Consider the following 72,089-nt stretch of genomic DNA (forward strand, 5'->3'; position numbering starts at 1 on the left):
CGAGGTCAGAAGTTTGAGACTAGTCTAACCAACATGGTGAAACCCCATCTCTACCAAAAATATAAAAATTAGCCAGACATGGTGGCAGGAGACTGTAGCCCCAGCTACTTGGGAGGCTGAGGCAGGAGAATCACTTGAACTTGGGAGGTGGAGGTGGCAATGAGCCAAGATCACACCACTGGACTCCAGCCTGTGCAACACAGCAAGGCTCTGTCTCAAAAAAAAGAAAGAAAGAAAAAAGAGAAAGAAAGAAAAAAGAGAAAGAAAAGAAAGAAAGAAAGAAAGAAAGAAAGAGAGAGAACCAGCTATTTTAAAACAAGATTTTTTTCTTAATAATAAGTGAGTAGACAGGAAGCATTTAACAAGGACACACACATGCACACACACAAAGCTGAAGCAAAAGAAGTCTCCCATGCTAAGTGTGTTAGTCCGTTTTCATGCTGCTGATAAAGACTTAACCAAGACTAGGAAGAAAAAGAGGTTTAATGGACTTAGAGTTCCACATGGCTGGGGAGGCCTCACAATCATGGCAAAAGGCAAGGAGGAGCAAGTCACATCTTACATGGGTGGCAGCAGGCAAAGAGAGAGCTTGTGAAGAGAAACTCCCATTTTTAAAACCATCATATCTCCTGAGACTTATTCACTATCGTGAGAACAGCATGGAAAAGACCCACCCCCATGATTCAATCACCTTCAACTAGCTTCCTCTCACGATATGTGGGAATTGTGGGAGTTATAATTCAAGATGTGATTTGGGTGGGGATGTAGGCAAACCAGATCACTAAGGTTTAGACAGGCTCAAAATAATAATAGCTAGCACTTATACAGCATTCACTGTGTACCAGATACTGCTATAAGTGTTGAACCTCTATTAGCTTATTTAATCTTCATAATAGCCCCATGAGGTAATTATTTTTATCATCCTCACCATTTCCTAGATGAGGAAAATAAGGCATCTCTTTCCCTGGGCACTGTAAATGCAAAGATTTCCCACGTCTGGATATTGAAAAGAACTCACTATACTCCACAGAGCATACTCATATTCACGTGGGGCTTTTATGTAAAGACCATGGATACGATGCAGCAAGAGAAAAAGAGCACAGGCAAGCAGTGGGGGTGTGACGGACATCCCATGAGCAAGTTCCCCAAGGTGGTTACACAAAGATCTCACCAGATTCTGTCCCGGGGAGGAACCACCAAGATCTGTGCAAGGAATCTGGACTTTGAGAGAGCTCAAAGCTATAAAGTCAACAGTGGGCTTCGTATACCCCTCCGGCCACATATCAAAGACAGGCTGCCTAACCCGTTAGATCGCTAGAAAACCTTCAGTGAAGAAACTGACTCTTGGGGTCACCAGGGTTTAGCACTTTAAACACCACATTATTCTCACTGCCCTTATCTTGGCCAAGAGTCAAAACCCAAATATCCAGGGGTCACCAGAGATAAAGAGTGAGCCTTCCCCTACTTCTTTCTTCCCCTACTACTGCTAATCCATGTACATCTCTTCTTTGGACTCCTTATAGTTCATGTTCATTAATCATTTGACTAATTAATTGGTGATTTACAGATACAGCAGGTTCTCAATTACCGTCATTATATACAATGTTGCTTTGTTATAACATTAATGAGAAAAAAATAGATTCTTCACTACAGCCACTGTCTGCATGGATTTTGCACATTTTTTCCATGACTGTGTGGGTTTCTCCAGCTTTCTCCCATATCCCAAAGAACTGCCTGCTAGGTGGGCTGCTGAGTCTAAATGGTCCCAGTCAGAGTGAGTATGGGTGTGTGTGAGTGAGCCTACAATGGATGGCATCCTGTCCAAGGTCAGTTCTCACCTATGTCCTTCACTGCTGGGATAGTCTCTGGTCACCTGAGACTCTGAACTGGAATAATTGAGTAAGTAATTATCTTGTTTTAATTAATCTTTCCTAAATGTGTATATAGCTCACACTTATTTCAATGCTTAATATTATAGGTGTCTTGGTCTTTATTTAGAAGTTTGGTGATGTTTTTATGACCAGAAATATGCCATGGGAACTTAACTCTTGTTTATGCTAATCAGCCTATGGTAAAATTGGTTAATGTCAAGTGAAGGCTTATTATATATGAAAATTCTTCCCCCACCACTGCCCAGATCTGACCTCAACAATTAATCACCAGAAATACAGTGCAGCCTGGGCTGGTTAAAAGAGATATATCATGGTAAGATCTGCAGAGATAGAAGGAAGAAGCCACTCAGCAAAGGTGCTATATTTTAAATATTAGATCGTTAAAGAAGGAAAACATCTCTATAAGAAGTAATTTTTTCGCCCTGTGGGCACAAGTGTTTATTTCAACAAGCAATTTCCTCTGATTCACTGAAGCCATCCAAGAGTTATTTGCTCAAACTTGATAACAACATCACCTTCTACATTACTTTTATCTATGACCCCCAAAACTCAGCACAACCTATAAGCTGTTCTCTGGTCTTAAAAATGCCCAGCTCTACTTTGCATTGTCAAGCTACATTAATTTGCTTTTGCTAACTAAAACTTAGTGAGTTAAAATAATCATTTAGTAGCTTATGAGTCATTTATTAGATTCTTTAGCTTGCCAATTTGAGCTGGTTCAGCTGGTGGTTCTTCTGGTCTTAGCTGAGCTAATTCATGCTCTATAGTCAGCTGCTGGGTTGACTGGGAGCTGGCCGATGTAGAACAGTCTCAGTACAGTCTCGGGGGACAACTTGTATCTAACCACATGGTCTGTCATCCTGAAAATGGGTACACTGGGTGTGGAAACTGCTGCACGAGGTTCTGAGAGGAGAGAAAGCAGAAGTGAGCCAGGCTCTTGAGGCATAGGCTCAGAATTCACACCTTATTACGTCTACACATTCTGCCAGCCACAAGACCAGCCTAGATTAAAAGGGGTAGAGAAATAAAATCCACTTCTTAATGGGGGGACAGCAAAGTCACATTGCAAAAGGAGTGGATCCAGAGGCAGTGGAAGGATTGTGGCCATTGCTGCAATCTAGCGAACAGAATTGTCACATAAAACACAGGACACTCAGTTAATGAATAATTTTTTTTTTTTGAGACAGAGTCTCACTCTGTCACCCAGGCTGGAGTGCAGAGGCACGAACTCGGCTCACTGCAACCTCTGCCTCCTGGTTCAAGTGATTCTCCTGTTTCAGTCCTGCAACAGCCTAGGATTACAGGCTTGCACTGCCATGCCCAGCTAATTTTTGTATTTTTAGTAGAGACAGGGTTTCACTATGTTGGTCAGGGTGGTCTCGAACTTCTGACCTCAGGTGACCCACTGGCCTGGGCCTCCCAAAGTGCAGGGGTTACAGGTGTGAGCCACCGTGACAGGCCTGAATAATTTTTAGTATAGATATGCTCCATGCCATAATTGGGACTTGCCTATACTAAAAAATATTCATTTTTATCCAAAATTCAAATTTAACTTGACATCTTGTATTTTTGTTTGCTAAACCTGCCAACCATACACACAGACCATGTCAAAAATAAGCAAAACCTTTCTTTAAAAGAGAACTTGGAACTAGAAATACTTTTAAATTTCACAACTTCAGCCAGGCGCAGTGGCTCATGTCTATAATCCCAGCACTTTGGGAGGCTGAGGTGGATGGATCATCTGAGGTCAGGAGTTTGAAGCCAGCCTGGCCCTATCTCTACTAAAAAAACAAACAAATGAAAGATTAGCTGGGTGTGGTAATGTGTGCCTGTAATACCAGCTACTTGGGAGGATAAAGCATAAGAATTGCTTGAATCTGGAGGCAGAAGTTGCTGTGAGCTGAGATTGTGACACTGCACTTCAGCCTGGTTGACAGAGGGAAACTCTGTCTTAAAAAAAAAAAAAAAAAAAAATTAAAAATGCTGGGCTCACACCTGTAATCCCAGCACTTTTAATCCCAGCACTTTGGGAGGCTGAGGTGGGTGGATCACTTGAGGTTAGGAGTTCAAGACCAGCCTGGTCAACATGGTGAAATCCCTGTCTCTATTAAAAATACAAAAAATTAGCCGGGCGTGGTGGCAGGTGCCTATAATCCCAGCTACTCAGGAGGCTGAGGCAGAAGAATTGCTTGAACCCGGAGGTGGAGGTTGCAATGAGCTGAGATCGTGCCACTGCACTCCAGTCTGAGCAACACAGTGAGACTCCAAGTCAGAAAAAAAAAAAATTAAATAAAAAATTAAATAAATTGCACAACTTCACCCATTGCGGTATTAGAATGGGCTGAAAGCTCTAAGTATACTCAAAGGAAAGGAGTAACTTTGTCTCTTCTTAAAATAATATATAATAAGCTTGTCCAACCTGCGGCCTGGAGGCCATCTGTGGCCAAAGACAGCTTTGAATGTGGCCCAACACAAATTCGTAAACTTTCTTAAAACATTATGAGTTTTTTGTAATTTATTTTTTATTTTTTAGCTCATCAGCTACTGTTGGTGTATTTTATATGTAGCCTAAGATAATTCTTCCAGTGTGGCCCAGGGAAGCCAAAAGATTGAACACCCTTGATATATAACAATCTATTTTATTTCAGTTGTATTAAATGAAAACTTGCTACACAGAAAACCAAAAAGAGAAGAGTCTATACTTTTAGTAATTGGGACCTGTTCCATATTTATAATAATGCTTTTACCCTCCTAAGAGGAATTTTTTAAATCTTTAGAAGACGTTAATTAATCATTATGGTGTTCTGGAATTTATTGTAACTAATCAGACTAAAAATACTTGAAACTGATATTTCAAGAACCATGCCCATACATTGTAGTAAAATTTGATGTTTTCCTCTATGGGTTTTTATGACTGACTGTATTTTTCCTGATTAATTTTTGTGACTAGAAGTAATGGTGCAAAGTTCAAATAAATGTGCACCATTAAGCAATGCAACCTGACATTTCTAGATAATAACTCCCTCAGATGAGGAAAGGGAGTGATACCTGAAAGGTCACAGGCCCCTTACTGTCCCTTTGCACCTCTAGTCATCTCTGTCCACTGCACACAATGATTCCGCTTCAAATTTATGAGAATCCTCTCTGCTGGGAATCCTAAGTAAAACAGAATTCAGCATACAGTGCATGCTAAGGGCTATGAACTGGGCTTGTGATACAGCTTCTTGCACCCAGCTTTGAATAAATCAAGCTCTGTTGTTTACACCAGAATCTTGGACTTGCAAAGGAACTTAAAGATTCCTATTCCGTGTCCCATTTTACAAAACACGAAACAAGACCCTTTCTCCAGGGCTATGCCAGAGTAAGGCAGAGTTCAAGGTCAAAAGATAACACACTGCTTTTCAAACGTGAAGGCCATGGACTGACTTGATAAAAGTAGTATCCACTGAAAGCAGACCTTTTTTCAGATAAACAAGTACATTTGCCAAGATTTTATGGGGTCAGATGACGATCAAGTCTGCCATGTTAGGACCTTATCTATATTCCAAATCTGAGAGGAAAGATTCAGAGTTAGAGTGTCTTTCAGAAAAGGACTAACTGCAGATTCCATTAAAATAGAAATATGTGTGGTCGGGCATGGTGGCTTATGTTTGTAATCCCAGCACTTTGGAAGGCTGAGGCAGGCAGATCGCTTGAGGCCGGGAGTTTGAGGCCCTGTCTCTAAACAAAATAAATAAAATACGTGAAAGATTAATAGTTTGAATTTCAATAACACACTTGTAAAAGTAAAGAGATTTAGTTATGAAACAAAAGGGTTGTTACCCTCAACCCACGCTTTCTTACTCCATGCCACTGACAAGGCCAGTTTCCTTGCTGAAAGGCTCTTCCGCTTTCTCTACGTTATAAAGCCCCATAAAACCTTTAAATCCTGGATGAAATGCCAAACCATCCATGAAGCTCTCTAAGATCTTCCCACTGCCCTGACTGCTCTCCACATTGAATAGAAAATCTTCCCACTCTAAGCTTCAATATTTTCTTATACAAACTAATTTCTATCTTTACATATGCTCTAGCACATACTTCATTCATTTATTCTTTCAGTGTCTATTTAGGGGATGCCTACTAAATGCCAAGGTCTCTTCTAGGCTCTGGAGAGAAAGCAGTGAACAAACAGTCAAAAATCTCAGATTTCTTGGAACTGACACTCTAGTGGGTGACGGAGGGCAGGAAAAAATACACTTTTTTTTTTTTTTTTGAGATAGGGTCTCGCTTTGTCACCCAGGCTGGAGTGCAGTGGCTTAATCATGGATCACTAAAAGCCTCAACTTCCGAGGTGTCAGAGATCCCCCTACCTCACAGCATCCCAAGTAGCTAGAATCAAAAGTGCTCCACCACACCCAGCTAAGTTTTGTATTGAGACAGGTGATATGGTTTGGCTGTGTCCCCATCCAAATCTCATCTTGAATTGTAGTTCCCGTATTCCCCATGTGTTATGGGAGGGACCCAGGTGGGAGGTAATTGAATCATGGGGTGGCTACCTCCATGCTATTCCCATGTTAGTGAGTCAGTTCTCTTGAGATCTGATGATTTTTTTTTCCCATTTATTTATTTTATTGCATTTTAGGTTTTGGGGTACATGTGAAGAACATGCAAAATTGTTGCATAGGTACGCACGTGGCAGTGTGATTTGCTGCCTTCCTCCCCGTCACCTACATCTGGCATTTCTCCCCTTGCTATCATCTCTCCCCTGCTCCCCACCCCCCACCGTCCCTCCCCTATTTCCCCCCAACTGACCCCAGTGTGTAGTGCTCCCCTCCCTGTGTCCATGTGTTCTCATTGTTCAACACCCGCCTATGAGTGAGAACATGCGGTGTTTGATCTTCTGCTCTTCTGTCAGTTTGCTGAGAATGATGGTTTCCAGGTTCATCCATATCCCTACAAAGGACCCAAACTCATCGTTTTTGATGGCTGCATAATATTCCATAGTGTATATGTGCCACATTTTCCCTATCCAGTCTATCGTCGATGGGCATTTGGGTTGGTTAGATCTGATGATTTTATAAGGGGCTTTTCCCCCACTTTGCTCTGCACTTCTCTGTGCCACCTCCAGGTGAGAAAGGATGTGTCTGCTTCCCCTTCTGTCATGATTGTTAAGTTTCCTGAAGCCTCCTTAGTCATGCTGAACTGTGAGTCAATTATACCTCTTTATAAGTTACCCAGTCTTGGGTATGTCTTTATTAGCAAGCAGCATGGGAACGGACTAATACAATGGGTTTTCACCACGTTCCTAGGCTGGTCTCAAACTCCTGAGCTCGACCAATCCACTCGCCTCAGCCTTCCAAAGTGCAGTGATTACAGTCATGAGCCACTGCACCTGGCCAAAATAAATATACTTTAAATAGAAGAAAAATAAAGAGTACTAGGGAAAGAGGTACACTTTTAAATAAGGTGATCAGAAAAGGCCTCACTCAGTGATGCTTAAAGACTCAAAGAAGGTGACAGAACAAGGTTCCCAAGTGACTAGGGGAGGCTGGGTTTTCAGGAAGGGGTAACAAGTGCAAAAGCCCTGTGCCAGGAATATGCCAGGCATATTCAAGTAGGAGCAAGAAAGCCCATGTGGCTGGAGAGAATGACAACGCAGAGATTAGTAGAAAAGAAGTTTAGAAAAGTAAGGAGCGGGAGGGGCCAGACCATGAGAGATACTGAGAAGTTGGTAGGATTTGTGATTTGGAGGCAGGCTTGTTAAGAGTTGTGGTACTAAAGGGAGTGAACTGCAAAAAGGGTTGTTATTTGAAAAACTGAATACTTGAAAATGTGATCAGGGAAGGGTTTTTAAAATCAATGATAAGGTCTAGCATATGACCTTCAGAGTGTGGGCTGAGGTCGAATAGAGAGCAGTAGTATTATAAGACGGGATAAGGAGAGTGATCTAATCTAATGATAAAAGATTCAAAGCCGGAGGTTTTAAGGAGGAGGGAAAAGCTATCTGAAAGCAGAAGGGAGGATGAAGGAGGGGATCTACCCAGCCTCCAAGCTCAGTGGTAGATCAGGAAGAGGAAATTACCATCACTTGAGAGGGCAGCAGAAGCAATGTTCTTCAAGAGAGGCAGGTTTTAATAAGAATTAAAAGGTGAAGGGACGGTTCAGAAAAAAGCACTGATATCAGGAATTTCTGCTAATGAATGATGCAGTTCGTGAGGGCAGAATGGAAGGGTTTGGGGCACTGGAGAGAAGTGGGATGTGGAGTCAGGATATGGGGACTGGAAACTAATGGTCTGGGCTTCTTGTGAGGAGTGGCATGAATAGTGATCACAGGATGGCAGTGGAGAGCAATGAATGATAGCGGGATCTTTCCAGAAGCAGTATTCAAGAGCCCCTATTTACTTATGACCATGACCATGGATGCCTGAAGGCATGGGACCAGCCAGTCTTACTCCAGCCACAGCAGAGTCCCTCACTTGCTCACTCCTGTTCTGTTTAACATCATATTTTGTCTCCTTTTCCATATTAGACCATAAGCGTTGAAATCAGCATTTTTTTTTTTTTAACTGTTTGAATTCCCCTGCTGATTGCTAGTAATAGGCTACTCAATATTTGTTCAAAGAAAAATTGAATACTTCTTACTGGAAGGAAGGGGTGGTTGAAAAAGACAAACTATTTCCTACTCAGACTTTTCTCTGAGAACTCCTTAAAACTCCCCATCTCTTGAAATTTTTCTCAGTCCAGTCCTAGACCAGGTGCTGCTACAAAACTTGGTGCTTTGTGAGCATCTGCTGATGAAACACCAGAGAGAGCTCCCCTTTCCCAAGCAGTAAGAAGTCACAATTCTGCTTATAATAACACTTGCCATCCTCATGGAGTTAGGAATGAACAGCCAAACCAAAGTGTAATTCTGTATGGACATTTCAACCTACTATGGTTTTTCTGGAGAATCTGGCCAAACATAGTGATGTTTGGTGACAAGTGACAAGGGTGACTTCTCTTGCTACATGCAAGGGTTTGGCAAACCTGGAAATCTATTATCACCAGGTCTGAACCAGCCTCTGCAACATTAAGGAACCAACAAAATATGGGCCTATCAGACAATTTGACTGTGAGGCAGGAAAAACACAGAATTTGGAAACAGACCTAGAATCAGACACTTACAAAGTATATGACCAAACAGCTGAGTCTCCTCCAGAAGGTGACTACTATCAGCTTTGCCATCTGGCCTTCATCAAGGCAAAGCCACTGTGACTAGACCCATATTTGGTCACAGGGTTCCATATGCAACTCTGTGGGCTTCTGAACTCATCTGTCTGCCCTAAAAAGTATGGCCCTCCAGTTTTTCAAAAGCACAAATGTAATCACATCGCTAATTTGCTTAAATCCATTTAGTGGCATTCCATTACTCTAAGCCTCAGTCTGAACTCCCTTACTTGCCCCCAAAGGCCCTTAAGATGTAAACACCACCATCTACACCACCTCATCTCTCAGCTCTTCTTCTACCACTTATACTTTATATTCTAACAAACTCAAACTTCTTTACACTCCTAAAACATTCAACTCTATACTTGTTATTGGTCTGACAGCTTCCTAAGTACTTTTAACCTTCTTCACCATCTAACTTTCAGGTCTTAGCTTACATGGCACATCCTCAGGGAAGCACTCCTTGCCTCTTAAGACGGGTTATCTCTCTCTCTACCGTATGTTGTTTCACACACAGATCTCACACCTCTATAATTACTTGCTCAGTGTTTTTTCTCCCCTATTAGACTATTATTTCTACAAAGGCAGCATCTGTGGCTGCCTTGGTCACCACTGGCAAAGTCCTGCCCAATGACTGGAACACAACAAAAGTAATTTAAAAACTTTTTTTTAAATTTGGGTGGATCCTTCTTAACCTGATTGACAAAATGTGAGTGCTACGTATCTCAGGTCATTCTAGCTATAAGCTAAGAATCTTTTCCTTACCGTATCCAGAAGAGTATCTTGGACCCAACTCAATATCTTTTAAACAAATAAATCCCATAAAATAATATCCCCCAAATTATTTAATTCAGTAAAATATGAAGTAAAGACCACCTAAAACGCTATATTTTATTTATAACTTTTCTATTGTTTTGGTCACATGTAAAGAATAAAAATGAAAACAAGACATTACTGTGTCACATCAAGAAATAACTTTATCCAAAATGGATTCAAATGGAAGATATATTTAGTGTCAATTCATATATTAGCAACTTATACATTTATTGTCAAGTATGACATCCAAAAAAGCACAAAACAGTTTCTAACACGTTCCACCAAACTTCCGGTTTACTTTACGTGTCACTTCCATGACTACCAATCACACATACAAAGACGAGGGTATACTTAGTGAAGATGGCTTTCCAGTAAGTTTACAAAAAAACAAAACAAAACAAAACAGGTATGTTAAAATATAGCATAAGTAGCAATAGGGCCCTGAATTTACTTTGGAAAGATTGCCTAAGGCACCACTAAAATGAACAGTTGTAAATCCCTGATCAGACTTTAAATTTTTCTGGTCTTAAAATTTCAATTCTAACCACAAGGTGAGGTGACTAGATTAGTTGGTATACTATTTCCTCTGTGCCAGCATCTGTAGGAAATATTACATCTTTCCTGCATACTGTCACTCCAATATATATGTAATATATCTGATTATATGAAGTATGAAAGTCAATATGGGTAATTTTTCTTTAAATGCATTTTAAGAACAAATGGCACTTGAATAAATGGTGGCACAACAGGGAAAAGGACTATTTTAATATAAAATATTAAATCAGCATGTAATGAGGTTGAGTGTTAAAACTGTGAACATTTTATAGAATGATAATTTAGAAATTGTAAATGCTTTTATTCAAAACTGTAAAAAGGCACAAATTACCCCATTTTGCTGAGATCACAGTTCTTACAAATAATGGCATCTACTGATGAACATGATCAAGAATGAATTAAATGTTTTTGAATTTTAAAACAATTTAAAAAGAATAATTCTGATAAAATCATAATATAAAATAATGAAGACCAAATCCAATTGACAATGATAACTATTATTTGGCTGAAGAAAACCAGGAATGCTCATGACCAGCAGTTCCCAAGTACCTTGTACAGGTGACTCAGGGGCTGCTGAAGAGCTGGTTAAGGAGAAGGAGAAGTATGCCCAGTGACTGGGACCCTGCCTCAGCATCAAACAGATATGCTCACTTCTGTTTTACTGTACACAGAGAATATGTCTAAGGCAAATTTTCTAAAGGCTTCTTGTGATTAAAAGATAAAATTCCAAAAACCACAGCAACATATCTACACTGTTTCCAAGGACACAAAGAGAATTAGAACATCTGAGACAACTATGGCTCCAAACAGTGAGAAGGATTAGTTTTCTTTTCTGCTATTATTATAATGTCAAAATGATGTGTCGTCTATTGAGCCATACTATGGAGTAGCAGACTACTAGTTAGGTGCCTTCCCCAGTTAACAGCACACATCCAGAGGACAGCTAGCCAACTGGGAATGTGGTAGGTAAATGCTCACCTGGGCTAGGCAACCACCCCAGCAAGCAGGTCCCTCTCGGCCTGGCTTTGGCAGTGAGCTGCTTCTGAGGAGCCACAGCTGTCTGTGGTTGAGAGCTCACTCCCTTGAGGCAGAGAAGAAGAGACATGGGCTATGGGGCAGCTTTTCAATAAAACCGAGAGGCACATCAACGTGGCACTGTATGCATTCACTTAAGGATGTATGATAAACATGCTACTTCAAATGGTAAATTATTAAAGATAATTGGCCACTATAAAAATATGCATAGCTTTAGCACATAGATCCTCAATAAAATATTCCTGAATCTATTATGAAAATGTAATGTTCACTAAGTAATATGCTGTAAAAGGTAACAATCAGAAAAAGAAATTCAACTCTAAAAAAACAGAAGCACATAAAATCCACTGTCTTTTTTTTTTTTTTTTTTTTTGTAACGAAGTTTTGCTCTTGTTGCCCAGGCTGGAGTACAATGGCATGATCTCAGCTCACTGCAACCTCAGCCTTCCGGGTTCAAGCAATTCTCCTGCCTCAGCCTCCTGAGTAGCTGCGATTACAGGTGCCTGCCACCATGCCCAGTTAACTTTTTGGATTTTTAGTAGAGACAGGGTTTTGCCATGTTGGCCAGGCTGGTCTCAAACTCCTAACCTCAGTGATCCACCCGCCTCAGCCTCCCAAAGTGCTGGGATTATAGGCATGAGCCACCGCACCTGGCCAATCCACTCTATCTTAATGCAGGAGTTGGAAAAGTTTTCTTTTTTCTTTCTTTTTTCTAAGTTACAGCAGGTTTTATGCCTAAGAAAATATGTTCTAGACATAGGAAATAGCACATTATTAAATTGCAAGATGTAATTTTGATTAACAGATAACCAGTATCATGAGTTTAAAAATCAGATGAAAATGGCACTTAAGAAAAGGAGAAAATGACTAAGTGGACCTGTACAAATCAATGTATGGGACCTTAGCAAGGAAAGTATAAAATCTTTTTTTTTTTTTTTTTTTAGTAAGTAGTTTTTCATTAGTTAGAAGGAAGTGGAATTCTGAACTTCAACTTATAGGTTTGGTCCTCTTATCTTTCCTGGACAAAGCAGTCCTAATCATTTTAACGAATCTCAATTAAAGCAACCTAATTATAGGATTCAGGACAACCTACCATCTGTGCATCTACAGTATCCTGAAAGTCACGCTCAGTTAATGAAAAGGCCAAATCTGACCATGTTTATAGTTTTCCACAATCAAATAAAATATCTAGAAAGACAAATAAAATGGCTTACTTACATGAGGTTATTTTTACTTGTTGATTGTACATTTAAAAAAAACTGAGTATGTGCCTTTCCTGCTCATTCAGTACTTTTCATAAAGTCCTAAGATGAGTGTATGCTGTTTTGTAAACCATAGTGTCTAAACTGCAGCAAAAATCAGATGTATTGAAAGGTAATTTTTACCTTCCAGAAAAGCACTGTATACAGAGTTACAAGAACAAATTCAGTATCGTATAATTTGAGAAGCTCTCACTATCAGGCATGGACAATGGCTTATAAAACATACACAGTGAATCAGGTACAGCAACTTGCAAACCACATCATCCCAACAGTTTTCCATTCTTCTTACTGACAAACATTTAAAAACAGCATTTTCATCATATGAAACTAAACAAAAACAACAATAAGATAAGCTTTCCCCACACTAGATTCTAATCCAAAGAGCCTCACTGCAATTACTGTAAATCACTATCAATCACTGAATTGACTGGGTGAAGATGGACTTGGCACTGTCCCCCCAAAAGAGCCTAGAAAGAATGCTTTAAACAGATATAATCCACAGAGAGAGATTTACATCATAAATGCTGAAGGCAAAAAGTACATAAACTGGCAGATACATGATTTGGGGTGACAGATGGCACTGCTCCACATAGCACAAAAGAATTCTGTGGAAGTGGTCACAGCTTCTGTTGTTTCGTGGCTGGGTTCTTGGGAGGAAGGAGTTTGTATGTGTTGAAGTAGCCCACCACCTGCTGGGGAATCTCTGCCAAGACACACTGAGCAAGTGCTTCTTTTGGAGCCTTGTGAAAAACAAAATCAAAGTGACTTTATTAACAACTGAATTTTTACTGGCTTCTTGATAAAAGACTAGGGATACTTCACAGCCACTAAAATGAAGCAATTCCAATTTAGAGGCCTGTACCTTTTCTTAGGAGCAGTCAATGAAATATGGAATGTACTAACAACCAATGTTACTTATGATTGCTATTACCATCCCTGCTAACATTTGTCAAGTCCTTTTTTGGTGACAGCATTCTAACATTTGATAATTTTGTTGTTGTTGTTGTTTTATAACTTTTAAATGTGAGTCTTTTATTCACTTGGTATTTTTTTTTTTTTACTTTTTATTTTACAACAATTATAGATTCATAGGAAGTTGCAAATACAATAAAGAAAGGTACCATGTACCCTTCACCCAGATTCCTCCAAAGGTAACATCTTGCATAACTATAGTACAGTATCAAAACCAGGCAGGTGACGTTGGTACAGTTCACAGAGCTTACTCCGATTTCTAGTTTTACATGTACTCATTTGTGTGGGTGTGTGTTTCTGTATAATTCTATGCAGTGGGTGTGTATTTCTATATAATTCATACAATTCTGATACCTGGGTAGATCTGTGTAACCACCACCACAATCAAGACACAGAACTACCTCAACACCAAAAAGATCCCTACCTAACATTATTACTTTATAATCACAACAACCCCCTCCTTCCCCTCCCATTGCTGGTGGGAATGTTACATGATATAGCCACTTTAGAAGACTTTAACAACTGCTTTAAGAATTAAACATGCGGCCGGGCGCGGTGGCTCAAGCCTGTAATCCCAGCACTTTGGGAGGCCGAGGAGGGTGGATCACGAGGTCAAGAGATCGAGACCATCCTGGTCAACATGGTGAAACCCCGTCTCTACTAAAAATACAAAAAATTAGCTGGGCATGGTGGTGCGTGCCTGTAATCCCAGCTACTCAGGAGGCTGAGGCAGGAGAATTGCCTGAACCCAGGAGGCGGAGGTTGCGGTGAGCCGAGATCGCGCCATTGCACTCCAGCCTGGGTAACAAAAATAAAACCCCATTCAGAAGTCCAATAGCGCAAAAATAAAGAATTAAACATGCAAATACCATATGACCCAGCAACTGCAATCCTAGGTATTTATCCCAGAGGAATAAAAACTTATGTTTGCACAAAAATCCATGCATAGGCTGGGTACAGTGGTACATGCCTGTAGTCCCAGCATTTAGGGAGGCCAAGGTGGGTAGATCACTTGAGGCCAAGAATTTGAGACCAGCCTGGCCAATATGGTGAAACCCCATCTCTACTAAAAAATAGAAAAAAAATAGCCAGGTGTGGTGGTATGCGCTTGTAATCCCAGCTACTCCAGAGGCTGAGGCACGAGAATCGCTTGAACCCAGGAGGCCGAATTTGCAGTGAGCCAAAATCACTCCACTGCACTCTAGCCTGGGTGACAGAGTAGACTCTGTACCAAAACAAAAACAAAACAAACAAACAAACAACAATTAAAAAAAAAAAAACCCATGTGTAAATGTTTATAGCAGCCTTACGTATGGGAGAGAAAAAGTGGCAAGAGCCAGATATCCTTCTGCGGGGAAATGGTTACACACACAGTGGTTTATCCATACCATGGAATATGACTCAGCAATAAAAAGGAGTACTTGCAAAAACTTGGTGATTCTTAAGAGAATGATGCTGAGTGGAAAAATAAGCCAATCTCAAAAGGTTGCATATTGTACCATTCCATTTATATGACATTCTTAAAATGACAAAATTATAGAAATGAAGTTCAGATTAGTAAGTGGTTTCCAAGGGTTAAAGAAGGGATAGAAGTAGAAGGGAGGGGATGTGGCTAAACAAGAGCAATGAGAGGGATCCTTGTGATGCATCTTGATTATACCAATGTAAATATACTGGCTGTGATTCTGTACTATAGCTCTGCAATATGTTCCCACAGGAGTAAGCTGGGTAAAATAGTCTTCCAAGAGATATTCATCAAATGAAACCTCCAGCTTGAGGGGAATTTGGCATACACTTACATAGAGTTTTTCCTGCTGTTACAAAGGTAAAGATAAAATACTCATGACATTTGCAATACTATTCTAAAACAATTTATCATATAGACTGCAAGAAGCACATAATTTACATCCTGAAGCAACACTGACAAATCAAATGGGAGCTCTCAAATGGACAAAGAACAGTGTTCACATATCCTTTAAGCCCTCACACCTACTCAGCTGCCTCATTGTGGACAGGCAAAGGTCTGTGTTCAATCACTTGGGTGTCTGAGTAGGGAGGAGTGGTACTCACATTCTGGAACTGTCTGAAAGGCACAAACTGGACAATATCTCTGATGGCCACTTCGCCTGATGGGGAGCGGAGACTTCCACCATCACCATCCAGAAACTCCATGGCGCCAAAGTCAGCACCTCCAACTCCAACAATGATGATGGACATAGGCAGTTTGGAGGCATTAACTATAGCTTGCCTGGTTTCATCAAGGTCTGTGATCACACCATCAGTAATAATCAAAAGTACAAAATATTGCTGCCAGAAAAAGAAAACATGTTCACTGAGCAAGTCAAGCGATGGTTAATGGCATCTCTGGCTTGATGAGTCATCCGATCTTTCTTGTTCATTTTCCTTGTCAGTCTCTACCCTGGCTACCACCACATAAAATATTCCAAGCTTCTCTGATGACAAGGAAATGGACTCTTGCAAAAATACAGGTTAATTAAAAGTGCAGCAGACCACAAAATAGGGTTGGCAAAATACATGGAAGCAAGACATCTAAATGTCAAAGATTAACCTTTCAATAAGGCTAGGAATAAACAGTTTAACTCAAGTATTAAATATGTCAAAGTATCAATCAAGGGAGCAAGTGGAAATTTCATTCTCAGAAGATCAAATAAATATAAAAATATTAGAATTGTTTACCAAACTAAAACACACACACAAAAAAATAGATATGGTTTAAGTGACAAAATCATTCCCCAGGTTATGTTGCCTAAGATAAACCTTTTCAGAGAGCAGTAAAATGTTACATAAAGTAGTAATGAGCCATTTAAGTCTAAAATAGAAATAAGAGTTACAATATTAGCTAACATACGTTGAGTGTTTACTCTGACCCAGGCACTGTACACTTTATATGACTTATCTAACCTTTACAACAACAGTATGAGATAGTTCCCCTAACTTGCTTCTGCATATACTGAAGGTTAAGAGAGATTTGGTATCTAAGGTCCAATAGGTCATGGTTAGCTCATTGAAATATCTTTATTACAATAAGAAATCCTGCAACAGCAACTCATGTGGTAAGTTTTCACAAGCCTTAATTTGTTATATCTACCTCAAAAAGGTAGACGATAGGCATTTTATCTAAGAAAGTTAATTCAAAGGACAGATACAAGACACATAAACGCCAAGTATTCTTTTGTTGTTGTCTCATTTTTAACCATCACTAGTACAACAACAAAAATCACTCCCAAACCAAGAATGACTATTGTGTCTTGCCTTGACTTTGTATCATGACAACCCAAAAAAAATTTTAAAATGGCACCAGGAGCCACTACCAATCCACATTCTTCCCATCCCCTGGCCACGGAACACTTACGGAAGCTGTCTGCTGTTGTGTGGCTGCAGCAGCAAACCTGGCCACATGATTTATGATTGGAGAAAAATTAGTTGGTCCGTAGAGTTTTATCTGAGGAAGGCAAGCCCGATATGCCTCTATAATGCCTTGGATTCCTAGAACAAAAAAAGCAGTATTAAAAATGTTCAAGCACAACGTGTTTATTCACAATACTGGCTAATTTGATTATATATATTAACATATAGTGCTTTAAATAGTCAAAAGTTCTATATGCAGGAGTTCCTCTAAGCTCTGTGTTACATAACTCCATAGGTATGCTCCATTGCAAAAATCTATAACCTCTGTCCTCATTCAGTAAAAGGGATTTACTCCCATCTCAGTCAAATTATTCATTAGTCTACAGTAGGACTGTTACATTTGTGCTTAATTTTTTCTTTTTGAGACGGAGTTTCGCTCTTGTTTACCCAGGCAATGGCGCAGTCTCGGCTCACCGCAACCTCCGCCTCCTGGAGTCAAGCAATTCTCCTGCCTCAGCCTCCCGAGTAGCTGGGACTACAGGCGTGCACCACCATGCCCAGCTAATTTTTGTATTTTTAGTAGAAACGGGGTTTCACCATGTTGACCAGGATGGTCTCAATCTCTTGACCTCATGATCCACCTGCCTCGGCCTCCCAAAGTGCAGGGATTACAGGAGGGAACCACCATGCCTGGCCCATTTGTGCTTAATTTTAGTGCATGTTGGGAATGTAGCGCTCATAGAAAACAACGGAAAATGTTCCACATCATACAACTGATGATAAAAGGTAAGAAAGTGTTATTAATAAAATGAAAAATCATTTGCATATGCTGCTGGAGTTTCTACAGAAATACCAGATGGCCATAAACCTAATATTAATTCTAGTTAATTCGCTGATACAAGTGTTTATTCAATAAGTTAAAGGTTAATCATTGTACCACAGACTGTATTAGTTCCAAATATTAACTTCCAGGTTATTTATCCATTTTGCTGCAGAAGCACTGATATGTTTCTTTAGGGGTACTGCCCCTAGACCTGCTGAGGCGTTGTCATCAAAGCCACTGAGATTCAGAGATTGTTTATTACAGCAGCACAACCCAGTGAAAGTTGACTGACATTGCTGGTCAAAGCACTGCTGATGAAATTTGTATCCCACACACGCACCTGTTCAATCTGCCTGTAATATCAGAGCATTTAGGATGCAGATAGGATAACAGAAATTCTGAAGAATTTCCAACAATACTGCTGAGATCATCACACATACTTGCCACAAAAGAACTTAATGTAAATCAGAACAGGCCTCTTGCTTTTAAAATGTCTGCTAGAACACAGATTAACAAAAAAGAGAAGCATCTATAGTCATGGGTCACTTACCAGTGGGGATAAATTCTGAGAAATGCCTTGTTAGGCGATTGCATAATCGTGCGATCATAGAGTGTACTCACACAAACCTAGATGTTATAGCCTACTACACACCTAGGCTATATGGTATAGCCTATTGCTCCTAGATTAAAAATCAGTACTGGATATTGATATACTGAATAATATAGGCAATTATATCAACTGTACTTTTTCTATGTCTTTACCGTAAAAGTATAGTGTTATAAGCTTATGGGCCTACTGTCATACATGTGGTCTGTCAATGACTAAAATGTCATTATGCAGTGCATGACCATACTTGGCTTAAAAGCTTCATGAAACCAACTCTCTCCTCTTAAAATTTAAGAGTTCCAATAAACTCCTCTTAGTTCCTTTGAACTTAGGAACAAGTAGTCTTATGAACAACCTTTGAGAACATAACTAATTCATATGCAGAGGTGATTTTACATGCATAAGGTCGTTGTAACTAGGAGTCAGTCCAGCAGTAACAAAGGTAAAATAATTCATTAATTTCTTCACAAATATCAATAGCCTTCAATTCCCCAATTAAAACTGAATTGTGCCAAAACTCTTTCTATGCATCAAAGTAACAAGTTATTTCTAAGGCATATTATTTCTAAGGCAACTAGGTTCAATGATTAGTTAGGAAAAGGGGAAGAAACTTCCTTGCCTTAAAATAAGGCTCTGAGCTTTTTGCTGGACAGTTATCTCCTTTGTTTAAAACCAAACTGATGCTTTTTCCAGAGTGTAAACCACTTGGTGAACAGCCCAAAGATGGGGTTACATTACTTACACAGGGACTAAACTTCTAAAATGAATTATGTCACCCATATTCTGTTACAATAAATGAAAGCTAATTACAACAAATTCCAAAAATTATTCCACTTTCATTATAAACATGAAGCATATTTCTTAAAAAGAATAACATTCCCAGTTTCAAATGGCTAGGGAATAGAAGAGGTCATAACCAGCCACTGAAAGTGCACCAAGGGAACACTGAGTTAGTATGGAAAAAGTGCTCTGGGGAAAAGAACAAAACCATATTGCAAACTGCTGCCATGGCCCCCCCCTCCCCCCCGGAGAATTGTTCATGCTCTTCCACCTTATGAATATCGCTTAGGAAGAAAAGGAAAAAACACTTTCTTCTGTTATAAAGCTACACATTTGTAATTGTCAAAAGAGCCCTTAGCAGAAAATTAGCTTATTGTCTAGAATTTTAAATTATGCCTCTGCTCCCACACCTACCTTCCCTTCTCCAAACTCTTCAGTCTTATATATAATTTAGTGGAAGGGCTAGCATTTTCGGTTGATTGCTCAATGTGGTAAAAAAACAAACAAACAAAACAAGCACTGGGACATTTGAGGTATAAGGAAAAGAAAAACATGGCTGGGCATGGTGGCTCATGCCTCTAATCCCAGTACCAAGGCAGAAGGCAAAAAGATAGCTCAAGGTTAGGAGTTAGAGATCAACCTGGCCAACAGAGTGAGACCCTGACTCTATTTTTTTAAATAAATAAAAGAAAAAAGTAAAATGAAAGACAAAGGTCTGCCTCCTGCTCTCTACACAGAGGAAAGCTGCTATAGAAGCTCAATTCTTTGTTGCTTTTGCTCATCTCAGCTACTTACAGAATACTGTGTGAGAAACAAGTATTAGATGCTGGATACTTTTTTCTTTGTAGAAAGTGACTACTACTTTGAAAAAAGCTTCAAAAGATCTGTATATTAAACTACTAGTTTTATTGGAGGTTTCTTTTTAAATCTATTTATATGTGAAAATACTTTTAATATATGATTATTTGTATTGATCTACTCCAAAGATTGAGAATTTTTTTGTCCTATTAAAGTTATTAAGGTAGAAGGATTTAGCTGACAACCTTCATCATCATAATACTGATTTGCCCCATAAATATCATTACCACCCTAACCACCAACCTGGTGCAATTCTTCTACCTTATACAATAGAAAGTTAAATATGTAAGAAGATGAAACCTAGAGATGAAATTTGAGTAGTTTTAATCACAAGAAAAAAACAACAAAGAACAAAGTAAAGACTAGTGAGCCTTTCCATTTGAGGTCATCATGTTTGTTTTTTAACTTACCATTACAGTAGGGATTGGATGGGTTGAAGTTCATTGGAAATTCATGTGATACCTGTCAAGGATGGAAAAAGGACTGATGAAGCCTGGGTTGCTTTTCTAGGAGGCAAAGCTTTAAAATGAGATTTCCTCTTACCTGCCACTGAGGAGGTATCTGAGCTCCAAAACCAAAAGCTGGAAACATCTTATCACTAAAAAGAAAAAAAATTTAATAAAATGTTGTTTCTTCAAAATAAAAAGGGCTTTATCATTGCTCACAATAAAATCAATATGAGCTCATTTCAAAAACAATTTTTCAAAATCTTAGAAAAGTATGAAAATAAAACAAAGGTTACCTATATTAACTGCCAAAGAGAATCAGTGCTAATATTTGACAACTCTCATTCTAGATATTTTTCTGTGCACCGAGGGAGAAAAATACTTCTCCCTATAGATTTTATAGAAATGGAGTTTATAGTCATATTTTATAATCTACTCTGTTCTACTTAAATCTTGTGTATCATTTCAGTGATCAAATGAGTAAATGCATGAAGCCCTGAAAACCACAATTCCTTTTTTTTACTTGTTTATAGCAAACTCTTTTGGTAGCAAAACCTGACCTCAAATTATCAGAGGTAATCAGTAGCTTTTATTTACGCCACTTAATACAAATATTCATATATTAGGGATGGGGACAGTGGACCTGAATAGATAACATCACGTGAATAGCCACTGAGTATCCCAAAGTATGGATATCCTCCCCCAGATGTCTGATAGCCAATGTTCTGCCATTATAAAACATTGTAATGAACATAATTTTTCTACAAGGAATATTCTTTTCATATTTATTCTTAACAGTTAGTTTTGCATTGAACATAGAGCCAATGCCATGTCAGAAATATTTCTCCCAGGCTGAGGTGGGAAAATCACTTGGGCCCAGGAAGTGAGGGTGCAGTGAACCGTGGCTGCACCACTGTACTCCAGTGTAGGCGCCAGAGCGAGACCAAAAGAAAGAAGGAAAGAAACATTTTCCCCCAGTTTGTAGTCTGTCTTCAATTTTGTTTAAAGCGTCTTTCTTTGGTCTTTCTCTTCATAGTTTTTAATATTAATGAATGTGAATGCAAAAAATGTTTCATGATTTTTGCCTTTGCTTTCTTGCTTAAAGGTTGTCTGGCTGGGTGTGGTGGCTCATGCCTGTAATCCTAGCACTTTGGGAGGCCGAGGTAGGTGGATCGCCTGAGGTCAGGAGTTCAAGACAAGCCTGGCCAACATGTGAAACCCTATCTTTAAAAAAAAAAAAAAAGTTTTTCCTCACTACAAGATTATTAACAATTCACATATATTTTCTTCTAGAACTTTAAAGTTTGCTTTTGATATTAAACTCCTAATTCATCTGGAAAGTGTTTTGAGTAGGATATGAAGCAGAAATTGCTGCTCTTTAACAATATCCATTCACTCCTTTAATAATAGAACACCAGCCAGGCGTGGTGGCTCATGCCTGTAATCCGGCACTTTGGGAGGCCAAGGTGGCAGATCACAAGGTCAGGAGTTAGAGACCAGCCTGATCAACATGGTAAAACCCCATCTCTACTAAAAATAGAAAAATTAGCCAGGTGTGGCGGCCCACATCTGTAATCCTATCTACTCAGGAGGCTGAGGCAGGAGAATCGCTTGAACCCAGGAGGCGGGGGTTGCAGTGAGCCGAGATTGCGCCACTGCACTCCAGCCTGGAAGGTAGAATGAGACTCCATCTCAAAACAAAAAACAAAACAAATGAAAAAATAAATAATAGAACACCTGAGGTAGAGACTGCACCTCCTAGCTTCTCTGGGCTGGAACAGGTGGCTAGGATCTGGCAAACGAGATGTAAGCAGAAGTGATTTGCCACCCACTTCTGAATCATGCCCCTAAAAGAGAATTCACACACACTCCCTGGTCCCTCTCTTCTCTTCCCACTGGTTGGACAAGATGAGAACCAGAGCTATGGACAGGGATGAAAGCTGTGAATTGGGAATAGCAGAACTGCCCTATCAGTTCTGAACTATTTTACTTACCTCTAGACATGCAACATGAAGTGAAATAAACCTCTATTTTCTCAAGGCTACTTTGTCTTTGTGTGTTCATTTCAGCAGTTTTGTCTGTACTCTAATTTATACATAATATTATCCTAAAACATGCAAGTATGAGTCAATTCAATTCTTGTCCAAATGATCCAAATTCAATTCTTGTCCAGTTTGACAGCTTTTACAACTCCTTCCCATAAATTCACTTATACATATGGGTCTATTTCTGGACTGTTTGCTTGGTTCCACTGGTCATATCCTAATTCCATGCTCTCAATTAAGATAACTTTTAAAATATCTGCTAGTGAGAAATTATTAATTTTGAAATTCTATATTATATCTAACCAACTTTCTAAGCTCTCACTGTTTTCTAATAAAATCACTTTCTATATATGTTAAATACATTTAATCATCTTTCCCTTAAAACTTACTAGCCTGAAATTGGAATTGCCATCTTGCTTCAGATTTATTTGCATTTGCCTAAAAATTTCACCCCTTTAAATGCTACAGATTAATGAAAAACCCCATTGACATGTAAATAAAATAATAATAGGCAAAAGCAAGTGAAAATGTATTCTCTACTCCTAACAGATCCAGGAAAAACACTACTAATGCAGACATTTTCCCTCTTGTTTAGTAAACCCTCAAGAGGACCTATTTAATATTTAAATCTATTTAAAACCTAACCATTAATAAACATTCAGAATATTTTATAGCAATTAGATCTAGTTATCCTTCAGCACTTGTTAAGTCACCATTAAAAAGTAATTTGGCAACTAACAAGGAGATAGATATGTTAAGAAACAGTTTTTATTAGTGTTTATAAAACATGTCATCTGGGCTTTAATCACTCATATAACTTATGCCTAATGAATAAGTGCCGTGGAAACCAGACCAAAGAAACAAGATTTTTGCTGACATCAGTCAGGAATTAAATAGCAAACTATATGTAATATAAAGCAAAGTATATACAACATATTATAACTAATCACAGCAAGATATTAGAGATCAAAGGTGAACAGTAAGATTGCCATAAAGAGAAAAATAAAAGATAAGACAAGGGCGATTTTAGGGAGAAAGCATCATCTTACCACATATATCAAAGTACCAGCCAATGAAACAAAACTACCCTTTCTTGGGAATTGTGCAAACATGTATTTTCATTTTTCCAAAGTCATACTCACGCATCATAATCCTGAATGACCAGTCCCACAGACCAGATAGCAGTCAAATACTCATTAACACCATTGGGGCTGATGTAATGAAGGGAGTCTGGAGAACTTGGGTCACCATTGGAGCCAGTGAAGTCCACCCCCACCTGCCAAATAACAATTGCAGCCCTTACTAAGGAGAAGGCAGGGACACCTGCGCTTGATGTCCAGGAAAACTTCAAGAGACAGGATATGCAAACTTAAAGCATTCATCCTGGAGCCCACTGCCACTTCCTAACAAATGCCTGCCACTGGTTCCATAGACAATTAAACAAGTAAAGCCTAAATGTGAAACAGCCTGCCGCACCTATTTTCTAGATGGCTTAATAATAAATTATTATACCCATTATTTAGGCTTAGGGCTTATCTTTTATAAGTCTGTATCACTTTCTAGTCCTTCAATTACTTCAGGATAACCACTGGTTTGTACACATCTGCTTTCTCTCAGGGGGAAGAGATCTCATCAACAAAGCTGAGAGCTTCACGGTGAGCCCAGACAACCTGCCTGAGGATGCTGAGGAGACTATGCTAAACAGAAGGTAAAAATTTCATCACAAAGTCAGTTTTGCAGTGAAGGAAAAAATACTGCAACATGGAGAAAAAAGCAACCTGTTATAGCCTATGCTGAAAAATTCAGTGTGTTACTTACGGTAAAATTCAGCTGACATCCTCCCATTATATAGTCAAGGAATGTGCATTCTACTGTAATCTAAAAATAAGAGAAAACTGTTAAAATTACAACTCTCCTACTATACAAGGGAGGCAAAAAAATCTTTGGCATATATTTTTAAAAGTTTGTAAACTGAACAGGGCATAATATAAACATGGAAATAACCCCTGCATTCAGGTTTAAGGTACCCCTTTCCCTGTGTGCCATAAATCTGTAAGATTTTACTTTATGATAATCATAGCAATGTTAAGATTAAAATATTAATGGCCAAAGATGAAATATACTCACTTTAAGTTTTAAAATATTAGTAATGAGTCCAGTATGTTGGATTTAATAACCATGGTAGTAAAGATTTTAAAAAACAAAAACTTGTTCATTCTAAGAAATCTTGGCTTTTCCCCTCTATTCATAACATTTCATATTGAAATTATGATGAGGATAAATGCACTGGGTCAGGTCATATCCACTAATGGGCTGAGAAAATACTACAATGCTTTATATTTCCTAAGATAATGAAAAACTTGTCCTTTGCTAACAAGTTGTTAAACCTTGGAAGCAGGTTACTTGAAAGATTTTTTTTTGCTCTTCCCTACTTGATCCTTTTTGCTAAAGGTGACCAGATACTCATGTGATTTTCAACTGCCTGAAATTCAGGTATCTGTTTAATATAAACCATACTAACAGGAGAACTTGAAATATGTTGTCATTATAAGTAGCCAAGGTCAACTGACCTCACACTGTTTCACACTGATAACACCTGAATTCTTGTAGCTTTTTTTCTTTTGCCTCTTTTTCTCATTTATGCATTCGAATTCAACCTATAGGAAGAGAAGACAAAATGTTACTTTTTATTAGCAATATTAGAAATGCCAATGTGAATTTAAATGAATGATTTTTTTTTCTTTAGAATCAAAGTACCAACTGATAAAGGTCTGCCACAAAATATAACTCTGAAACAATTACATAATATGTTAAGTATGTGGAATATTTATCAGGTAAATTTCCAACAATTGAGACACTCCTAAAATTGAATACCTTTCAAAATAGTTCCCCCAAATAAATTTTACCTCTACAGATAATTTCCTTGTAAATATTCCAAGTCATAATCTTTCCATTTAATAATAAAGGAAACAAAATATCACTACTAGCTGATACTAATATAAAGAACAAAAATATGCTGCAAAGAAAAGAAGAGAAAAAGTAACATCATAAAACAAATATATGAAGTCCAACTCTATGGTAAAATATGCAGCAAAGATCTTCTCTTTCCACTGGGAATACATGTTAGAAATTGATCTAACACCTCCTTTTGCTTTATATTTCCTTCCCCCAAAATACTGATCTTCCTTCTGTCTCCTGTCCACCCCACCCATATTTAGGGCTTGGCTCAAGTTGTTCTCCTCTATAACTTCTACTACTCTAGTCTTCTCTGATCTCCATCTACCTCTTTAAATTTCTACAACTATATGAAATGTAGTTACATACTCTGTGTTATTCTCAAGGGTCTCATTTAATTTTTTTCACAGTGATATTATAATCATCTTTAAGTTATACCTTCAAATTCTCACTGTCTTGCCTAATAATAGTACAAAAGATATTCAATACTTGATAAGTCACCTCTTCTGGTTAACACAAAGCCACTTATGTACTTCAGACAGTCATTACTAGTTTTCCAGGAATCAAACACTAAAAAATACATGTGGTATAACAAAATGATGTAAAACAAAATTATGTTAAAGAAATTCTTTGATGATTCAGGATCTTGCCAGAGTCTCAGTCACAATCATAAGTATTAATAACTGAGTATTAGAAATTTAAAAAAAAAGAAAAAAACAACTAAAAAAAGAAAAAAATAATAATGAGCATTAGAGCTATGGAAATTCCACAAACAGAATTCTCATTGAAAAAGGGCTAGATTACTTCACTTATTCATTTATACCTTCAGGCTCAATAACTGCTCTTTGGTCCTGCTGAAGTCTAGGCTTAATGACCCTCAGGCCCAGCTTTCAGTATTTCAAAGTCTATTTGAGAGGGGCAGGGTCATTCTACTACAGCACTAGATGGGTGCACTGGGGCTAACTGCCCTGCATTGGCGGCTGGATGGAACTGCTGGCCATGGAAACCAATGCCTACTTTTAAAGCTGATATTTCTCTCTTCTCTCTGTGAGTAAAGTGTGGTTCCCTCTAGGGATTGCCGGCATGGTGTTTGCCTTGGTGACTCAATACCATGATAAAATGGGAAAAAGGTTTGGAATTCTATTCCTAGTGACTGACATTGTGATGATCTTTGCTTTCCTCCATGTAGTTGCAGTCCTCATCTGGCATTAGTAGCTGTTATGTGGTGTTCTGCTCAATAAAATTCATACCCCAAGTATGAATTATGGGTTAAGTGATTATTAAACATATCAAAGCATTATGCAATATAGAGTAAAAGCATAGTAAACCGTTTGATGCTACAGGAGAAAAAGGACATACAGTAATAAACACGTGGCTGAACTATAAAGTATATGCAAATGCAAAGGTGTAACTTACAGGTGAGCTTCTGGAGGCTTCTTTCAGTTTTGTCATGGTGGTTTGAAATGTTCCAATGAGATCATGTGACCCATCATTGTCATAATCATAACACTCCACCTGAAATTAAATATAATAGAAATATATAAAAATCAATATAATTTTATTAAAGAGTATTGGCTGCAATCAATATAATCTATCATGAAGTGCCCTTTTAATTAAACTAAATGAAAATGTATAATATGCAGTCCCTACTTGGGAAAGTAGGAATTAACATCCTAGAGAAGCAATATTGAAACCCTTTCAAAGCCCAGGTATCCTTGGAATGGGGATCTAAGACAGAACACAGGCAGATGAAAAACACAAATACTGTTTCAATTCCACATTAAGCAATTTCCAGCTCCTCTATCATGACTTCTCTAAGGGCTGATAAAGGGCAAAATGGAGTTATATACCTTCTTTCTCATCCACTTCTTTGCTTATTACTATGCAATGGCTAAAAGCCATTGTCTGGAGAAAGAAAGGAAGTCAACATTCTAGGAAGCTAAAAATTATATAATTAAATCCTAGATAATTTAGAATTATGAAAAACATATTTCATTAGCTACGATCTGGTCACACTAGGCTTATATTAGAAGTTAGATATGATGAAGCCAGATTTGCATCATGATGAAGATCACAATTCTTACAATGAAAAGAACAATTCCAGGGTAAGAGTACGTAGTCCACTGAGGAAGTATCTACACTGGGTCATATTTACTCTATTTCCACGTGAGACAGGGTGAGTTCTAGTCTTAGATCTGGTTTTGATTAAATGCTCTCTCTCTCTGAAAGGAGAAAGAGCGGTGAGAGTATTTGAATTGCATGTAATTTCGTGACAGGTTGACAGAGCAGTCAGAGTAAACATTCACCAGAATACTAGAATATTCTTTGCAATGGGAAAAGTTAGGTGACATGAACTATCAGCAAGCAGAAGTGTTCAAGGGAAGCTGAAAACTGACTATGATTGTGAACATTTAACACTAATTTTTTATAGTACTTTATATCAAAACAGATTATTTCATTTCTGCAAACATGTACAATACTGTGCACATTCTCTAAACAGCCTTGTGAGGTAGACAGAGTGGGAATCCTGTTATTATGATGCCCATTTTGCAGAACTAAAACTAACAGGAATTAAATAAAAAGTCTTAGAAGATGGCATGCCTTGTCTGGTAACTAATACAGGTAAAGTAAAGCTGTGCTAAGGACACTTTGAAATCCTGCAGCCTGTACTTTAAAATAAAAGCATTTACCATCAGCCAATAGAGAGATTCATCTTGTTAATATCCTTCTCAAGGCCGGGCGCGGTGGCTCAAGCCTGTAATCCCAGCACTTTGGGAGGCCGAGGCAGGTGGATCACGAGGTCAAGAGATCAAGACCATCCTGGTCAACATGGTGAAATCCCGTCTCTACTACAAATACAAAAAATTAGCTGGGCATGGTGGCGCGTGCCTGTAGTCCCAGCTGCTCAGGAGGCTGAGGCAGGAGAATTGCTTGAACCCAGGAGGCGGAGGTTGCGGTGAGCCGAGATCGCACCATTGCACTCCAGCCTGGGTAACAAGAGCGAAACTCCGTTTCAAAAAAAAAAAAAAAAAAAAAAAAAAAATATCCTTCTCAAACTTATTAACTGCCAAACTAAAATGCTCAGGATTTTATATGTTTACTTGGCAAAGTGACTGTTTTTCCCCTCAGATCTATGAAATAAATGCTTAACACAACTGGAAGTCTTTCATTCCTTACTTGTATTTTCATTATTCTTCAGGAACACTAAAAATCAATCAATCAATTAAAACAGCCCAGATAGAGAATTTCAATTTTGAGTAACAGAAAGAGATTTTATTTCTTTAAGAAAATGCTTTGCAGGCATTTTGGCCACTGACCAAGTCTGACAGTCTGACTCTTGCCCTACTTAGTATCCAATTTTTAAACCAAAAGCCTTTTATATGACTCCTTAATGTGCCAAAGAAAAATAAATTTAGTAATTTCCATAATTATTTAGAGGAAGTAATAAGGTAGAAAATAAACTATCTTATTATTTTCATAAGTTCATGTTTTTTTAACAGACATTTTTCAATTATAGAAAACAGAGCTTTATATTTTAGATTTGTAATCAGGGAACACCAGTTTATATCTAAGACAAGATTAAGCTTTGACAAGGCCAAGATTTTATTTAAATAAACATTATGAAGGGCTAAAATTGTTCATATGTTTAGACTGTTCATATGTTAAAATTTCAGGAAATGTAAGAAATATTTTTAAACTAAAAGTTTTGATTACTCACTACAACAAATACATAGAAAAAGCCCTCTCGTCCCCTTTAAGGCAGACATGGTATTTATAATGCTGGCATATGTTCAAATATGGTTTGAGGTAAGATGATTTGTGTGATTTAATTTCTCTCTTTTCAAGAATTCAAAGACTAGTGCTATGGGCTGTTTAAACAATGGTATGCATAACAATACACGCATATGTATATATGCAAGTATTTAATAAACATGTATTCATATACATTTAATGGATATATAATACACATATATACATGCATATAATATACATAATAAACATGTGCAATAAATGTATACATATATACACATGTGCATATGTATATATGAAAGAGAATGTACACACCACACAATACTACATTCACTAAGGCATTCTCATTTTAGGCAAAGTGGCAGCATACATGATTATTTCTCATATTTACTTGATCTGACAAAAATAATACATGCTAGAATAACACACTGCAGCAAAGAAACTCCTGAGGATTCTGACTCTATTCTCTGCTCTAAAACTCTTTACTATCCCTATAAGCAATTTTCAAACAGTAAGAGAATCACAAATGTATGACTTTCTGATATTGCAAAGAAATGCAGAACTAAATGAAATAAAGTCAGTGATGATGTAGCAAACCAAGTTGTGTATAGTTAAAAACAAACCAAGAAACTTTTAGGAATGGAAGACATTCATCAGAAAAAGCTCAGAAAATCAGTTTACTTACTATAATAAAATAGCCCTGTAAGCATGCCACTGTGAGCAAAAAAGTTTAAAAAATACTGTATTGTTGTTAACATGTCATTATACACAATCAAATGGTTCTGGCTTAGACATTTTTCCCCAGATTTTCTTGCCTTCTGACATCTAATGATGTTCTATTTTTAATAGGAAAAGCAAAAGTCTGGATTTGGTATAATGATAAAAAATAATTTTTATAGCTAGTTTTCAACTATTTATTTTGGGCCTGGATTTTCACTACTGTTTGAAATACTATGCAAATCATATTTAGATTGATTTTTAAAGTTCTTTACAAACTCGAAGCAATTTCTTATGGATCTCAGAAATGAAGCATTTTTTTTTTGGTTTTTGTTGGTTTTTTTTTTTGAGATGGGGTCTCGCTCGGTCACCCACGCTGGAGTGCAGTGTGAAGTAATCTTGGCTCACTGAGACCTCCGCCTCCCAGGCTCAAGTGATCCTCCCACCTCAGCCTCCCGAGTAGCTGGGACCACAGGTGTGTACACCACACCCAGCTAATTTTTGTACTTTCTGTAGAGACAGGATTTCATCATGTTGCCTAGACTGGTCTTGAACTTCTGAGCTCAGGCAATTCACCTTCCTCAGCCTCCCAAAGTGCTGGGATCACAGGCCTGAGCCACCACGCCTGGCAAAAATGAAGCAGGTTTTCAGTAACAATGGGGCACAAAATTTTTACAAAAGTTTCACTTTTGCTAATTTAATCTTCACTTTTCTGCAAGGCAGAAATTATTAACTCTGTTATAAAAGTGAAGAATCCAGGTGAAATTTCCCACTAATAAGCAAAATAAATAAATAAATGTGAAAAAGTTCAATTACCTGTCCAAAATCCCTTAGTCAGTTAAAGCACTAAATCAAAACTTGAACTGTGGTCTGACTCCATTTCTTATACTTATTCCATTATCACCTTGCCTGCTTTTATCATATTCATTATCAAAAAAAGAGAAAAACAAACCAAAAAACCCTTTGATCTACTGATGTCTTAACATAAAAAAGACTTCTATCTGTAATCATGTAAAGATAATAATTCTAGTACAAAAGTGTCATATATATATATATATATATATATATATGTATAGACTTTTCATTCTCAACACCACTCCATAAGTTTTCTTTTATTTAGACTTTCACTCTTTTTTTTTTAGTAAATACCTATGAATAAAAACATTAAAAAAAATACTGAGACATCTGCTATTTCCTGTTCATATTCCACTTCCCTGTAACTCTAAAACTAAAGCCTTCTAAAAGCTTTCAATTAATTACTTATCTCATTCTGAAAATAAAGCAGAAAAATGCCATCAATACTCCCCTCCCTTGCTAAGGACAGAAGCAAGCTCTGAGTTCTTAGGGTAACATGTGCTTCTATCTGCAACAGACATATCAAAGGCAAATCATGTAGTTTGAGGTTCCTATAAGCAGAGCAGAGGAATCTTATTAAAAGGAAAAAATATTAAACAGGGCATTTTATTTTTAAAAATACAGAATAAAATAGAAATTACCCTGTTTGACTAAGCATTAGGTCAACAGATTAATCAAACATGCCTGCTCCTCAAACTACGTCACTTACCAGAAGACGCTTCTATTTTAGTATTATTCTATACACAAAATTTAACTCTATAGGTGTCTGTTACATCAATTACTTCCTTTAAATATCTTACATATTAATTTTATAAAATAGATGAACATGTGTATATTTTTGTATGTATTACATATATATATAATTTCAAATTACCTTAATGGTTTTGTCCATATCTCCGTAACACAGGGAGTTAAGAGAGATCTTAAAAGGCCTCCAAACAGGATTCAAGTTGTTTTTAATGACCTATAAAAATGTCATTTCAAAAAGCTGTTAGAAAAACTTCCAGTTCATTAACATTTTGCTCCTGCCCTTTCTTAGGTTCTTGCTATACTCTCAACATTCATCCTCTACCTCTACATGAACTCAATGTTTTCCACAAAAAAACCAGCTAGAACAATATTATACAACTGTTACATGAAATATGTAATAAATTGTCCAGTTGTGGTACATTCTGAGGAAAGAAGAAAACTATTTGGAAAATATATCTACTTATTACAAGGAACACTTAGAAACTGCAGAGGATGGCCGGGCGTGGTGGCTCACAACTATAATTCCAGCATTTTGGGAGGCAGAGATGCGCAGATCACCTGAGGTCAGGAGTTTGAGACCAGCCTGGCCAACACGGTGAAACCCTGTCTCTACTAAAAAAACATAAAAATTAGCCAGGTGTGATAGTGCACGCCTATAATCCCAGCTACTCGGGAGGCTGAAACAGGAGAATTGCTGGAACCCAGAAGGCAGAGCTTGCAGTAAGTGGAGCTCGTGACACTGCATTCCATCATGGGGATAGAGCAAGACTATGTCATTAAAAAAAAAAAAAGGAACTGCAGAGGATTATTGATTTTATTAGCAGCCAAGGTTTCATTGTAGGTAGGCCACAGAAGATTCAAATATGAAATAAGAAAAGGTAAATATGGAATAAGAAACTCACTGTGTTGGCTGGCACTGAGTTGGAGAGATAAGCCTACATTTATCATTTAAAATTGTAATACTATCTATACATACATAATAAACAGATAAACACAAATATACATACTTCTTGGCTGTATCCACTGAAAAGGCCTCAAAGCAATGATATCCAGCAGCAATGAGCACATTTAGCATTCAGATGTCGGTGTCTAAATGCTACTATGCTGTTGCAGGAATAGGGTTTATTAAGAGATATGGCTCATTCTGGCTCTGGGACAGGGAAAGTACAAGTGGAACTGAGGACATCCTCTAACTTAAGAGAATGTTTAAAGACAAATGAGGTCAAAAAGAAAAACCCAGAGCCATTTTAAGGAGCTCTCTCTAGTCAAACTTGGATTAATCTGAGCAGCAAAAATATACTAATGAGTTAAATACAAAGCATACAGTGTTATAACAATCCATGAGTTTAAAATGATACTAAAAATAAAAGGAAAGTGAGAGAAGAGACGAAAGAGGAGTGCCTCTAATATAAGTAAATAGGATAAAAGATGCTTATATAAGAAAAAGGATAAAAGATTTTGAAAAATCACAATTTTACTGCCCATGATACATAATTGATTAGGCAAGGATCATCAATGGATGCTAAAACCACTGGTTGAAATGCTAGGTAATTCATGCAGTCTCATAGTTTCACACCACGTACCACTTATTCATTACAAAGGGGAAAAATGGGACTTTATATTGTGAGAGCTGGTGGTCCTCAGTTTAACCAAGTATTTAAGCATGACATCATCAATGCTGGGCAGCCTGGCACCATAAGGCTCCTGAAAATGTAAAGCAAAGGCACACACATAGTGTTCTTGACAGAAACGTTTGATCTAGATCTAGTTGTGAGGAAACAGAAGAATCCAGAATGTTGGGCATTCTGGTCTCGATTTTCAAGAAATTCAGTGGCACCAAGGTATAAGGAAGATAGGGAGAAGAGTCCTCTATTGGGAATATAATAGTCAAATGCAAAATATGACCGTTGGCTGGATTCTGGACAAAACAAAGCAAAATAAAATACACATAAAACGTGGGACAACTGAGGAAATCCGAAGATGAATGGTACACTGAATGATGTTACATTTAGCTATCTTAAATGTTAATTTTCTCAAGTATAATTGTATAGAATGCCCCTATTCTTTAAACACATCTGCTGTAGCACTTATTTATTTATTTATTTTGGGGTGGGTCTCACTCTGTCACCCAGGCTGGAGTACACTGGTGCAATCTCAGCTCATTGTAACCACCGCCTCCTAGGTTCAAGCAATTCTTGTGCCTCAGCCTCCTGAGTAGCTGGGACTACAGGAACATGGCACCACACCTAATTTTTGTATTTTTACTAGAGATGGGGTTTCACCATGTTGGCCTGGCTGTTCTTGAACTCCTGACCTCAAGTGATCCACCTGCCTTGGCTTCCCAAAGTGCTGGGATTACAGGTGTCAACCAGCACACCTGGCCTGCTGTAGCAGTTAAAGGTAAGTTATGATGTCTGCAACTCCATTAGGATGATTCTGCAAAAGGAAAATATATGTGTGCATAAGTGTGTGTGTGTGTGTGTGTGTGTGTGAGAGAGAGAGAGAGAGAGAGAGAGAGAGAGAGAGAGAGACAGAGAAAGATAGAAAGAGAGAGAGACAGAGAGAGGAACAGAGACAGAGAGAGACAAAGAAAGACCACAAGTGTGTGGGGGTGTGTCCATGTGGTGAATCTAGGTGAGGGGTGCAGAGGAATACATTTAGTATTCTTTATATGGCTTAAAATTTTTCAAAATAAAAATCATAAAGTATGGTAGCAGCTCCTCATTGAAAGAAAAATACGTGAACATGGTGATCTTGTGGCTCGGCTATATGTAAGTCCAAACTCAGATAGATATTTTTATAAATATAAACTTTTTAAAATTCAGATTATGATAATTCCAAAGAATACCTCCACTCTGCTTTTCAAATTCAAATATTCACCTCTGTCCGATGAACCATTAGCCAGTTTCCATCAGATGTCTGCTTGTGGAATTCCAGGTATGGATCTGACTTTCCAAAAATATCCTACATTTAAAACAAACAATTAAAAGCATTTATTTTCCTCTGAACCCATGAAACCATGTGTGACCACACTTTATAAATGTTGGCAACCACCTGAAGTCTAACTCTATAGTGTTGGTAGTAAATACACATCCCATCACCTTTCTCACTAACTTAGAAACTTACTGAAGTTTACTAGGGAGAATTATCAAAGCGCTTGTAATAAATGCTTATAATCCTGTATATCATACCCTTACTTCTCAAAAACATGACAGTTTTAAAATACTGTGGTCAAATGTACCATAAGATATGTTTTTGGCTTGTTTTTACCTTTAACCATTTTCATTCACCTATCACTGAGTAGTTTTATATAAATGATACCACAAACATTAGTCACACCAACTCTATGGAGGCAGGGCAGTTATCAGTGAGAAAATGGATTCAGAGGAGTTAATGATTTTCCCAAGATCACATATCCAACTTATTGATGGATGCAGGCCTTAAATTCGTATCTCACCCTTCTATGTCCAAAACTCCTTCACCAATACCACACGTTTTTACATACACAAATGACCGGAGGTAGATAAGTAGAACACATAATAGAAACACTTCAAGGGCACATCTTTTATTTCCTCTGTAATTCACCACAGAACTTCTATACAATGCTCACGTACACTAAGTGCTCAAAAATACCCTTATCACGATCCTTAATACATACACATTCACACACAGAGAGATAAAATTCTGGAAAAATGTAGGAATCACTCACAGAGGTTAAACTCAGGTGGTAAGACTATGGATGATTTTTTCTCATTTTCATGTATCTTCATTTTGAAATTTGCATATTCCTTAACATATATGACTTGTTATTTTTGAAGATGAAAGAACACTTGTTAATCCCACAGGAATACATGCAGATACATCCCTAAGCTGAAGACTTCTTTAGTCCTGAATTAACCACAGTATTAAATTAAGAACTAAAATAATTTTCTCTCTTAAACACAAAGTTTAATGTCAAGCAAATAAAATATTTGATAGCCAAAAATATAAACACAAAGACTATGTGTTTAACCTTATCTCTAAGAAGAATCTTAAGTGAATGAAATAAACTTCTCCATGTTCCATTTTATAAACCTAAATAACAGCAACATAAGCGAGAGGTGTACTTTTCAAAAACATACTAACATGCCCTGTGTGATTTATCTTAAAAATAATCCTATGGAAAATGCAGAATATCCTTGTTATCATGTTGAAGGCCAAAGAACAGTGCTTGTTTGAAGGTTCATTAAGTTGTCAGTATTAGAACTAAAACAAGAATTAAACTTCCTGGCTCTGATCTCCAGGATATATTAAATAAAAGAAGCAAGGTGGAGGAAAGTGTACATCTAGTATGCTATGCTTATGCAAGGGCTGGGGTTAGGGAATATAAATACAAATATATACATACACACATATATATGAACACATAGATGAGTATATATACACACACACACACAAATACTTAGATATTTAAGAAACTGAATAATTAAATTATAAAAAATATAAAACATGACTTTTTTTTTTTTTTTATGGAGTCTCGCTGTCACCCAGGCTAGAGTGCAGTGGCACAACCTTGGCTCACAGCAACCTCTGCCTCCTGGGTTCAAGCAATTCTCCTGACTCAGTCTTTGGAGTAGCTGTGATTACAGTCATGCGCCACCACACCTGGCTAATTTTTGTATTTTTAGTGGTGATGGAGTTTCACCATGTTGGTCAGGCTGGTCTCGAACTCCTGACCTCGTGATCCGCTTGCCTCAGTCTCCCAAAGTGCTGGGATTACAGGCGTGAGCCACCACGCCTGGCCAAAACACAACTTTTTAAAAATTATTATCTACGTGAAAGAAAGGGGAAGCAAGGTAGACAGGGAGAGAAGATAAATTTCTTAAACATCTTGTTTTGTAGATTTTAGAGACATGAAATCTTTTACGTGATTATAAAACAAAATGTTTTTTTAAAAAGCAATCTCTAAATATCAAAAGCAAAATGAAACTAGTGTCAGCATAACCACACGAAAGAATCATTTCTCTAAATCATAAGAATGTGACTATATAACAAAAGTGGAATATATACACCTTAAAGACAAAAAGAACTTCAAAGAAAGTGCAAACTATTTCCAGTAAAAACAGTGTTACTAATAATATTGATATTTTTCTTCTAAAACTAATATATATGAGACAAAACAGATAAGCAGTTATGTTAATATCTTTAGCAATCAAGAGAAATGAGGTATCAATAAAAAATTCTGTAATCCTTTGCATTTTTGTTGTTGTTGTTTTGTGTTTTTTGAGATGTCACCCATGGTGGAGTGCAGTGGTAAGATCTGGGCTCACTGTAACCTCCCCCTCCTGGGTTCAAGCAATTCTCATGCCTCGGCCTCTGGAGTAGCTGGGACTACAGGTGTGTGCTACCATGCCCAGGTAATTTTTGTATCTTATTAGAGACAGGATTTGCCATGTTCACCAGGCTGATCTTGAACTCCTGACCTCAAGTGATCTACCTGCCTTCCAGAGTGCTGGGATTACAGGCGTGAGCCATCATGCCTAGCTAGTAATTCTCTATTTGAATTGGAAATAGTTGTGTAATTTTACAATTTAGCTTTTCTTAAAAAAAAAAAAAAAAAAAAAAAAGTATTTTCTGTATCTGTCCACTGAAAAGCCCTAGAAACCGTGAATGATAATAACACAACAGTGAGTACCCCTAGCACTGGACTGTGGTCTGTAAACAACAATTCCACCAAAATGAAGTAAGATTCCTTTTAATTTGCCAGTCTGAGGCAAAAACTAGATTTAAAAAGCCTGGAACATGACTTATTAAAGACAAAAAGAAGTTATTTGAAGCTCTTGTCATTCCATAGAGCAAATAAAATATCCAAAGACTCCTGGAGTTGTGCCAAATGGTCTCACGAACAAACTTAAAGGGATTCCCTCAGGCCAAAGCTGGAATAATTTAGGCATCTATGGCATCTATGAGAAGCAATCCATTGCAGTTATTAATATTTAAATCTATTACTTTACAGCAATTCTAAAACAGAACAAACAAACAAAAAAAACTTCACTGTCACATTTAGGGGATGTTAGGGAACCAACTTATAATTTTGAAAAATGGTAAATATGGAAGAAAACTCAAATATTTTAACTTGCCTTTCCTATATAAACTGTATGACAAAGTAAATAAATACCTAACGTGGAGAAGTTTATCTCTATACAAACATTCTTGCTAAGAAGCAAAAGCAATGATAGAGTGACGATATCACTATTTTACAGGCTCTTAATAATAAAACCAGGTAGTTATCATCAATGATCACAAACATCCCCAAAACACACAAGTTAGTGTGAGCCTCCTGATGGAATTGCATGCCACCAGTGATGAAACTGTCTTGCTAACAATTAAAAATACCAGACGATTATACTTCTAGATTCAATTGCCAGTTTACAGAAATTGGAAAACAAAAGTAGAGAAAGAAACATGTTAAATGACACCACAGGATTTAATTAGCCATCTTTAAAAAAAAATTTTTTTTTAAAGACGGTGTCTTTTAATTATAGTGCACTACAGCCTTGAACTCCCAGGATCAAGCCATCTTCCTGCCTCAGCATCCTGAGGAGCTGGGACTACAGGTGCACATCGCCTGTGCCCAACTCCTATGTGGAAACTTCTGCAGGACAAAGAAATCCGTTTTCTCCATTGAATAAATTCCATGAATGGATGGAAGAATAGATAGAAAAGAAAGAAAGGAGGGAGAAAGGGGAGAAAGATGTAAAAGGAAAGAAGCAATGTGCAGATTTATAAAGACTTAAGAAACACTTTAAACAATGTAATTGCTTAAACTGTCTTCAGAGATACATCAACATATTCATGGATGAAATGATATGAAGTCTGGGAGAAGAGAAAGTAGATAAGGGTAGAGATTAAACAAAATTGGCCATGAGTTATAATTGTGGAAAATGGGTGATAGGAACATGAAAATTGTTTTAAATAGTCTTCTATTTTCGTATATATTTAAATTTTTCCACAGTTAAAAAGAAGTCCCCAGCCTATAGTCTAAAATGTTTTCTTTACTTTTTTTTTTCCTTGAGACAGACACAGGCGAGAATGTGTGATTGCTGCTTACTGCAGTCTTGACTTCCTGGGCTCAGGCAATCCTCCCAACTCACATGAAACTGCAGGCACATGCCACCATGCCCAGGTAATTTTTGTATTTTTTGTAGAGATGGGGTTTTGCCATGTTATCCAGGCTGGTCTCAAACTACTGAGCTCAAGTGATCTGCCCACCTTGGCCTCACAAAGTGCTGGATTACAGTCATAAGCCACCTCATGCCTGATTACAGGCATGAGGTGGCTCTAGATGAAAGAGCCACATCTAGATGAAAGAGGTGAAGAGAAATGGGTTCTGCTTAAACATATATACACACACAGGCAAAATTTGGAAGTAACTAGTACCCTATGTGATGTTCAGAAGATGGAGTTCACAATATTAACTGCATTTTTATTTTCTCAAAAAAAAGAGGCAAAACATGACATCCTTGTTGAAGTCTGCACAGTCTACCCACCTTATTATCCAGTTTTCTGGCTGCCATTTCAAACAAGACCACTCTATTATCTTTTATTTCTTCAGCTGAAATCTATGAGTAGACAAGGTAAGTGAAAGAAATATGTTTTAGGAATTCTGATATACTCTTAAGCACTGATTTATTCTGTTACCTAATATAAAGCCTACACTAATACAAATGAATTCTAAAATGTCTCATAAGAAAATGGCATAATTAAGAAGGATCTACCATTATTTCTTTTATGTGTATGAAATAAAGATTTTCCCAAAAATGCCCAGGTCTGCATTTAGCAATGTCTTTTGAAATGTGGTTGCCCAAACTGGATCTTCCCATTCAAGGGAAACGTCAAAACCCCAGAGACTGAGAATATCCTCTGCAAAACACTGGCTAAAGTTCCCTAAACACTGAGAAGCATGAATAAATCATACCTAGAACACTCTATAAATTGAAATTATCAGATCAATGTTTTTCATCCAATGTAACTGAAAGACTCATTCTACTTAAAAATAACTATCAGTCTCTCATGCTCTACAGCAAGGATGCTAACTACTGATAATGTTCTCTTTCCCATAAAAATCAACACCCCTGAACATTCTTATGCTTTTGGAAATCTAAACTAGAGCCAACCAGCTGCTCAGAGAAATGTATTTGATAATCACAATAACCTTGAAACACAGCTCTCTCAGGGAGCTACCCTTACATTCTCAGAGGGAGCTAAAGTTAAAATACTATGACTCCAGGCAGAAGTTATCTGTAGAGACACTCTAGAAGACAAGGTTTACAGGCGTGGCATTATATAATTGGGAACGTGAAATGCAATAAAGCATATATTCATTTACCCGGAGCCAGTAGTCAGCAATGAAAAGTGTAGGTAGGAGGACAGGCAGTAGTGAACAAGCACAATAAATGATGGTAAAGAGTGTATAGGTTCCATGGCCATATCATAATATAACATCCCTCTGGAATAAAATCCACTAGGAAAAATTTCTGTCACGTTGAGAGGACTATGTTTCCCCAGTAGAGAACCAAACTGATCCAGATTATTAAGCAGTTTCTCTCTAACATAAGAATTGACACTTCCACAAAGGAGGGGCAGGTATCACCCAGGTGCACTTGACCTCTATGGGCAACATAAAAAAACCGAAAGAAGGGACCACCACACTGCATGTTTCTCCTTGTTTGCACAATACATTTCCCATTTCTGATCACTACAAGACAAGGGTGGACAGAATGCAACATTCAAGATTGAGTGACGAAGCACGGCTGTAGAATATTTGTCTAGTATGCACAGTTTTGGCATGCCCTATTATGCCAAATCTTCTGAGACAAAAGACAGATATCTTATGTTTACCGTAATGCTCCCATTTCCTGCAGGTTTGCCATTTTTCAGCATCAGTGGTCGAGTTAGCCTCTTACTGGAAACAATCTGTTAGAATTAGAAAGTGATACAAAGAGTCATTTCCCTTCATCCTATGAATTTTTAAATGAAAATAGTTTCAGCAAAAAAGACTTGAGTATGAGGTTCACTTAAAGTCATTAGAAATAGAAGCATGAGCCCAGCTCGGTGGCTCATGCCTGTAATCCCAGCACTTTGGGAGGCCAGCAGATCACAAGGTCAGGAGTTCGAGACCAGTCTGACCAATGCAGTGAAACCCCGCCTCTACTAAAAATAACAAAAATTAGCTGGGTGTGGTGGTGTATGCCTGTAGTCCCAGCTACTCAGGAGACTGATTGAGGAGAATTGCTTGAACCTGGGAGGCGGAGGTTGCAGTGAGCCGAGATTGCTCCTCTGTACTCCAGCGTGGGTGACAGAGCGAGACTCTGTCTCAAAAAAAAAAAAAAAAAGGAAAAGAAATAGAAACGTTAAGTTGGTTTTTTAAAGATTTAGAGATTGTGAAGACATTTAAAATTCATCAACATATTTAAAACCCACTGGAAAAAACTTCCAAGGAAAAAACCTGCCAATTCGACCCTGGCAGATACGATCTCCCTATCCACTAGTTTCTTGAGCTCCTATGTAGGTCAAAGTTTAAATTGTTCCTTGTAATGAGAAAAGAGGACTGGATTCTCATTGCATAAATAAATCACTTAGCTGAAACCTTCTAGGTAAAAGGTGGGCTTCAGAATACTCAATAAATGAGATTCAAGGCCAGGTGCAGTGGCTCACACCTATAATCCCAGCCTTTGGGAGGCTGGGGTGGGAGAACTGCTTGAGCCCACAAGTTCAAGACTAGCCTTGGCAACATGGCAAAACCCGTCTCTACAAAAATTAGCCAGGTGCAGAGGCATGTGCCTATAGTCCCAGCTACTTAGGAGGCTGAGATGGGAGGATCACTTGAATCCAAGAAGTCAAGGCTGCAGTGAGCTGTGAACAAGCCACTGCACTCCAGCCTGGGTGACTGAGTGAGATCCTGTCTCAAAAAAAAAAAAAAGGATTCAATTTTTCCATTGACACACCAACTTCAATATTTAACTCCCATAAAATGTCATATTGCTTGAAGGAATATAGTATACCTAGGTTCTTTCAAATAGATATACCTCTGATATATCTCACAAATTCATAGAAATTTTAGCTACATTGGGATTTTTCCCCCCAAAAAGGAATACTTCCTTAATTTTTTCTTTGATATTATTTATTAAAGTTTTAAAAAACCGATCAGTTTCATATTGTTTTTGAAATACAGAAAATACCATAATCTCCAAACAATTCAACCCTGAAAAATAAACTTATAAAAGACATATGGAATTGACAAATATCACATATTAAAAAAAAATTACTCCTCCCTCCTAAAACCTTCTTCAGTCTTTATAATCTTTCCTTATGAATCATATTAACCTAGGAGCAAAATGGTGAGCCATGAGACACGTCCCTACCCTGACCAAACTTGTCATATACTGGGAAGACAGATAATAAGCAACTATTAAAAAGTATGGTAAGATGTACTAGACAGTACAAGTGAGCTCAGAAAAGGGTTCCAAACTAATACAGAGGGTCAGAGAAGGTTTATGGGGGAATAAGGTTGAGTAAGAACAAGTCAGGTAAAGGGGGTAGTGTTGGGGCATTGGGAGTCAGGAGGTACCAGTCTCACTAGTTAGAACATCAGAGAAGTTGCTGTTATCTTGATAGAACTTATGACTTGAACAATGAAACCATAGCGAACTCTGCAGTAGCTAAAGTGGAGGTATTTTACTGAAGTGCCTCATGAAGCATCCCTTACTCAAAAGAATTAATAGGCTTTTCCAGAAATACAGTTACTGCCCATACAAAATATAAGATGAATTCCACAATGTTCAAGCCAATCATGTTAATATATAAACTGTCATTAAAGAGATTAAATGCTTTTCAACTTTAAAAATTAAATGATGTTTACCAAAAACACCCAATTCATTGATTAAAATTTAGACAAAATAGAGTACAGTGGCTATTTATACTTACTTGTCCAAGGGTACATTCACATTCCCCTAAGAAGTCATCATCACTCAGCTCAATAGTTTTGTTGTCGATGTCATAAACCCCAAATTTCAATTTCTGAACCACTTCAAAGTAGTAATCAATAATAAATGTCTTGGAAAATTGAGGATTCAAGCAATTCTTAATTCTTTCTGTGCGCTCAACCTACACCCATCCCCAGAAACAAAAAAATTTCTTCAGATCAAAGGTGCACTTGGATTTTCACATACGCATGTATTAAACATAAACACAGGCATGACAACTAAAGGAAGTTTCTATATGTGTATGAAAAATTCTACAATCATGGACAAACTTTCACAAAAACTCCATTAACAGATGGGATAGTATTATTTTTAACATTTAAAAAAAAAAAACCTCTTCAGATTATTAAAAGGGTAGTTCAGATTACTTCTTAGCTAAAGTATTTAACATTACCTCATACCACTGTTGACCACTTGTATTCAAAAATAACACACATAAAGGGTCTGACTTTGACCCTACATCTTTATCCAAAAGATTGGCACAGGAAATATTCAGCTCCACCTTCGTGACACACTGGGCAGCCATGTCTTGAGCTCTGAGAAAATCAATTCAAAGAGAAAGCAAGTAAAATGATGCCTTTGAGAAGCACACTCATTCCTAACAAAAATAGGTGAATTCTTAAAACCAGCTGTCACAATAGGCTCATAGAGTGAACTTGCTAGAATCATACTGCTATATGTGCCTCCTCGGGATGTGGGCCTCTATTAACTCATTCCAATGATATTGCCTCCATCAGATTTTCTTGCTAGGATAAAATTAACTTACTGAATGACAGCAAAATGCAGCCTTTAGGATGGCCAATAAGACATACTAATCTTCTTGGCCAGGCTCAGTGACTCACGCCTGTAATCTGTAATCCCAACACTTTGAGAGGCTGAAGCAGGAGGGTGGCTAGAGCTTAGGAATTTGAGACCATCCTGGGCAATACATCAAGATCCTGTCTCTACTAAAAATAAAAAAAATCAGCCAAGCATGGTGGCGTGTGCCTCTAATCCCAGCTACTAGGAAGGCTAAGGCAAGAGGATCGCCTGAACCCAAGAGATTGAGCTATAATTGTGCCTCTGCACTCCAGCCTGGGCAACAGAGACTCTGTCTGGAAAAAACAAACAAACAAACAAAAAAACTAATCTTCTTTTCACCTTACTATAAATTTTATCATTCAGAAAAATTCCAAGTATGATCCTTCATTTAAAGGTACACATAGCATTATGCTACAAAACAGATTAAGTGACAACCTTACTTTTATTTTTGTTTATTTAACAAGATGCTGAGTGGGATATTTTCTGTTTTCAAAGATTTTTTTAGCTAAAACCCAAAAGCCCCCAAAGCTCCCCTTTCCCTCCACTCTATCCCCAGCTCCCAATATTTTGCAGCAGTGGTTCTCAATATTGGCTGCTTCCTGGAATCATCTGAGGGAGCTTTCAAAGCTACTGATACCAGAGTTCCACTTAAAGAGATTTTAACTGGGTTAGGGTACGACTTGGACGTCGGCTCTTAGACGATTTTAACACGTAGACAAGGTTGGCAAGCCTACTGTTCTGCAGAGAGAAGGTGTGGCCTATCTTCCCTTATGACTTGCTAAGAAATACCAGGGGTTAGCTTAACTTCCACAGACCCCTCGTTCCCCAGTCTCCAACCAATATATGAAAAAGACTGGGGATAGGGCGGACCTCATGTTGGGGGCTGGACTTAAGAAGGAATGCAGTATTTCGGGTGAGCTGCCTTCATCTTTGAACCCAGGGAATGAAAGTGGCTGCAGACGTTACCAAGAAAAGGAACCAGGCATTCCATTTCCCATCTGGATGTCCACTTAGCCAGTGGAGGTTGATAGTGCTAGGGCAGTTCCTGCAGGAGGGAAGGTACATACTAACCCAGAGTGCTGGCAAACATCCTTACAATAGGAAGTATTTAATGCCCTTTGCCCTCCACTTTGAGATTTAGCTGAAGTTCTAGGACCACAGAATCAAATCTACCCATTATCTTGTTATATTTAAATATGGCAGTAGGATTTCTGTGCTGTATAAAATACCTAAGCAAATCTGAAATAACAAAGACTACCATTAGAAGAGCTCTTTGTAATGTCAAAAAACAACTACTGTCTTATGAAAAAAAAATTATTTTTTTGAGATGAGGTTACATTCTTGTTACCCAGGCTGTAGTGCAATGGTGTGATCTTGGCTCACCACAACCTACCCCTCCTGGGTTCAAGTGATTCTCCTGCCTCAGCCTCCCGAGTAGCTGGGATTACAGGCATGCATCACCACACCCAGCTAATTTTTTGTATTTTTAGTAGAGACAGTGTTTCTCCATGTTGGTCAGGTTGGTCTCGAACTCCCAACCTCAGGTGATCTGCCCACCTTGGCCTCCTAAACTGCTGGGATTACAGGTGTAAGCCAGTGTGCTGGGCCTAAAAAGTTTTGATAATTCTATTGACCTCTAAAAACAGTAGCAGCCATCAACGTATGTCAAAAATCAATACCAAGATTCCTAAATAGAGACTTAGAAAAATGAAGTAGGTTACATAGTCTTAGAAGTAGCTAGAAATTTTGTTTAAAAACAAAGCTGGCTAGGCATGGTAGCTCACACCGGTAACCCCAGCATTTTGGGAGGCCAAGGCGATCACTTGAGGTCAGGAGTTCAAGACCAGCCTGGTCAACATGGTGAAACCTCGTCTCTACTAAAATATAAAAATTAGCTGGGTGTGGTAGCATGAGCCTGTGGTCCCAGCTACTCGAGAGGCTGACGTAGGAGGATTGCTTGAGACTGGAAGGCAGAGTTTGCAGTGAACCAAGATCATGCCACTGTACACAACCTGGGTGACAGAGTGAGACCCCATCTCAAAAAAAAAAATAAATAAATAAATAAATAAATAAATCTTTTATGTATAATATACATTTTATATATTTTCATATATTATATATATTTATATACATAAGATATATATATTTAAACAGTGCCTAGTATACAGTAAGTGTTCACATTTTATCATTATTATTATTTTATCACTACCTCCCTCTAGAGTCTGATCCTCTCTTATCTATCCCATGTTTCATGTTTTCTATTATTCCGTTCCAAGATGATATCCTGATTATTCCAATCCATACTAAGTTCTTCCTTTGAATTCCTATTGCACTAATAGTAACTGATCACTGCAGTACAGGAACAAGATCAAATGTGGGGTAATGCACACCTGGGTTGAACCCCGCATCTGGCACTTGCTGTGTGACCATGTATAAGTAACTTCAACTTCCTGAGCCTAGATTTCCACATCACTAAAAATGGAGATACTACAAGTAAATTTGTAAATCTGGCCTGTGCCAGGCATCCTGTTTTTTGTATCTGACACAGGATCTATAAAATAAATGTTAGTTGTATGATTTTTTTTTTGCATAACGTAGTTTAGAGTCTTATAAGTTGTATGTCAGCAGTACCAAGCATAAAGCAGTGTCCTGTAGATGAACACAGAATGAGCAATGATTGCTAAAGCTCCCAAAAAGTAACATGTGGAAGATTCTCTACCAGCCAGCAGAAAAGTCTTCAATTTCCAAGGATGGGGAGAATTCAACAGAGAATGAAATGTGAAGTCAGTCTCACAGCAAAGAGACACAACATATCAGGAGAGCATTATTGTTTTCCCTAAAAATGCTTATACAAAAGCTACAAAAACAAGGTGCCAGGAACAGCTGATTATTTAACAAATTGCTGACAGTTACACTACTGCATTGCTGCCAGGAAACAAATTTCCTCCATGAGCAGCATTCCCCTCTGAAAATGACTCTGACTGTGGCCTCAATTTTATCCTGAAACCCATTATGGCTGAATGGCAAATGGAAGAAATTACATAAACACTAGGGTCTGGAATCTTGCTAACAGTAATATTCATGAAGATGCTCTTTTCATTTCCTTTTAATGTAATTATCCACTACATGATACACGTAAGAGTGCAATAGCATACTTTATCCGCAAATTATAATGGGAGCTGGGCATAGTGGCTCATGCCTGTAATCCCAGCACTTTGGGAGGCTGAGGCAGTAGGATCACTTAAGCCTAGGAGTTCAAGACCAGCCTGAGCAACAGAGACCTCATCTCCACCAAAAAAATTTAGGCCGGGTGCAATGGCTCACACCTGTAATCTCAGCACTTTGGGAAGCTGAGGCAAGTGGGATCACCTCCGGTCAGGAGTTTGAGACAAGCCTGGCCAAGATGGTGAAACCCCATCTCAACCAAAAATACATAAATTAGCCAGGTGTGGTGGCACATGCCTGTAGTCCCAGCTACCTGGGAGGCTGAGGCAGGAGAATCACTTGAAACTGGGAGGTGGAGGTTTCAGTGAGCCAAGATCGTGCCACTGCACTCCAGCCTGGGTGACAGAGCAAAACTCAGTCTCAAAAAAAAAAAAAAAAAAAATTAGCCAGCCAGGGTGGCTTGCACCTGTAGTCCCAAGTATTCAGTAGGCTAAGGCACGAGGCTCACTGAAACCCAGGAGTTCAAGGCTGCAGTAAGCTATGCACTGCAGCCTGGTGACAGAGCAAGACCCTGTCTCAAAACAAACAAACAATCAAACAAAATATATAATGAGAGAAAATAAAACAAATGTTTTATACTCTTTTAGCATGAAAGATTTGTCTGGGATAAGTGACCCGGCAAAGAATGAATGAGCAACTAAAGAATAATTCTACGTAGTATTGTACTCCCTGAAGAGCAGGATGATAGAAAACACAAATAATCCCTAAGATTTCCCGCTGTACAGATTATTTATCGAACAATAATTTGATCCAAACGCCTCTTCTGAAATGCAGAGAATCCCTAGAAATATCAAACATATCAAATATTCTTCCAGTCACCCTGACGTTCTGAATCAATATTATAACAGAGATAGATAAGCCTAAAAAACTGAGAATTAAGACAATATTTAACGTGGTACCGAATAGGTGAAATTTAAGGCAAGTGGTTATTACCATGCCCTGGCTGAAAAATCCTGAAGTCTTATCTACTTCCTCTTTTCCCATTCCCCCTTAAACCTATTCTTAGATTTATTCAGTAAAGATGTCATAGGGATTCTGCTTACTAGAACCCCAAATCTCTCCCAAACATGGAAATACAGCCCCTTCCCCATACCCAGAGTCAGAACTCTAACTTCAGGTATTCTGTATCTCTCACCTGCCCAATATAATAGGCTCCTAATGGGTATTTCCACTGCCATCTTCTCTCCATTCACATTATGCTTTTATCACTTCTGATTAAAAAGTGATAGTCCAATGAACTAAGCCTGGAATTCATGGCTCTGCCAACATCTACCCCTAGTCTACCTGAACAGCTGCTTCTGCCCATCCAAGTTCTTCAAGATCCACTTCAGGCTGGGTACAGTGGCTCATGCCTATAATTCCAGCACTTTGGGAGGCCGAGGGAGGCGGATCACTTGAGATCAGGAGTCTAAGACTCAGCTTGGCCAACATGATGAAACCCCATCTCTACTAAATATACAAAAATTAGCTGGGTGTGGTGGCAGGTGCCTATAATTCCAGCTATTTGTGAGGCTGAGGCAGGAGAGTCGCTTGAACCCAGGAGGCAAAGGTTGCAGTGAGCTGAGAGGGCGTCACTGCACTCCAGCCTGGGTGTCCGAGTGAGACTTTGTCTCAAAGACAAAACAAAATAAAAAACAAAAACAAAAACAAAAAAACCTCTTCAAATGATACTTCCTCCACACAGCTGTTGCTGATACCCCTAATACTGTTAGGGCACTGATTCCATTTTCTTTTCACTATTGTTACTTGTATTTGTGGCTCATCACTTCGTCTACGTACTGTGAGCTGTGGACAGTGACCATATTTTGCCACTTCCTCTTCTTCCTGAAGCATAATATCTGGCACAGGTTATTTGTAGCAGAAAGAGCAATAACTTTGAAGTCAGTGTGTGTGGTTCAAATTTCTTTCCCACTACTAATTTGGATGTGTCACCTCTGCCAAATTATCTATCTAAACTTCAATTTCCTCATCTATAAAATGAGGATATTAAAAAACCCTGACATTAGTCCTTCAATGTAAATAAGGTTCAGAGAAAAATACAATTAATAAAAACCCTGACAATTGTAGGTTTGTTGCATGTTCAGCATATAACAGACACTCCATGAATTGTAGCAATTATTTTATTAATGACTAGGAGATTTTAATTGTCTCAGCATAGATGGCTTATTACTAAGTAGCAGACATAAAGCAACTTTCTCATCCTTCTTTATGAAGAGTTTCTTGAAACAATAAGAATTTTGAGGATTTACATAAAATTGATTTGGCAAAATAGCCTTGACTACAGATAAGGTATGCTAGTAAGCGGATCGCAGGCCCATGTCAATGTCTCATAATGTGTCCTAAAACAATTGTGAAGGAGAAGTCGGTGCCCATTACTAATCTCTAGCAAAGTTCCTTCAGTCTTCCGCTGAAAAATGAAGAGACTGGTCTACTGTAAATAATTCTCAGAATTTCCTTCTCTTTCTAATACCATGATTCACTAACTGCTATTCCGCAATACATTCTGCCTGACTGCTACTGAAAGCAAGCAAGGGCAACCTTGGGTCGGCTGGAACCGGCCCAGCAACATCAGTAATAAACACCCTTGGCAGTGTTTCTCAAACTGTGTTGCACAAAACAGCAATAAATGTTCCCCCATAAAGAAAAAGAAAGTGGCAGGGCAGGTACTATGGCTATAAATCCAAAAGCTGCTACATTTCTGTGAGTTCCCAGGCCCAATTAGCAAGGGTATTTATTACTGTAAATCTATTATTTTGCTAAGGACAGCAGGAACACTATACAGCAATAGAAGAGCTTGTAGCTCATTATAATGAAATTGGGACAATCCATTCATAAAAGAATTACTTATTGAAGGCCGGACGCGGTGGCTCATGCCTGTAATCCCAGCACTTTGGGAGGCCGGGGCAGGTGGATCACAATGTCAAGAGATCGAGACCATCCTGGTCAACATGGTGAAACCCCGTCTCCACTAAAAATACAAAAAATTAGCTGGGTGTGGTGGCGCGCGTGTCTGTAGTCCCAGCTACTCAGGAGGCTGAGGCAGGAGAATTGCCTGAACCCAGGAGGCGGAGGTTGCGGTGAGCCGAGATCACGCCATTGCACTCCAGCCTGGGTAACAAGAGCGAAACTCTGTCTCAAAAAAAAAAAGAATTACTTATTGAATACTTTCTGGGTGTTCCAAAAGTGGGGGCTGGGGAGGAGACAAAAATGAAATAAATACCTAGCTACTTAGCTACCTATATATACATAGAAATAATATATAAGAATATTAAATTGTGTGGTATAGACAGGGAACAGTCAAAGTGTTCCTGGAGCTGGAGATGCTCCGCAGAGATTTCTACTTTTACTGAGGATTAAAACTGTACTCCACTATAAAAGACTTTGTATTCTTGTTGCTACTGACTACTGGATTTTTTATTCACCTTTACATTTAAGGGTAGAGAGTAAGAGAGTGGGGAGTAGAAGAATAAGGGGAAAGAAAAGATAGTTAATAATTCCATACAACTAGACAGATTTTGTTTTTTTTTTTTTTTACAATTTTCAAAGTGCTTCCAAATAATATATTATCCTGAACCTTACAAAAACTCTGTGTTAGGCAGGATAATGATTACTACACGGTGAAAGGTCCAAATGTCATAGGTATGACTATAAATAAAGCACTCCAGTGTCTGAATTGATTGACCCAGAATGTTGATAATTTTCAGCACATCGTTAATCTTCAAAACAATGCATAGTATCTATCAGAAAAAAATACAAATGTCTTCAAAAAGGTGAAATTACTTCCATGGGATCACAAAGCTAGTAAGTGTCAGCACTACAGCATGAACTCAGGTATTTTCCCCTTATGCCAAAATGCCTTCAGGGTGTTAAAGCCTCTAATTAATAGTTACTTAGCTGTCGAGTAAAAATAGTATTAGTAAAAACAAACAAACCCCATACAAGTATACAATTATGATTTTTCAATTAAAAACAATATCAAAAAAAGTTAGTATAACAGCAATATTCTCTAATAATTTCCTTATGGCTTGCTAATATCGAAAGTAATATTCAGCCTGACACAAATTAATAAAATAGGATCTTTAAAATTACAAGGTTAATACTGAGGCTACAACTATTTACATGGTTCTTAAATAAATGTCATCAGAATAACAAAAGCTTACCAAAGAATGGAAGAACTGAAATGGTTTATGCTTTATTTACCTCATAGCAGTTCCTCTTCAAGATAACCCATTAAATTGTAAATTACTTAAGGCTAAGAAGGCATGTTCTCCTTGCTAATGTGTCTCTACACAAACAGGTCTACCATGTATGTAGGTGCCATTAGGTCATCTTAGAGCAGCAACGTTTATTCTCAGGAATATAGTGCACTTAATATTCAGACTCTGAAAGTAAAAAACTTACAAGAAAAGAATTTAAAATAAGCTTGTTCTGTATTTAGTAAGAAAGTGATGCCCAGATTTTTTTTTTAATCACTATCACAAAATACTAGAAATGAGGATAGGGAATAAGGTCAGGCATAACAATACATAAAACAGAGAAAACGGCATGTTTTCTTCTAATGTGAAAAAGAAACAAAAAGGAAGAATCACTGGATCAGGTGTCAAAATAAATGGACTGGGCTGGGCATGCTGGCTCACACCTGTAATCCCAGCACTTTGGGGGGCCAACATGGGCAGATCACCTGAGGTCAGGAGTTTGAGACCAGCCTGGTCAATATGGCGAAACCCCATGTCTACTAAAAATACAGAGATTAGTCGGGCATGGTGGTACGCACCTATAGTCCCAGCTACTCAGGAGGCTGAGACAAGAGAATCACTTGAACCCAAGAGGTGAAGGTTGCAGTGAGCTGAGACTGCACCACCGCACTCCAGCCTGGGCGACAAATCAAGACTCCATCTCAAAAAAAAAAAAAAAAAAAAAAGAAATGGACTGGTTCTGTGTTAGTCACACCACAATGGCAGACATTTGGGCAAGTGCTGTAACTTCCCTACACCTCAGGTTTTTTCAGCTGTTAAATCTAAGAGTCGAGTCAATCCCTTTCTTTAAGTAGCTGCTAAGGTCTTTTCCACTGATGTACTATGACCCTAATTTAATTGCAGTGAATATGGAACTCATTTAGGAAATGGTACTAAAGGATTTTTTAAAATGAGTAGAAAATATCAGAATATTGATAAGGACAAAAAGGAGAAATAGAAGAAAAAGAATAAAGTTTTCCAAACTGAGTCTCCAACTCTACCAAACCAGCTATATCTGGAGCTGGCACGGTGGCTCCTGCCTGTAATCCCAGAACTTTGGGAGGCCAAGGCAGGCAGATCATCTGAGGTCAGGAGTTCAAGACCAGCCTGGCCAACATAGTAAAATCCTGTCTCTACTAAAAATACAAAATTAGCCAGGCATGGTGGCACATGCCTGCAATCCCAGCAACACAGGAGGCTGAGGCAGGAGAATCACTTGGACCCAGGAGGTGGAGGTTGCAGTGAGCCAAGATCACATCATTGCTCTCCAGCCTGGGCAAAAAGAGTGAAACTCTATCTCAATAAATAAATAAATAAATAATAAAAGCTATATCTGGAAAAAAAAATGTATCTAGAAACTTCTCCACTAGTTAGGTACCTTTGTTCAAAATTTTTATTAAGTTCTCAGATGACTTAAATAAACAAACAAAACACAGGGCCCAGTCTATTAAGTAGATGCAGCATGATAAAGAAATAAATTTTATTAGCACCCATGAAATCTCACATTATTAAGCTCTTAGCATCTATCATGGCAGCAAAATAAATCAGCTTTTGGCCACACTTTTAAAAGTTTCCAGGTTCTTAAACTATCTTAAGCAAAATCTAAATAGTGATACCATTGCTGATGCCTGGACATGTAGAACTGAGGAAAGCTGGAGTTAACATGAAAAGGTTGATATATGATCACTCTAACTTCAAAAAAAAAGGTAGGTGCAGTTTTACCTTGTCTTTATCACTGCAAAGTAAGCAATCAACTAAGGACCCTTCATTAATTTCCCTCGAAAATCCAGATATTGTTCTATTCCATGATTTATAACAGGCTAAAAAGTTTACTTAACATGTGTTTCAGGTTATACTACTTTTCTAATCCCTTGGCTACTGTATACACATTTTAGAAGTATCACTGATTGTATTTTCAAGTCCATCAAATGAACACTTTATCATAGGTTCATTTAATGAGGTATTAATAAAAGTTATTAATAGAAGCAGGGTTAGGCCAGGCAGGTTAGGTGGCTGACACTTGTAATCCCAGCACTTTGGGAGGCTGAGGCAGGCAGATGGCTTGAGCTCAGGAGTTCAACAGCAGCCTGGATGACATTACTAAACCTCATCTCTACCAGAAATATAAAAATTAGTTAGGCATGGTGGGGCATGCCTTTGGTCCTAGCCACTCCGGGGGTTGAGGTGGGATTGATTGAACCTAGGAGGTAGAAGTTACAGTGAGCCAAGATCATGCCACTGCACTCCAAACTGGGTGGCAGAGTGAGACCCCATCTCATAAATAAATAAATAAATACAAATTTTAAAAAGAAGGGTTATCAGAACTTATTAGCTACATAAGCAGAAAGAATAAAATTAAAAAGTTAAAAATAAGAACTTATAACATCAGTGTCACAAAAGTTGGTATACAATCCCCTACTGCTAAATTTGACTAGCAGCAGCAACATCTCACTATCGCCTCACTTTATGGAACATGCATCTTGGCAAAGCTGGCTATAAAATACCTGTCTACAAAGTGAATCATCTTTTACCCTCATTGAAAATCAGAGCTGCATCCCTAGCTGAAAATTCCAAGTGTTCAGCTGAAATTTTCCATTATAAGGATTAAGTAGAGCTGCTGGCCAGCTGTGCAGCAGGCAAGCTGGGTCTGATATTAAGGCACACCAATCTGTGGAGACTGAAATCCCCTGGGGTTCTCATTCCCCTCGGACCACTTTAAGATTTTCCCCTCTTCTCGAATTTCCCAGATGTTGAACTAGCCATCAGAACCTCTCATCTGCCCTGGTGTCCACTATGCCCTGACTCTAAGTGGATGTTTTCCAAAATCTGACTCCCTTCTTCTCTTCTTAGGGGAGCATGTATATTTAATTGGTCAAGACAGGCACTTCACAATTTTATCACTCTGTGCTCCTTTCTAGTTCACAGTGAACAAATGATCTAAAAATGCCTTCAGTTTAAAGCAGCAACAACCACAACCAATTGGTTCTTAAGGTTTAAAAAGTTTGTATATTGGGCAAAGACTGCTGAGATGTTTACACATTTCCTGATTTCAAGAATCTTCATGTCCTGGTTGCTTAACACATACATTTCAGCTGTTTTTAATTTTAGGGCAAATCCCTTTATATTTTCCAATCATGAGTGATTTTACAGTACTATTAAGTCATTCAATACTTATTGAACAAGTATTTATAGATTGCCTACTGTGTGTCAGGCACTGTTCTAAGGTGCTGCAGAGCCAACAATAAACAAAGGAGACAACCATCCCTGTCCAGGGGAGGTTAGTTACACTGCAGGGAGGCAGATGACAACAAAGACAAGTAAGTAACATATATAGTATGTTAGGTGACAGTAAGTGCTATAGGGAACGATAAAGAAGGAGAGCAAGAAATACTAAAAGTGGGGTGCAATTTTACACTTGTTTTTCTAAACTTGTTTTGACATTACCATCAGGAAGTACTTGTCTTAATTTTCACTTCTTTTTAAAAAATTCTGACCCATAAACATGAAAATGTGGAAAGATAAGTAAGTTCCTCATTACAGTTGCAGATACCTATTTTCACATGTAGTGACCATCACTTTAAAGTCTAGAGGCAGTAAACGAAAAGCCCCAAAAGGTGAAATAGCCAAGTAACAACATGTCCAGAAACCATGGTTGCTCTGGTAATTTTCACAGGAATTAGACTTAATACAACTATTTGGCAAGAGGCCATTTCAAAATGATTTGCTAAAATGAACATGTAGTATTTCCTTCTATTTTTTCATGGGGAAACTCACTAATATGCTATCCACCTAATTCACATTGGTAAATATGTCCATAATACTAATTTTAACATCTTTTAAAATGTTATGATTGCATACTATTAAGCTGTTATATTAAAAGAATAAACAGTCTCTCCAAAAGAACCCCAATAAGATTCCCACTCACAAGCAAGAACAAGGGAAAAAATTGGTGTGAAGGAAGCTAGATTGTAGGGTGAAGGTAATGGTGGGTACAGTAAAGGAATGTTCTAGTTAAGACTCCTTGAGGTTGTTGAGTACCACCAATGGAAGTGACACTGAGCCTTACTAAAAGATCACCTGAAAGATCATGCTCTGATGAGCAGTGGTGGCATTATGAATCTTTGAAGGTCAAATGACATGTAATCATTTTTCACATCTAACATTAATTTTTTTAGTTCTGCTAACAGGCATACTTTCTAGCATAATAAATCACTGACTAAAGAACATGTGAAAAGAAGAAAAAAAAGAAAATGAAAACTCTAACAATAGTAAGGAAAAAAAAAAGCCCAGTGATAGTACCAAAAAATAAAGAGGGCAAAGGAAACTATGGATAAAGCCAAACCAAGAATTGATAGGGCCGGGCGTGGTGGCTCACATCTGTCAACCCAGCACTTTGGGAGGCCCAGGCAAGAGGATCACTTATGCCTGGGAGTTCAAGACCAGCCTGGGCAACATAGTAAGACCTCATCTTTATTATAAAATAAATAAACAAGTAAATAAAAGAATTGATAGTTGCTGGAGTACAATATGAACTAGGTACCTAAACAGATACTGCAAGGGAAATACTCAGGGCAGCAGTGATATCATCATGAAGAGCATAGAAAATAAAATATTTTAAAGTGTATAACAGGCTACCATAAATTTATGTGGAAAATGAAGACCATTGTCTAGAAAGTGTTCACAGTTATAGGTAAAATTAGAAGAGGTATCCATTCATTATGCAACACTTAATGGCAAACACTTCCTTTGTTTCTCCCATTCTGGAACCACCTCTCCCTTCCCATTCTTTAGGAGCTAAACCTGAGAGAAGAAATCCTGAAAGGGAATTGCACACTTTATTGTGTTGTTCGTGCCAGGCACCTTTGGTCTATGGGGTCTTAAAATTCAGCTCCCCTTTACATCCAGAGCCTCAAAACGATCTAGTCACAGAGTTTGAAATTTTTCAGCCCAGAGTGGGATCTATTTTTCCAATTCATCAGCCAAAGGAACTGCTTTCTTAAAAATTCTTACAAAGGCAAAAAGTGGCCCTGGGTACCACAGATTAATACCTGAGACATCTATTGGTGTCATTATAATTGCTATTATATATGTCATCTGTTTTCAGTTCCCTTTTCTTCTGCTATCCTTTGCTGTTTCCCTCTACTTATGTTCTTCTAGACTTGTACAAGTTCTGTTGGGCTCTGGTTGGCAGCAAGCACACAGAGCTAGTTTGCTGACCCTCATTAATGACAATACCAGGATATATGTGGCTATATATAGCTTACCACTAACTATTTGCCAGGTACTTTGCTAAATATTTTACAAGTAGGATCTAATTTAATTCTCATAGCAACCTTGTGACATTTCATCTCTATTTCACAAATGCAGAAACAAGCCCTAAAAGGTGAAGTATCTTGCCCAAGGTCATACAGCTAACAGCCCTCATTGCAAAGATGTGAAACTTAGGTATCTGGCTTATCCCAAGAATAATATTCTTGTACACTAAGCAATAAAGCCTGTACCACAAAAACCATACAGACTTGAATTCCAACCCTAATGCCACCACTTACCGGTCGTGTAATTTGAAGAATTATTCAACCTGAGTTTCCTGGAGTATGAAACAGAGTAATATCACTTCAATAAGTACTTGGGAGCGTTAAAGAAACTAACATATAGAAACTGTCTAGCACAGTTGTTGTGAGACATTGTAATCAATAGCTGAAATATTCAATCTTGCCCTTCCCTCTATTTGATTAGCACTATAGAGGTGGCCTCGAAAAGACAATACTAAGGATATGCAAGAAGTGCAGATGACCATCAAGCTCAACATTGGTCTGCTGGGTCTCAATAGGTTCTGGCCCTGCACTTCCTCCACAACCCTGGTGTAGGGAACCCAAAACACTAGACAGAAAAATCTTGAAGCTGGAGGAGAAACAGGAGCTGCTAGGGTACTTCTCACAAGCTCCTTGCTTTACTCTGAAATCACAAGTCACCTCTTCCCACCCCATCTGCCAGCTTCTCGGCGGCTCTGAAGCGCGCACGCCCCCCCTCCCCCCCCACCCCGTTCACCTGGGCATTGGCTTCACCAAGGGCGTGGTGTGGATACCCTATCCCTCTCCCCGCGTGGTGCTGCAGCGATTTCTGGGCCTGTTACTCTTCTCTGGGCCACAGGCCCGACCCTCTCGGCCCAGGGAATGAGAGCAGATCCCAGCCAACCCCCAGCCCCAGGTGCGCAAGCGCCAGGCCCAGGCAGGGCCTCACAGCCCAGAGCTGAACCCCGAGCCCGGGCTCCTCCAGGAGGCGCTAGCGGTGCCTGAGTCCCGCCAGGCCGCGACCTAGAGCAGGAGCCCGGGCGCGACTTGCCGATCCCCGGAAGCCAATGGAGCACTTCCAGCACTCAGGCCCGGCGGGACCCGCCGCACGGAGCCTGCGGGCCCGGATTCTCCAGGCCAGGACTTTTCTTTTCCCCTAGGAGGCAGGGTTGCGGGGCTGCTGCCTCACCCGACCAGGAACTGGGAGAGGCCTGCACTCGCGTGCGAGTCTTAGAGGTGGAAGTCGAGCGACGATGGAGAACAGGTCTGCAGCGTCCGGAGCGCTGCCGCGGCCGCCGGGATTCACCAGAACCTCTAGGGCTGGACAAGCAGAGCAAGCGGACGGGGTCGGGGCGGGAGCGGGTCCAGTGCGCGCCCCGCCCCGCACAGCCTGCTCAAGGCTCCGCCCATCCGCAGGGAGTGGACTCCGGGCTGCCGGTTCGCTCCCTGCCGATAGGCCGGCGCTTCAAAGCTACTCTGTGGGCCAGTCGCTTACTGAAAAGGCAAAGCTGACTTTAGGTAAGTGGCTTGGTGCACCAAAATAAATTTCTTAAGGATGAAATAATTAACATATGTAAGAAAATTTATTACATGTCTGAACTGAGAAGACTGGGCGCAGTGGCTCACACCTGTAATCTGAACACTTTGGAAGGCAGAGGTGGGAGGATGGCACGTGGCCAGGAGTTGGAGGCCAGCCCCAGCCTGGGGCAAAAAAATGAGACCCCCCTCCATGGCTACAAAAAGTAAATAAATAGCTGGGCATGGTGGCACGGGCTTTTGGTCCTAGCTACATGTGAGGCTGAAGCAGGAGGGTCACCAGCTCAGGAGGTTAAGGCTGCAGTGTGTCATGTTCGTGCCTCTGCACTCCAGCCTGGGTGACAGGAAGACCCTGTCTCAAAAAAAAAAGGTAACTAAGACAAACTCTCAACATGAAAATAGCGAAATACATCTTAGCTCTTAACCATGCTCATATGCTTATTTGGAGGCATTTTAAATGCACACACTATCAAGGACATTTAATATCCTTCATTTCCTTTAATCTTCATGATTCTGTGATGTATTTGGTGCCATTATCCTCATTTTACAAATGAAAACTGCAATTGAGTAACATGAGATTTGGAAGCTAAATAATTGGCCTACTTCTCTGAAGTCATAGATTGTAAGTAAACCTCAAAGTGCAGGCTTGGCTGCTTGGTACTCCATGCTACCTGCAACTAAACAGACTGCTGTGGAATACACTGATACATGACTGCTTGATAATTTAGAACTTCTTCCTAAGGACACAGGAACAAAATCAATAAAACACATTGGGAAATATATTGGTCACAAACTTGACAGTATCTTAAGTTCATTTAAATTGATAAGGAAAAAAAACACCCAATAGAAAAATGGGTGAAGAGTGGTTTGTTTGTTTTAATTATAGAAGAAATGGAGGCCGGGCCCGGTGGCTCACGCCTGTAATCCCAGCACTTTGGGAGGCCTAGGCGGGTGGATCACGAGGTCAAGAGATCAAGACTATTCTGGTCAACATAGTGAAACCCTGTCTCTACTAAAAATACAAAAAATCAGCCGGGCATGGTGGCGCGTGCCTGTAATCCCCGCTACTCGGGAGGCTGAGGCAGGAGAATTGCCTGAACCCAGGAGGTGGAGGTTGCGGTGAGCCGAGATCACGCCATTGCACTCCAGCCTGGGTAACATGAGCGAAACTCTGTATCAAAAAAAAAAAAAAGAAAAAGAAATGGAAAGGGTATCCAATCAAGAAACAGACATTCCTAAATAAAAACTTTATTTTTAATCCAAAATATGCAAACTAAACATTTTTATTTTTATTTTTTTTAAGAAATGGGGTCTCACTGTGTTGCCCAGGCTGGTGCTGAACTCCTGGGCTCAAGTGATCTGCCAGCGTTGGCCTCCCAGAGTGCTGGGATTACAGGAGTGATCACCATGTCTGGCTTGCAAATTAAACGTTTTAAAAATCGCGTCAGTGCCAGTGAGGATTCATTCATTTATGCAACAAACACATCCTGATTGCCTACTATGTGCATTGTTCTAGACTTGTGAGCAAGATGGACAGGAACTTCTACCATAGAGGAGGGTCGAATAATACGTTAGTTGTTAAAGACAAGATGAGATTTCAGACAGGCTGAAGTGCCATGAGGAAAGTTAAGGCAGGGTGATGTGATAGAGGGACTTGAAGATAGTGTGTGCTTATAGATGGGAGCTCAGAAAAGAGCTTTCTAAGATGGTATTTGACCTGAGATTTGAATAATAAGAAGGAGCCAGTGATGCAAATATCTGGGGGCACAGGAATGATAGCAGGGGCAAAGACAAGAACAAAGTGCAAGTGCAGAAACAAGACCTTTGCTGGGGAGGTACTAAAAGTGTTTTTGTTTTTACTAAAGGTTGCTGGCTCTATTTTTGATTCTGCTTTCATATGTAAATGAAGGTCCTCAGGCACCACTAATTGAATTGCATGTTTCAAATTTTCCAGAATATATAGTATCCATACCTAACTTTCACAACTCTTCTTTCCACTAAAATAGGGAAAGAGTAGAGGCAAGGGGATGGTTTTGTACTTTCAGTATCCAAACAGAAATCTATCGTTTAAACACATAATGCCATAGCTACTCAATGTATTTATTTATTCTCCTTAACTAGAGTCTAAATTCCATTCTAATGTAACATGTGTTGAATGCATGTTGGATATCAAGGCTAACAAGAAATAAAACAACACCTGGTGGAGAGTCAATTGCATGTTAAAATGAATAAATGAATGAGATATTCACAAAATATTTTTTCTCCAATGTGTTCTGCTTCACGAGGTATTCCTTCTTGTCTCCTTTGTATTTTGGTCCTCATATTCCTATGGCTTAATTCCTGGACCTTTACTTCTTTCTATCTTCGCTCCTTCACTCACATTTTTAATTACCTCATCCAGTCTTAATAGGTTTGTTTTTTTTTTTTTTTTTTGAGACAGGCTCTCGCTCTGTCCTCTAGGCTGGGGTGCAGTGGTAGAACACGATTCACCATTCACCACAGCTTCAACCTCTCAGGCTGATCCTCCCACCTCAGCCTCCCAAAATAGCTAGGACCTACAAGCATGAGCCACCGTGCCTGGCTAATTCCTGCACTTTTTGTAGAGACAGGGCTTCACCATGTTGCCCAGGCTGGTGTTGAACTCCTGAGCTCAAGCAATCCACCGGCTTCAGCTTCCCAAAATACTGGGATTATAGCCGTAAGCCACCATGCCCAGCCTTTGTCCCACAGCTTTGAATTCCATTTGAATTCTCTCTCTGTCTCTCTCTCTCTCTCTCTCTTTTTTTTTTTTTCTGTTAAAGATAGTGTCATGATCACTGCTCCCTGCAACCTCAAACACCTGGGCTCAAATGATCCTCCCAGCTCATCCTCCTGAGTAGATGGGACTACAGCATGCACCACCACATGCAGCAAATTTAAAAAATAAACCAAAAACATTTTTTTTGTAGAGACAGAGCCTCACTATCTGCCCAGGCTGGTCTCGAACATGCCTGAAATTATTCTCCGGCTTTGGCCTCCCAAATTGTTGGGATTACACGTGTGAGCCACATGCCCAGCCTATATTCTTAAGGTTATCAAACTTCCACACCTTTTCTCTGAAACTGCACACTCCAACTGTATATGCTTTACTTGGTGTTGCATTAGTTATCAGTTGCTCTATAACAGATTACATCAAATTTAGTGGTTTAAAACAGGAGCAATCATTTATTTTCTCTCATAGCTTCTGTGGTTTAGGAATTTAGAATTGGCTTAGCTAGGTGGTTCTAGCTCATCATCTCTCTTGATTTTGCAGTCAGATATTAGCCAAGCCTACAATAATCTGATGGCTTGGCAGGGGCTGAAGGAATTCTTCAGCCCAAAAGTTCAATAGTGCCAAGGCTGAGAAACCCTGCTTTAAATCAACAGGACTATACATTTAAAAAATACTAATGTCCTGCCTCAGCCTCCTGAGTAGCTGGGATTACAGGCACGCGCCACCATGCCCAGCACAAGAGTGAAACTCCATCTCAAAAAAGAAAAAAATACTAATGTCATGAAAGACAAAGGCTGAGGATTTAAAGGTTATCAAGATTTGATCTTGAATTTAGAAGAAAAGTCATTAGTATAAAGGACAGCACTTTGGGAGGCTGAGGTGGGCAGATCACCTGAGGTCAGGAGTTTGTGACCAGCCCGACCAACATGGAGCAGGGGCAAAGAATACAAAAATTATTATTTTTTTGTATTCTGTATCTTCTCTACTAAGAATACAAAAATTGCCAGGCATGGCGGCACATGCCTGTAATCCCAGCTACTTGGGAGGCTGAGACAGGAAAATCACTTGAACCTGGGAGGTGGAGGTTTCAGTGAGCCGAGATTGCGCCACTGCCCTCCAATCTGGGCGATAGGAGTGAAACTCCATCTCAAAAAAACAAAAACAAAAACAAACAAACACAAAAAAATACAAGAGGACAGCATTGGGAAGTAAACAAAATTTGTATGTTAAATAGTACTATTCTGTCACTTTTGGTTTCCTGAATTTGATAATTATACTGAGACTAAATAAGAGAATGTCTTTGCTTTAAGAGTGAGAGTCATGGTATCTGTAATTACTCTCAAAAGGCCTAACAACAGAAAATACTAGGAATATAACATGTATATTACAGGTAACATATGTAAAGAAAGGTAATGCAAATATGAGAAAAAGTTAGCAATGGCTGAATCTAGCTGAAGAATATATGGGAGTTCCTGCAACTTAGGATCTAATTTTTTTTAAAGCTAAAAACTTAATTACAAATTCACTCTAGCAGAGATATCAGAAACTTAATTAAAGTATTATCATGTGGTATAAACATATTGTTTAGCAATATTGAGGTAGCTACCAGTAGAAATGCATAAAAATGATTCTCTCTCTCGGAAAAAAGTCTAGGTTTCAGCAGTTGGGAAGGAGATCTACATATTTATAAAGATAGACTTTAAAGACATAATCCTAAAGAAATATAGTTGATTTAATGGGAACTAGTGGAGGCAGCAATCATATAGTAGAAGGAACACTGGACTCAGAATAGAAACACGTGGATTCCCGTCTTCTAATATATCCGTGGTTAGGTTAATACATCTCTTTGAGCTACGGTTTTTTAAATTTGTAAACCTGGGATACCAGTTACATCACAGGGCCGTTGGGAAGATCAATACAACCATGTATTAATTCCCTATACAGTATTAAAAGTATCATAGAAGGGCCGGGCGCGGTGGCTCAAGCCTGTAATCCCAGCACTTTGGGAGGCCGAGGCGGGTGGATCACAAGGTCAAGAGATCGAGACCATCCTGGTCAACATGGTGAAACCCCGTCTCTACTAAAAATACAAAAAATTAGCTGGGCATGGTGGCGCGTGCCTGTAATCCCAGCGACTCAGGAGGCTGAGGCAGGAGAATTGCCTGAACCCGGGAGGCGGAGGTTGCGGTGAGCCGAGATCGCGCCATTGCACTCCAGCCTGGGAAACATGAGTAAAACCCCGTCTCAAAAAAAAAAAAAAAAAAAAAAAAGTATCATAGAAATGCAACCTAATTTTTTAAAACCATGACTCCCCTCATTACCCGTAGAATTTTTTGTTGAAACCCATATAGTGGGTACTCCATTTGCAGTCTGTGTTTCCACCATCAGACCTTAAGCAGGATTCAAAACTTCTTCATTTTCCCACAAAAGAATTTCACTCTAGTAAGAAATTTTATTTTACTTGAGTAAAATAAAATATTTTGCTCGAGTAAGTAAAACATCTTATTGAAGAATTTTTGGGAAGACCAGGTTTTTTGTTTTTTGTGTTTTTTTTCCCCATACATGCCCTAGCATACAGGGGCATCAATATCCTGTCCAGAGGTCTCCTCCCACTAGTTCTTCTTCCCAAAACCAGCTTGCGCTTTGCATTCTTTGTTCCTCTGCTCCGGCCTCTCTCTTGCTTGAATTTACCCCCTTGAGTCGCTCAGTCTCTTCCTTTCCCTTTCTCATATTGGGCAACTTAATTCTTCCAATTATTTATTTCCAAAAAAGACCCATTAGTGCCAAGATTCATTCTACTTTTGAAGGGAGCCGATAATTAAAATGATAATTTTTTTTCTTGCATACTTGTATTCTTGGGTCTATTTCTGAGCTTTCAATTGTGTTCTGGTGACTTATCCTTGTACCCAAACCCTGAAAGCCTCCTGGGCAGATGGAGCAGAAACGAGTCAGAGAGCCTGAATACAGCGCTCTCACGGCCTCAGTTCTTTGGGCGCAGGTGCGGAAGGTCCACTGCGTCCCACCCAATCGGGGTATTTCCCGCCCCCTAAGCCCGTGGACCGGAAGCCATGGGGGCGGTGGAGGTGCAGGGCTGGGGGCGGGCGGACGCGGTTCTCTCCGGAAGGACTGAGGCTTCTTTAGACCCGCCCGCCTCCGTAGCTGCCTGAAGTAGTGCAGGTTCAGCCTGCGAGTTGCAGAACATGGCGCTGGCCGCTCGACTGTGGCGTTTTCTGCCTTTACGACGTGGAGCCGTCCCGGGGTCTTGGGTCACTGCGGGGACTTCGGGCAGCCGTAGGCATTGCGGCCCCTGTCGGTTCAGCGGCTTTGAGGTACCCCCGCGGTCCTGGCTCCCGCTCCCCACCTCCTGCCCAGTGGGTTCCGGCTCCCCCTTAACTTCTTCAGGCGTGGCGGCCCCGCGCTGCCTACCGGAATGTGAACTGCGGAAGGACTCGGGGCCAGTGTGCCTGGGAGCGGCCAGACAGGTCCCTTCCCTTTTGCAGACTTCCGCTATCCTAAACTGGGGCTGTCAGGGAAGGAGTGGGGTTTGCCCCCACGCGCCCCAGAAGCTGCCTCCTACCTGTCCTTCCTGTGCGAAACGTAGAACGGGACGGGAAAGAACCCTGACCGCTGTGAAATTACTCTCTGTAGGCGATGACAGATACGGCCACAGCGCTTGAGGCTGCCCCTCTTTCAGACTTTGAAAAGTGTGAGATGTGATTTTAAAAATTCTACGACTCAGAAGCAGAGATTTCATACTATTTAGGCTTTTGTTAAAAAGTAATTATTTCTGAGTTACCTGTTTTATCTGCACAAAGTCAATGAAGGATGTCCGCATGTTGTAGTCTCAGTTCTGATATTTCTATTAGAATGCTCGTGGGCCTCTGTTTTGTCAGGGAATTGGGGAATGGCATTAGTGCATATGATATATTTCATGTGAACTAGTTGTTTCATTATTTTAAGCTCTAAAATACATTTTTCACTGCTCAGTTAACATTGTTCAGAATTATTACGGGACTGATGGTGGGGAGGGGTGGTTAAAAGTTAGGCGTATTTCCTTTCCTTGGAAGTTTATAACCAAAAGGGGAGATGTTAGATAATATAGGGAGAGATATGGGAGGAGTTCTAAGTACGAAACTAGCCTTAAGTTTTCAAATTAGAACAATGATGGGTGTGAAGTCCCATTGTAGGCCCGGCTCCTTGGCTCACGCCTATAATCCCAGGATTTTCGGAAGCCTAGGCGAAGGATTGCTTGAGTCCAGGAGTTTGAAACCAGCCTGGGCAACACAACGAGACCCTGTCTACAAAAAAATTTAAAAGTTAGCCATGTACAATTTTTATATGTAGTAATTACTATATTTGATAATCTTGTCTGTAAGATTCATTTTATTTTGTATTGTTTTCTCATACTTTACTTCATATAATTTGCAATATCCATGCATTCGCAAATAAGTTGTAGCTCTGCCTTTTCCAGCAGGAATGTGATTTTTAGATGAGCTACCACTCCAGGTGGTATCTTTTTCTTAATAAGATATGCTTTGAGACCGTTTTACTAAGTAATTTGATCAAGTAAAAATTTTAAGCTTCCAGTATTATGATCGATTGCTTTCAGGTGGAAGAAAATTAATGTAATTTTTCCTTGGGGTAGCAGTGCCTTCAAATTTTCAGTTTGTAACTCTGACCATAATTGTTTCCATAGGTAATGGGAAACCCAGGAACTTTCAAAAGAGGTCTTTTACTGTCAGCTTTGTCTTATCTGGGTTTTGAAACTTACCAGATTATCTCTCAGGCTGCTGTGGTTCATGCCACAGCCAAAGGTAAGCAAAAATTAAACATATGGAACACTTAGAGTTATTTTTTGTTTGTTATTTTGTTAATAGCTTGGGTATTTTTATATAATGAAACTAATATTGTTATGGTCTAGATTATTTTCTGCTTTTCTCTGCTTCTTAGTCTGATATCTCATTTATATATGTATTTTTTCTAGAAATTAGACCTGCCTCAGTGATGCTTTATTAACATTTTATATTTTTGTAGAATCCTTAAGCTAAGAATTAAGAATATTCTTTTAAGTTTTTAAATGGTTGAGGTTGAAGAGTTGTAGGGGGTAAAAAAAAAAAAAAAAAAAAGAACATGCTGCAGAGACCACGTATGGCTCAAAAAGCCTAAACTGTTTTACTCTCTGGATCTTTACAGAAAAAGTTTGCTTTCTAATGATGAATGAAACTGTCAGGGTGTTATATTCTTCTTGATATGGTTAACAAAAGGCCATTGTACTTTAAAGTAGATATGTGTTATTTACAAACAGAATGCTGCTGGGTAAGTAAGGTTGAAAGTGAAAAAAACATCAAATTTCTTATTGCCATAATATAGATAAGTAAACATATATTAAGACTTGGCTGGGTGTGGTGGTTCGTGCCTGTAAACCCAATGCTTTGGGAGGCTGAGGTGGAGGGATCACTTGGGCCCAGGGGTTCAACACCAGCCTAGGCAGCAAAGTGAGACCCCATCTCTACAAAAAATCAAAAAATTGGCTGGCTGTGGTGGTGCACACTTGTCTGAGCTCCGCAGGAGGCTGAAGCAGGAGGATCACTTAAGTCCAGGAGGTCAAGGCTGCAGTAAGCCGTGATCTCACCACTACCTGCCTAATTTTTGTATTTTTTGTAGAAACGTGTTGCCTGGGCTGGTCTTGAACTCCTGGGCTCAAGCAGTCCACCTGCCTCAACTTCCCAAAGTGTTGTACAGGCATGAGCCATGACACCCAGGTCCTTATCTCTGTTTCCCTTTGAATCGATCACATTTAGTTTCAGTGTGTTTTGGCACCATTATAGAAATGATTCCAAAGATGTAGTGCTTTCTGAAGTAATAAAATACAGAACTTTGAAAGGCAAAACCAGAATTACTTTTGGCTTTATCATAGCCCATTTTTTTCTTCTTTCTTTTTTTTTTTTTTTTTTCAACTTTTATTTCAGATTCAGAGGATACATGTGCAGCTTTGTTACGTGGGTAAATTATGTGTTGCTGGAATTTGGTGTACAAATGATTTTGTCACTTGGGTAGTGAGCATTGTACCCAATATGCAGTTTTTTGACAGTTGCCCTCCTCCAGCCCTTCCCATTCTAGTAGGCCCCAATGTCTATTGTTCTCATCTTTGTGTCCATGTGTACTCAATGTTTAGCTCCACGTTACAAATAAGAACATGCAGTATTTGGTTTTCTGTTCCCATATTAATTTGCTTGGGATAATGGCCTGCAGCTGCATCCATGCTGCAGCAATGGATGTGATTTGGGGTTTTTTAATGGCTTTATAGTATTCTGTGGTGTGTATATAATGCATTTTCTTTATCTGGTTCACCACTGATGGGCATCTCAGTTGATTCCATGTGTTTGCTAATGTGAACAGTGCAGTGATGAACTTAAGGATGTGTGTGTCCTTTTGGTAGAACGATTTCTATTTCTTTGGGTATATTCTCAGTAGTGGATTGATGGATCAAATGGTAGTTCTGTTTTAACTTTTTGAGAAATCTCCAAACTGCTTTCCACAGTGGCTGAACTAATTTATATTCCCACCAGCAGTGTGTAAGTATTCCCTTTTCTCCACAATCTCATCAGTGTCTGTTTTCTTTTCTTTTCTTTTTTTTTTTTTGACATTTTAAGAATAGCCACTCCAACTGGTATGAGATGGCATCTAATTGTGGTTTTGATTTGTATTTCTGTGATGATTGGTGATGTGGAACATTTTTTCATGTTTGTTGGCTACTGCTTATATGTCTTTCTTTGAGAAGTGTTCATGGCTTTTGCCAATTTTTTAATGGGATTATTTTTTGCTTGCTCAATTGTTTAAGTTCCCTATAGATTCTGGATATTAGACCTTTATCAGATGCATAGTTTGCAAATGTTTTCTTTCATTCAGTAAGTCGTCTGTTTAAGCAACCTGTTGGTAGTTTCTTTTGCCGTATAGAAGCTCTTCAATTAGGTCCCACTTACCTATTTTTGTTTTTGTTACAATTGCTTTTGGAGACTTTGCCATCAAATCTTTGCCAAGGCCTATGTGCAGAATGGTGTTTCCCAGGTTTTTTTTTTTTTTTTTTTTAATAGTTTTAGGTCTTATATTTAAGTCTTTAATCCATTTTCAGTTGATTGTTATATATGGTGAAAGAAAGGGGTCTGGTTTCCATCTTCTGCATATGGCTAGGCAGTTAGCACCATTTATTGAATAGGGAGTCCTTTCTCCATTGCTTGTTGTGGTCAGCTTTATTGAAGATCAGATAGTTGTAGATGTGCAACTTTATTTCTGAGTTCTCAGACCTGTACCATTGGTCTGTGTGTCGGTTTGTGTGTCAGTTTCATGCTGTTTTGGTTACTGTAGCCTTGTTTGAAGTCAGGTAGTGTGATGCCTACAGCTTTGTTCTTTATGCTTAGGATTGCCTTGGCTATTTGGGCTCATTTTTGATTCCATACAAATTTTAGAATAGTTTTTTGTAATACTGTGAAAGGTGATGTTGGTAGTTTGACAGGAATAACAAATAGGAATCTGTAAATTGCTTTGGGCAGTAAGACCATTTTATCAATATTTATTCTTCCTGTCTATGAGCATGGAATGTTTTTCCATTTATGTCATCTCTGATATTTTTCATTGTGGTGAAAGATCTAACTGTATTCCTAAGTATTTTATTGTTTTCGTGGCTGTTATAAATGAGGTTGCATTTTTGATTTGGCTCTCAGTTTGGGCATTATTGGTGTATAGAAATGTACTGATTTTTGTACATTGATTTTGTATCCTGAAAGTTTACTGAAGCTGTTTATCAGTTCTAAGAGCTTTTGGGCAAACACTATGGGGTTTTCTAGGTAAAGAATCATCATCTGTAAAGAGAGAATTTTGAGTTCCTTTCTATTTGGATGCCTTTCATTTCTTTCTCTTGACTGATTGTTTTGGCTAGGATTTTCAGTACTTTACTTAAAAGGAGTGGTAAGAATGGGCATCCTTGTCTTGTTCCATTTTTCAAGGATGCTTCCAGCTTTTGCACATTCAGTATGATGTTGGCTATGGGTTTATCAGAGATGGCTCTTATTATTTTGAGGTGTGTTCCTTAGTTGCTTAGTTTTGTTAAGGTTTTTTTAATGTAAAGCGATGTTGAATTTTATCAAAAGCCTTTTCTGTGTCTTTTCAGATGATCATGTAGTTTTTGTTTTTAGTTCTGTTTATGTGATGAATCTCATTTATTGATCTGCATGTTGAACCAGCCTTGCATCTAAGGAATAAAGCCTACTTGATTGCGGTGTATTATCTTTTCAATGTGCTGCTAGACTCAGTTTGCTAATACTTTTTTAAGGATTTTTGTGTCTATATTCTTTTTTCTTTTTCTTTTTTTTTTTTTTTTTTTTTTTTTTTGAGACAGGGTCTCATTATGTCACCCGTGCTAGAGTGCAGTGGCTCAATCTCAGCTCACTGCAACCTCTGCCTCCCGGGCTCAAGTGATCCTCCCACCTCCACCTCCTGAGTGACTGGGGCCACAAGTGCATGCCACTATACATGAGTAATTTTGTTTTATTTTTCGAGATGGAATTTCACTTTTGTTTCCCAGGCTGGAGTGCAGTGGCGTGTTCTTGGTTCACCGCAACCTCCGTCTTCTGGGTTCAACTGATGCTCCTCTCTCAGCCTCCCGAATAGCTGGGGTTACCGGCATGTGCCACCACTCCTGGGTAATTATTTTTAGTAGAGACAGGGTTTCTCCATGTTGGTCAGGCTGGTCTTGAACTCCTGACCTCAGGTGATCCGCCTGCCCTCAGCCTCCCAAAGTGCTGGGATTACAGGCATGAGCTACCATACCCAGCCACTCCTGGGTAATTTTTTGAATTTTTTTTTTTTTTTTTTTGTAGAGTTGGGGTTTCTCCATGTTGCCCAGGCTGGTTTTGAACTCCTGAGCTCAAGCAATCTGTCCACTTTGGCTTCCTAAGTGCTGGGATTACAGACATGAGCCACCGTGGCCTGCCCATCTGCCCTCACCTGAGTTAATGACCTGAAGTTTTCCTTTTCCATTGTGTCTCTGACAAGTTTTGGTATCAGAATGATCCTAGCCTCATAGAATGAGTAGACAGGAGACCCTTCTTTTCAATTTTTTGGAATAATTTCCATGGAATTGGTACCAGCCCTTATTTGTATATTAGGTAGACTTTGGCCATGACTCCATCTAGTCCAGGGGTTTTTCTGGTTGGTAGGTTTTTTTAACTACTGATTCAATTTTGGAACTTGTTATTGGACTATTACAAGGATTTCCATTTCTTCCTGCTTCAATCTTGGGATGTTTCTAGGAATTTATTTCTTCTATGTTTTCTAGTGTGTATGCATAGAGGTATTTGTAACAGTCTCTGAGTGTTTTTTCTTTCCTTTTTTTTTTTCCTGAGATGGAGTTTTGCTCTTCTTGCCCAGGCTGGAATGCAATGGCATGATTTTGTTTCACTGCAGTCTCTGCCTCCTGGTTCAAGCGATTCTTCTGCCCCAGCCTCCTGAGTGGCTGGGATTACAGGCATGCACCACCACACCCGGCTAATTTTTTGTATTTCTAGTAGAGACAGGGTTTCTCCATGTTGGTCACGCTGGTCTCGAACTCCCGACCTCAGGTCATCTGCCTGCCTTGGCCTCCCAAAGTGCTGGGATTACAGGCATGAGCCCCTATCCGGCCTGGTTTTTGTATTTGTGTGGGGTTGGTGTTAATATTCCCTTTGTCATTTCTGATTGTTTACCTGGATCTTCTCTCTTTTGTCTCTTGATTAATCCAGCTAGCAGTCTATAAATTTTGTTTATTCTTTTGAAGAACTAGGTTTTGGTTTCGTTGTTTTTTTGTATGGGCTTTTACATCTCAATTTTGTTTGGCTTAGCTCTTAATTTTGTTATTTTCTTCTGCCAGCCTTGGATTTGGTTTGCTCTTGTTTCTCTGTTTCCTCTAGATATTATTTTAGCTTGTCAATTTGAGATATTTCTAACTTCTTGATATAGCCATTTAGTGCCATAAACTTTCCTCTTAGCACTGCTTTAGGTGTGTCTCAAGAGATTCTGGTATGGTAAATCTTTTTCATTAATTCAAATAAGTTTTGATTTCTGCTTTAATTTCATTATTTACCCAGAAGTCATTCAGGAGCAAATTGTTTAATTTCCATGTAATCGTACAATTTTGAGAGATCTTCTTGGTATTGATTTCTATTTTTATTGAGCTGTGGTCCAAGAGAGTGCTTGGTATGATTTCATTTTTTAAATTTTTTATTTTGTTGAAAATTGCTTTATGGCCAACCATGTGGCCAGTCTTAGAGTATGTCCCATGTGCAGGTGAGAAGAATGTATATTCTGTTGTTCCTGGGTAGAGTATCTTGTAGATGTCTGTTTATGTCCATTTGGTTAAGTGTCAGTTAAGATCCTGAATATTTTTGTTAGTTTTCTGCCTTAATGATCTGTGTAATACTGTCAATGGAGTGTTGAAGTCTCTCAATATTATGGTGTGGTTATCCAAGTCTCTTTGTAGGTCTCTAAGAACTCGTTTTATGAATCTGTGTGCCCCAGTGCTAATTGCATATATATTTTGGATAGTTGTCTTCTTGTTTAATTGAACCCTTTATCATTGTGTAATGTCTTTCTTTGCCCTTTTTTATCATTGATGATTTAATGTCTGTTTTCTCTGAAATAAAAATAGCAGCCCCTGTTATTTTTTGTTTTCCATTTGCTTGATGTTTCACCGTTCCTTTTCTTTGAGCCTATGGGATGAGCACATTCATCATCATTGCATGTGAGATGGGACTCTTGAAAAAATAGCATGCAATTGGGTTATGTGTCTTTATATAACTTGCCACTATATGTCATTTAAGTGGGGCATTTAGTCTGTATATGTTCAAGGTCAATATTGATATGTGAGAATTTAATCCTGTCATCATGTGGGTAGCTAGTTATTATGTGCACGTGATTGTATAGTTGCTTTACAGTGTCATTGGGCTATGAACTTGTGTGTTTTTGTGGTGGCAAGTACTGGTTTTTCATTTCCATGTTTACACTCCTTTAAGAACCTCTTGTAAGGCAGGTCTGATGGTAAAAAATTCCCTTAGCGTTTACTTGTCCGAAAAGGATTTAATTTCTCCTTTGCTTATAAAACTTAGTTTAGCTAGATATGAAATTCTTGGTTGGATTTTTTTTTTTTTCTTCAAGGATGCTGAATATAGTTCCCTAGTCTCTTCTGGCTTATAAGGCTTCTGCTAAAAAGTCCACTGTTAACCTGATGGGCTTCCCTTTGTAGGTGACCTGCTCCTTCTCTCTAGCTGTCTTTATGAGTTTTTCTTTCATGTGGACGTTGGAGAATGTCATGACTATGTGTCTTGAGGATGGTTTTTTCGTATACTATTTTGTAGGGGTTCTCTGCATTTCCTAAGTTTGCAAGTTGTATGTGTGCATGTTGGCGAGGCAGTGGGCAGAGGCTATAAGTGAGTGTGCACCTGTTGGGGTACATCTGCAAAAGTGCTCCCATGGGAAGGTGGGGGGCTGCTAGCAAGCATTTCATCGGGACAGCTGAGGCTG

General features: G+C 38.9%; 2 protein-coding genes across 5 annotated transcripts in view; one reads left to right on the forward strand and one right to left on the reverse strand.

Annotated features, from left to right (window-relative positions):
* Positions 1–12,308: 12,308 nt before the first annotated feature.
* On the reverse strand, positions 12,309–57,573 carry CPNE3 (copine 3). 2 transcript variants are annotated; one of them, XM_032249936.1, is made up of 16 exons: positions 56,507–56,964; positions 43,091–43,232; positions 42,641–42,820; positions 40,556–40,630; positions 39,205–39,276; positions 34,556–34,639; positions 31,800–31,889; positions 27,020–27,118; positions 25,219–25,305; positions 24,467–24,526; positions 23,791–23,924; positions 20,701–20,755; positions 20,568–20,619; positions 17,094–17,227; positions 15,791–16,027; positions 12,309–13,488 (listed from the first exon to the last, which is right to left on the reverse strand). In XM_032249936.1, the coding sequence occupies exons 2-16, from the start codon at positions 43,220–43,222 to the stop codon at positions 13,366–13,368; spliced, it is 1,614 nt and encodes a 537-aa protein (XP_032105827.1). In that variant the 5' UTR covers positions 43,223–43,232; positions 56,507–56,964; the 3' UTR covers positions 12,309–13,365. The 2 variants fall into 2 exon arrangements, with proteins under 2 accessions (XP_032105827.1, XP_032105825.1); XM_032249934.1 differs by lacking the exon at positions 56,507–56,964 and adding an exon at positions 57,470–57,573 and having other exon boundaries at positions 12,410–13,488.
* Positions 57,574–63,590: 6,017 nt separating this feature from the next.
* The window catches only part of RMDN1 (regulator of microtubule dynamics 1), a 28,294-nt gene continuing 19,795 nt past the window's right edge, over positions 63,591–72,089 (forward strand). The window contains exons 1-2 of one of the 3 annotated variants that reach the window (XM_032249950.1): positions 63,591–63,865; positions 65,233–65,350. In XM_032249950.1, the coding sequence (XP_032105841.1) occupies positions 63,737–63,865; positions 65,233–65,350 (247 nt within the window). In that variant the 5' untranslated portion in view covers positions 63,591–63,736. Of the gene's footprint in view, positions 63,866–63,967; positions 64,243–65,232; positions 65,351–72,089 lie in introns of those variants that run through there. The other 2 variants (XM_032249942.1, XM_032249960.1) reach the window with 2 other exon arrangements.

The sequence above is a fragment of the Sapajus apella genome, unplaced genomic scaffold (genome assembly GCF_009761245.1).
Source record: "Sapajus apella isolate SASKATOON/1434 unplaced genomic scaffold, GSC_monkey_1.0 scaffold3, whole genome shotgun sequence".
Classification (NCBI taxonomy): Eukaryota; Metazoa; Chordata; class Mammalia; order Primates; family Cebidae; genus Sapajus; species Sapajus apella.

Excerpts from the sequence above, each read along its gene's own strand:
- CPNE3 (XM_032249936.1), bottom strand. The coding sequence starts at position 43,222 with ATGGCTGCCCAGTGTGTCACGAAGGTGGAGCTGAATATTTCCTGTGCC. Across the intron at positions 24,527-25,218 it reads TCAGTGTGAAACAGTGTGAG|ATTACAGTAGAATGCACATT; the intron begins GTCAGTTGACCT and ends TCTTATTTTTAG. Across the intron at positions 20,620-20,700 it reads AGATACCTCCTCAGTGGCAG|GTATCACATGAATTTCCAAT; the intron begins GTAAGAGGAAAT and ends CATCCTTGACAG.